Genomic DNA, 72,089 nt, shown 5'->3' on the forward strand with positions numbered 1-72,089 from the left:
AAGCTCTGAGTGAGAGCTTAGTTTTATTCTCTGGAAAAGGAAAAGAGAGACCACTATTATTGTTGCAACTACATTGAAGCGGCCATCATTAGAGCCAAAGGGAACAAGAAATTGTGACATGTGGCTTGCCATTTTCATTTCTTGTTTTTCATTACACTTTTCTTTGCATCTTCATTATGTATTAAGTTGTAGAGATTGAAAATTTCTTTATTCTTAATATGAATACAATTTCTTCCATATTCTATCAATCCATATCTCTTTTTGTAAGCATAAGCGACTAGATTCTTAATGGGTCGAGAAAGATAAACTAGTATTTTCACTAAGTTGTGCATAAGTAGGCATTCATCTTGTTTAATGCATACATATTGAGTTACTGAGATCAAATCAAGAGATTGGTCTAGGTAGAAACAATCAATTGCTTGAGAGAGTATGTGACCTCGTTAAACAAGGAAAGGAGTGGCTTTAGAGATAAAGTTAACCTGTTGCAATCTAAACTCAACACATTCATCTAAAAGATAGGATATTGTGGCAAAAAACAATGAGAGGTGAAGTTCATTACTTTATAAGTTTATAGCATGAACACATGACTTATGCACTGCTTAGGAAAATGTTAGTGGACCTTTCTCAAATCCTGTCTATTTATTGATATTTTCTCAATTTTCAATGCACGCGACTTAATATAGTGAAGGTAGTTGTCATCACACACTGATCATCATTCAACGCATCATCGTTCACACACTCATCATCATCCACTCCACTACTTGTAAGTGATTCATTAGTTAAAAAACAACATTTTCATCGAATTGAAAACAACAAACTGCGGTAGGATCAAACAATCATTTCATCACACTTTAGTTGTATGTCTCTGTGTTAGACCACATACCTCACCGAGACTACTCTGTTTAAACTTTCACTTGGATCTAAATAGGAAAAAATTGTGTTTAAAGTAAACTATTCATCTCATTTAGGATTCAAAGCATGTCATAAGACTATCATTCATTGCACTATTCAAAAGCGCAACAAGTATTTGGCGTCGTTGCTGAAGACTACGATAACTATTTGATCTAAAATTTTTATTTTTCGATTTTAGCAGGATCTTGATTTTAGGTGTATTGCATCCTTGTTTGAGAAATGGTGCAAAACATTATATGAGTGAAGACACAACACTGAATGAGTGTATGATCCTGAGATTGAACAGAATTTCCATAGACGCATAAGAACAAACTGGAAGAGGCGACAGAGAAATAAGGCTCGAGTAATGGGAGATCAACAAAACAACCCTGTAGCACCAAATGTGATCAACAACAAAGGCAACAACGTGTTGAATAACACATCGGTGCTTGCCAGTCCCATACTTCTTACAAATGATCATAATAGAACGGTCAAAGATTATGCTTCACCTAACCTATATGACTTTTCACCAGTCATCATGCGACCATTAACTGAAGGTACCAGATTTGAAATGAAATCAATAATGTTGCAGATGATCCAAACAGTCGGACAGTTTGGAGGCGTGCTAGGAAAAGATCATCATGCCCACTTAAAGAGTATCATTAGGATTTGCAACATTTTTGTGATTCCAAATGTCACAGCTGAGGAAATTCGATTGTTCTTGTTTGCATTCACTCTAAAAGATGAAGCAAGACAATGGGAGCATGAATTGAACAGAGTGAAATCACCTCATGGGAACAAATGGTGGCTAAATTCATTAAGAAGTTCTTCCCTCCTATGGAAAATGTAAAAAGGCAAAGAGACATCACAAACTTTCAACAAAGGGATCGGGAAACCTTGAGTGATGCTTGTGAAGGGATCAAATCTTGAGCGGAAGTGTTAAGACCGTCTTGCATTCAATTTTTCCATTTTAAATGAAACAAAACAACAAGCTTAAACAGAAACGAAATAGGATAAACAACATACATTAAATTTTACAACATGATTTATGAAGGGAGAAACAAAGGGATGAATGGTTCTTACCTGTGTAGACACTCAAGCTCCTCGAAGTTCCTCTTGTTCTTCACACGAACGTCTCTTCAACGATCATCGACACTAGCACAAGAATAACCTTGTTATTTTCAAGTATTTCAAGAGTTGGATGAGTGATCTCTAACCCTTGGAAGAGGAAAAGGTAGAGAGATTGCAGAGAAAGTGTAGAGAGGAATTAATTTGTGGAGGCTAGGGTATAATTTTCACCAAAATCAAATCTTGCCCTAAATGGGCTAATAAGATAACTTTATATGGAAAAGAGACCCTTCTCCTTATAAAGTTATCTTATTAACCCCTTCTCCATATAAAGTTATCTTATTAGCCCATTTAGGGCAAGATTTGATTTTGGTGAAAATCATACCCTAACCCCCACTACCCATTCTCTAAGTATTTCCCTTTTTATCCTTGATGTCAATTAATTAACCCCTTATTTAATTAATTGGCACATTAATTAAATAACCACATATTAAATCTAATTTAATATATAGTTAATTAACTAATATATAAACATCACAAGTTTATATATTTCCACATCTCTATCATTTATTAATCAATTAATTAACCATTAATCAATTAAATAACTATATTAAATCATATTTAATATATAGTTAATCAACATATAAATAGCACATACTTATATATATACATCTCTTTAGGAATTCAATTCATATAAATCTAATATTTGAATCTCATTCAAATATATATTTTTTTACATATTTTGAATTATAGATCACATCTATAATTAATTATATATTAATCACATCAATATACAATTTCCTTAATTGATTTGAACAATCTAAATCATTCCTCATTAATAACCTTTCGTGAGCTAACAAGGGAACCTGGTGGACTTACAGATCAAAAGCTTCAACGATATGAGATTAATTGGCTAAACTCATTAACCAAATTGATCAATATTCGTTAATTGTGGGTACATTCCACTAAAACCCACAACTGCACTATTCTCACTATATATATATTTCTATGTCCACCGATATAGACCAATAACAGCAAGTTAGTCCTTCACGAGTGTTCATAACACCAGTTGAGTCAAATTACCGTTTTACCTTTGGGTTACCTCTATATCCTTAAATACCAATGCTCCTCTAATGAACAATGTGTTTATGGTCCAACCATTAAACAGAAATTTCTCTTAGGCCAATGAAAGGGTAGGGCCCTTTGTGCAAGTCCTGGAGACACCACTTAAGAGAACACTCATCTATTTACCCTAAAGTCAGAAAGGAGTGAATTCTATCTTGTATTATCATGTTTCCAGCTCCCTACTCGATCTTGTCCCCAAAATGGTAGGCTTATTGAGTCGGTGAACTGGTCACTCTCACCCATACAAATCAAAGGAAAATTCTTCGTGAACATGAGTAATACACGAAGGATTAAGACTAAGTTGCCTAGGTCATCCTATTGAAATAGAACCTAACTAGTCAACTGGGTTACATCTTATGGCTACTATTTCGTAATTTCGTCTTATGCAAACTCATTACATAGGATGCCCCTACTTGCATGTCATCTACACAAACGTGTTGAATCATTACGTTTGTATCAAATACAAAGTGGGTCGTATCCATAGGCACCAGGATAAAATACCCAACCTTATCTCTATACTATAGACCCTTTAGGCTGAATCTTGAACGTTGATCCCTGTATGTCTCCACATACTGTTCAAGACTCATAAGAAAGCCTTGTATTTTAGTTTATTGGATTTAGGATTATTAAGACAAAATAGAATACAATACAATCAATAACATTTATAAAATAACATCGATAACTCTTTGTTGATGACGGTCAATTAATTACATTTGCTATCTACGAGTTTTAGGGCATAAAACCCAACAAACTTTTACTTGAACTAAAACTTTAGTCAGTGGGATGTACATAGTATCACTATCCGAAGCAACAGGAATGGTAAATAAATACAATAAACTAAGGTATTCATATACCCATTACACATCTTCCACTTGCCTTAGATTACAAAGTGTACATGTCTCACAGAACTAGACTCTCTAGATGACTCTCGAACTCTTGAGCCAAGAGAACCTTTGTAAATGAATCAACAATGTTGTGCTCCGAAGCGATCTTTGTGGCGATCACATCTCCTCATTACACAATCTTCCATATCAAATGATACTTCCTTTCAATATGTTTTCCTCATTTATGGCTACGAGGTTCTTTAAAGTTGGCTATTGTCCCACTGTTGTCACAGTATAAGGTGATAGCCAAGTCCATGTTTGGAACCACTTCTAAATTACTTAGAAACTTCCTGAGCCAAACCGTTTTCTTTGCTGCTTCACAAGCAGCTACATATTTCGCCTCCGTTGTGGAGTCTACAATGCATCCATGCTTGATGCTACGTGATATTACAACTCCCTTGTTCAGGGTAAATATTGATCTTGACGTGGATTTCCTGAATCTTTATCAATTTGAAAATCAGAGTGGTTGTATCCCATAAAAATCAAATCCTTAGATCGATATACTATCTTGTAGTCCCTCATTTTCCTAAGATACTTGAGGATATTCTTAACCGTTGTCTAATGGTCTAACCCTGGGTTGAACTGATACCTATTGACTATTCCTATTGCATAACAAATGTCTGGCCTAGTGTAGAGCATAACATACATTAAGCTGCCTATCGCTGAGGCATAGGGAATACGTCTCATATCCTTAACTTATTGAGGTGTCTTAGGACACTGTTCCTAAGTGAAGCCCGTGCCTGAAAGATAACAAATCCTTCTTAGATTTATACATCAAATATCAAGTCAACATTTTATCGATATAAGTTGTTTGAGACAAAGCCAACGTTTTATTCTTGTGATCCCTAATAATTTGGATCTCAAGTACATATTGTCTCTCCCAAATCTTTCATTTGAAATTAAGCTGCCAACCAATTTTTAATATTAGTAAGGTACCCTACATCATTTCCAATGAGTAGGATATCGTCCACATAAAGTATTATGAAAGCTACTTTACCATTGATGATTTTCTTGTACCACAAAGTTTATCAACATTTTGATCAAAAGAAAAAGATTTGATCGCAGTATCAAATCTAATGTTCTAAGATCTGGACGCCTGCTTCAACTCATAAATGGATCGATTCAGCTTGCAAAGCTTTTTTCTCTGACCTTGGGCTACAAAACCCTTGGGTTGAAACATAAAGATATTCTCTTCAAGATTGTCATTCAGAAAGGTAGTCTTAATATCCATCTTGTCATATCTCATAGTCATAATACGTGGCTATGGATAAGAGGATTCTTATAAACTTAAGCATAGTAACAGAGGAAAAAGTTTCCTTATAATCAACCCCTTCTTTCTAGGTATAACCCTTTGCTACAAGTCTAGCTTTGAAGGTCTGTACCTCCCTAGCAACATCTCTCTTTCTTTTATAGATCTATTTACACCCTATGGGTTTAACCCCTTCAAGTAGATCTACACGTTCCCATAATGAATTGAAGTACATAGACTCCATTTCAAGGTCCATGACTTTGACTCATTGGTCCTTGTCTATATCATTCATTGCATGTTTATAGAACAATGGATCCTTAATGCCAAGTAACGGTCAAGATGTGATATAACCCTCCCACTGCATCGAGGTACTCTCAACGGTTGAGAAGGACAAGACTGACCTGAAGTGTTGGCTTCTTCATTAACTCTTGATGAAGAACCAGCTGCATCAACAACCCTTATTGATTCTTCAGTAGCTTCATTTAATACTAATTTGCCCCTTGGTTTATAATGTCCCATGTGATCTTCCTTTAAGAATATAGCATTTGTCGATATAAACACCTTGCTTTCTTGAAGATTGTAGAATAGACCACCTATTGTTTTCTTAGGGTAACCAACAAGTTGACATAACCTTGAACGAGATTCCAACTTTTTAGGATTTGTCACTAGCACATGTGCAGGACAACCCCATATTCTGAAGTAATGTAAACTCAATTTACGCCCCCTCCATAACTCAAAAGACATTTCAGAAACACTTTTCGAGGGAACATTCTTCAAGATGTGAACTGCAGTCTCTACTGCATACACTGAAAACGAGCTAGGCAATTGAGCATAGCTTATCATAGAAGAACCATGTCTAACAAGGTTCTATTTCTCCTTTCTGATACACCGTTCTGCTGAGGTGTACCAGGTGCTAAGAGTTGGGATTGAATTCCATGTTTTATCATATAGTCTTGGAATTCTAAATCTATGTACTCTCCACCCCAATCAGATCGAAATGTTTTAATTGTTTTACTTAACAGATTTTCAACTTCAGCCTTGTACTCTTTGTACTTTTCAAAGGCTTCAAACTTTTGTCCCATTAGGTATAAGTAATCATACCTCGAATAATCATCTATGAAAGAGATGAAGTATTTGTATATTCCTCGAGCTTTTACATTCATTGGACCACAAGGATCTGAATGTATGAGCTCTAAGGGCTCTTTGGCTCTATAACCTTTTCCACTAAAAGGTCTTTTAGTCACTTTTCATTCAAGACAAGATTCACATGGAGGTAATGAATCATCTTCGAAGTCCAATCTTTACCAGTCTCTCGATCCTTTCATGATTTATGTGACCTAATCTCAAATGCCAAAGATATGTATTATTGTTACTTGGAGAATTTTTTTTCCTTTTAGTCTGAGTATTTGCAGTTTTAAACATCTCATGATTTAAAAGTACTTTTGATTCAGTTGGTCTTAATAAGTGTAAGTTGTCTTCTAGTTTAGCTGAACAAATCGTGACACCATTTTTCTTAATGAATGATTCATTAATTGAAAAAGAAACAAAAAATGATTGCAGAATATGATTGTTTAATTAAATAAGAAATAGATACAAGGTTCCTCTTAATTTTTGGAATATATACAAGTTTTCCAAAAACAGGTATGTATTCCCAAAAAAAACAATTTTACAGCTCCCACTGCAGACTTGAAATGGCATCTCACGTTCCAACCTTGAGCGTTATTTCATCCTCCTTAAGCTATTGGAAGGAACTAATTCCCTGTAAAGAAGAACAAACGTGATTAGTGGCTCCTGAATCAAGTATCCAGACATTATGGTCATTTTCCACTAAACAAGTTTCTAGGACCAGTAAATCAGATTTACCTTCTTTCTCTTTCTTCTTCTCGGCAAGGTACTTGGGGCAATTGTGTTTCCAGTGACCATCCATATTGCAGTAGATGCATTTGCCTTTGTTAGCCACCTTGGCCTCACCCTTGCCTTTCCTAACAGCGGGAGCCTTCCCCTTCCCTCATTTCTTTTTCTGGATCTTCTTAGAACCAGAAGATAATGAAATAGACGTAGTTCTAGATGATGAACCCTTGTGGAACTTCTTGAAATTGACAACATCTCTCCTTCTCTTGGTCCTTTACTTTTCATAAGAGACTGATAAGTTTGTAACTCATTCAGGAGGGTAGTTATGGTGTACTCTATTTTATTCATAATTGTATTGCTGCGAAATTGAAGAAAACTCTTCAGAAGATATTCTAAAATAAAGGATACCTGACTCTGCTCATCGATGACTACACTATTCGTCTCGACGACATTGAAGTAGACCATCTGATCAAGAACATGTTCCCTAACTGGTTGGTTTTCCTTCAGTGCACGTTATAGACGTACTTTAGGGTCTCGTGCCAGATCTGAGAAGACGGTTTGTCAAACATCTCCTGGAGGGATTCCATGATCTAACGTGCAATGATTATGGCCTCCTGTTTCTTGGTAAGAATATCAGATGGACTTGCCAAGATGTAGACTCAAGCCTTGTCATTGATCTTAGTTCAGCAGTCATAAGCATCATTTAATGCTTGGGATGCATTACGAGCGGGGATTGGAGGACATTCCTCCGTTAAGATGAACTGTAAATCATCTATAACTAGAATCATATTTAAGTTATATTTCCACATCGCATAATTTTCTCTGATTAATTTTTCATTCTTAAGCAAGGAAATGATTGTGGATGACATGCTGAAACGAATAAAGAAAAATTGGTCGTATTAGTTATATTTGTCTTAACCCATTACAAAGACAAGTATCCAATCAATTAGCAAAAACAATTAATCAAAGAACCCTAATTAAACTTTGATGTATTTTTTGCAACGATACTTCAATGGTTTAGAGCAATAGCTACTGAAGAGTGATCAGCTACCCTTCTCCTGAATTAAGACAATCGCAGCTAATTACTAGTACTATAATAACTCGTATTCATATAGTTTTTAGCTACAATTATTCAGTCAAGGATTCATTACTAATACCATAATAACTCGTATTCATATGACACGAAGCTGAGCATGAATCTCACTGTGTGAACTCTTAGGGATGTGAGAGCTAAAAATTGATATATCTCATATACCATTTTTCTCCCACTAAAATATTCTACTAATTTTTTAGGGTTTTATTATACTTACTTAAACCCCAGCTAATAAATCTATCTTGGTCCTTAATTTTCTTAATATAACATTTATATTGAATGTTTTAACAATACTTGATTTCATTTATTAAATTCTTTAATAAAATCAATCATCTATTGCATGCTTATAAAATATTTGTCCAATTTACCTTCCAGGTTAGTTTCCAAGTGGACGTGTTCCATTTCCGTCTAGACAGAACGTTCCTTACATAAAAGTTCTTTAGGGCAAATATTTTTATAAATGTAATCTTTTAATGGAATTCATTTTAATCCTATTAAAACAAATTAAAAGATTAACCTATTTCTGATCTTATTAGAAATACTTTCAACATAAGTCTAGGTGAATTAATTTTAAATCATTTTAAAAAAAATTGGACCTATGTTCGCCTACAACTCTTTTATAGATTTTAATCTATCTCATTAAACATATAACACTTATATTTTAACGCCATATTAGAACCTATAATTTGTATCTAATGACGTAAATCGAATATAACAATTATATTTATCTAAGTAGTGTCATGCTCAATGCAAGATTCATTTTCATTGGAAGAAAAATATAACATTTATATTTGTCATCCATGAAAATTAAACATACATATTCATCATTCTACCATATATTATAATATTTATAACAATGTATGATGCATGACCATGCTTAATTAATCATGCAACAAAATAATATAACACTTATATTATGATGCATGAACATGCTAATTTAATCATGCATCCATAAAATAGAACACTTAAATTTAGTCATGATGCATTATGTTTATCCTAAGGTGAGATTTTGAATCTATATGACATACGTTATGTAATATAAATTCAAACATTAATTTAAACATATATCCAAAGCATGATTTTGTTTATAAATAATGTAGTTTAAAAAAATAAGGACAAATATAAGGTACATTCGACACTATTTCCAAAAATACGGTAGCTTAATCATAACCCACATCCATGAGTTGGCAAAAAATCGCTGAACATTGGAAGAACATATTCAGCAATACTATGTTTCCTCAAATAAAATCCACTGTGAAAAACTAGTTGTTAAGCTTAACAATTTGAAAGCGTAAATTGTCGATCCAAACTCCTACAAATCCCCTTTTAGAATAACTAATGTAAGCAAAAAGATTTTGGCAATACTCTGTTTTCTCAAAGAATACACACACACAAAGCCACCGAAGGCTTGCTGTCAATCCCAAACTTTTAGGGAAAAAAATTCCATCAGTTCAAGCCCTAAATTCCCAAATCATGGGGATGATGACAGAAACAAAATTGTAGGAGAGGAATTTGATTTTGATGTTGGTGAAGAGAATCAATAGTTTGGAAGCTAAAATTAGATGGGATTCCAGATGGAGTATTGGACATTGTTGAAGACCATTGCTGATGTGGCTAAATAATGTGCATGGAAAAAAAAATTCAAAACTCCAACATCAACAAAACAAAATCAATAGAGTTTTAAATGACGCGCCGTATGGAAGAAGGCCATTGCTGAAGGCAAAAAAGGGAAGATTGGGAAGATGGTGTTTGAAATATTGGAAGATGAATGAAACGCCATTTTTGGGGATGTTGGAGTTGGAGCCACGGTGAAGATTAAAGAGAAAGGAAATTGGTCAATGATTTGTGAAGAAGAAATTGGGTGGAAATACCCAAATCGTTTACTGCGTACATGGGTTCACTAGCCGATTTGAAAATACTTTTCCTTTTACCCCAATTTCAATTTTTTTTTTTTCCATAATAGAAAATAGTTTTCAATCTACCTTATATTTGTCCTTATTTTTTTTATTAAAAAAATCCTCCAATGCATAATAAATTAAAACATAAAATATTGGATCAAATTTTGGAACCCTAAAAAGTTAATTAAATCAATTTAACTAATTTATATTAATTTAATTAATATAAATAAATAAAATTACACAAAATCAAGAAAAACTGCTGCAAACATAGAATGGAGGTTCGACCCATGACCATCAGACTCCTCGCGCACGTGTGAAGTTCAATGCATTGCAATGTCGTGGATGATTGTCTGTCTCCCCTGGCCTCTAGCGTCACAACACTTTGATAGCAGCGTTGCGACACTGCAGTCCAGAATGCTTTATTTTGCTTCGTTTTGCCTCGAATTTAGATCAAAAACCTCCATTTTCTCACTGATCTCTTCAATAACTCTTGCTCCTCGATTGACATAGACTTGTAGACTCGATAGAAAGACATGAATGTCCAAAAAAAAATGGGCTTTACATTTTAATCCGATTAAAATGTCAAACTAAGTGTCAAAAAAATGTAAACACCCAATATTGCAAACCTTCATTCAAAATGCAGATTATAAACCCATCTTTCTATTTTTATTTCCAAAATATGAAAGAAAATGCATGATACCAATTGAAGGGATCGAATTCTGAGAAGAAGCGTTAGGATCGTCTTGCATTTGGTTTTTCCATTATAAATGAAACAAAATAGCAAGCTTAAACAGAAACGAAATAGGATAAACAACATAAATTAAATCTTACAGCATGCTTTATGAAAGGAGAAACAAAGGGATGAACGGTTCTTACCTTTGTAGACTCCCAAGCTCCTCAAAATTCCTCTGGTTCTTTGCACGAACGTCTTCTCAACGATTACCTACATTACCACAAGAATAACCTTGTTATTTTCTAAGATTTCTAGAGTTGGATAAGTGGTATCCAATCCCTAGAAGAGGACAAGGTAGACAAAGTGTAGACAAAGTGTAGAAAGGAATTAATTTATGGAGATTATGGTATGATTTTCACCAGAATCAAATCTTGGGCTAATAAGATAAATTTACATGGAGAAGGGTTTACCCCTTCTCCATGTATTTTCTTTTTTATCCTTGATGCCAATTAATTAAATAACCACATATAATCTAATTTAATATATAGTGAATTAATTAAAATATAAACATCACATGTTTATATGTTTCCACCTCTCTATTATTTCTTAATCAATTAAGTAACTATATTAAATCATATTTAATATAGAGTTAATCAACAAATAAATATATATTTATATGTATACATCTCTTTAGGAATCCAATTCTTATAAATCTAATATTTGAATATCATTCAAATATATCTCTCATACATAGTTTGAATTATAGATCACATCTATAATTAATTATATATTAATCAAATCAATATACTATTTCCTCAATGGATTTGAACAATTTAAATCATTCCTCATTAATATCCTTTAGTGAGCTAACAAGGGAACTTGATGAACCTATGGATCAGACGCTCCAACAATATGAGATTAATTAGTTAAACTCATTAACCAATGTTAACTATGGGTATACTACACTAAAGTCCCACAACTACACTCTTCTCACTGTAGATATATTTTTGTGTCCATGGATATAGATCAATGATAGCAAGTTGGTTCTTCATGAGTGTTCGTAACACCAATTGGGTCAAATTACCATTTTACCCTTGGATTATCTCTATATCCTTAAGTACTAGTGCTCCTCTAATAAACAACTTGTTCATGGTCCAACCATTAAACAGAAACCGCTCTCGGACCAGTGAGAGGGTAAGGCTCTTTGTTCAAGTCTTGGAGACACTACTTAAGGGAACACCCATATACTTACTCTAAAGTTGGGAATGAGTGAATTTCATCTTGTATTATTATGTTTCCAACTTCCCACTCGATTTTATCCTAAAAAAGGTAGGCTTATTGAGTCGGTGAACTAGTCACTCTCACCCATATAAATCAAAGGACAATCTCTCGTGAACAGGAGTTCATAACACACTCTGGATGAAGGCTAAGTTGCCTAGGTCATCCTATTGAAAATGAAACATATCTAGTCAGTAGTGTTACATCTAGTGGTTACTATTTCGTGGTCCGATCTTATGCAAACTCGTTGCATAGGATATCCCCACTCGCATGTCACCTACACGAACACGTTGGACCATTGCATTTGTATCAAATACAAGGTGGGTCGTATCCATAGTTCCATTAGGATAAGGTACCCAACCTTATCCCTATATTATAGACCCTTAAGGTTGTATCTTGAACATTGATCTATTTATGTCTCCACATACTGTTCAGGATTCCTAAGATAGCCTTGGATGTTAGTTTATTGAATTTAGGGTTATTAAGACAAAATAGATACAACACAACCAATAACATTTATTAAAATAACATCGATAACTCATTGTTGATTACAGTCAATTAATTACATTTACTATCTATGAGTTTTAGGGCTTAAAATCCAACAGCTTGGAAAATATTCGAGAAATTAGTTCAAAACAACCAGAATAACAATTTGCCGAATTGTGCATAAATGGAAATCTTTTATGATGAACTTACATAAGCATCACAGAATGCAACTGACTTTAAGGCGAAACATGGCTTGCTACAAAAGACATACACTGAGGCAAAGACCATCTTGGACAGAATTTCACAAATCATGAAGATTGGGAGGAAAATTGGTTTGGACCATGGTTAAGTTCAAAAAGGGGAAACAATTCATGGACATATAATGATACATCTCAACACTATAAACGGAAGTAGCTACAATGACGAAACTACTGCAAGCTATGTCATTGAACAGAGATCACGCAGAGAATGGCAATTAGTTAGCCTTTGTGAATCAAGTAACTTGTCTAGAATGCATGGCATGCAGTGACACGCTTTTGAGATATACCCGCATAACTCACAATCTGTATGTTTCATCAACAATAACCCATTCTCGAATACTTACAATCCAGGCTAGTGAAACTACCCAAATTTCTCTTGGAGGGAATCAACAGCCATATGGGGACCAACATGGCAATCAGAATATGAATAGAAGTGGACCACCTAGGTTCCACCAAGGATAACAGAGACACCAACAAATGCCAATTCATTGCAGCAACAATCAACTTCATTGTCCCTATTGGAGAGTCTACTCAAAGAGTACATACAAAAGAAGAAAACCCTACTATAAAGTTAGGCATCATCTATGAGGAATTTAGAACTCTAAGTGGGTCAATTTGCAAGGGAACTGAAAAATAGACCATAAGGAACCTTACCAAGCAATAGAGAAGTACCTCAAGTGAGGAACTCAAATAAGGAGCAATGTCACTTAGTGAATTAAAAAGTGGGAACCCATTAATGGAGAATTCCAGAAGAATCACCTCACCAATCAGATCAAATACTGAGGAGATTAATGATTTTTTGGACCAAAAACCTAATAATCAACCAATATAGAATTCGAAAGCACACAACTTGATGCAAGAAAGCCAAAAATGCAAGCGCAAAAAATCATTCGTGAATGCTTCAACCTCAAATGCATCAACAGAGATGCAATCACCCTCTATCCATAGAGGTTAAAGAAAAAGAATGACGAAAGCCAATTTCGACGCTTTTTAGATGTTTTAAAACAGTTGCATATCAACATTTCGTTAGTAGAAGCGTTGGAACAGATGCTGTCATATGTGAAATTTTTTAAAGATATACTCTCTAGGAAAAGAAGGATTGGAAGATTTGAGACAGTAGCTTTGACACAAAAAATGTAGGGACATAATACAAGAGAACATCCCAGTAAAAATGAAAGATCCTAGGAGTTTCACAATTCCTTGCTCCATTGGAGGTGTTGACATAAGGAAATCCCTATGTGATATGGGGGCTAAGATAAGTTTGATGCTCCTATCCATCTTCAAGAAGTTAGGAAAATGAAGATTAGAGGATTTGAGACAGTGGCTTTGACACAAAAAATGTAGGGACATAATACAAAAGAACATCCCAGCAAAGATGAAAGATCCTGGGAGTTTCACCATTCCTTGCTCTATTGGAGGTGTTGACATAAGGAAATCCCTATGTGATATGGGGGTTAAGATAAGTTTGATGCTCCTATCCATCTTCAAGAAGTTAGGAATTGGAGAATTAAGGCCAACTACAATGACATTGCAAATGGCAGATCGTTCTCTAGCGCACTCTGAAGGAATAATTGAAGATGTACTGGTGAAAGTTGATAAATTTATCTTACCCGTAGACTTCATAATCTTGGATTATGAAGCAGATCGAGATGTGCCCATCATTTTGGGTAGAACATTCCTATTCATCGGACGGACACATATTGGCGTACATAAGGGTGAAATAATAATGAGGGTAAATGGACAAGAGGTAAAATTCAACATCATCAAGGCATTGGAATACTCGAATGAAATGAATGCATGTCAAGCAATTGATGCAAAAGACGATTGGCCATGTGAAACAAATCTTGAAGGTGATATTGAAGATGAAGAAACTGAAGTAGACATATAGCTCCCTGACACATGTTATGTGGCGAAAGTAATTCAAAGGAACTTTGTGCCTCTAGACTTAGGTGACCGAGAGAGTAAAGGTAACCCTTCGCTGAATCAGCCTCTTGCATTTGAAATGAAAACTCTTCCCGTTCATTTAAAATATGCCTTTCTCGGTGAAAGAGAAACTTTATCTATTACTATCTTAGCTACGCTTACTCCAGAAAATGAAGAAGCCTTTATGAAAGTTTTGAAGAAATATTGAGCCATCGGATGGACTCTAGGGGAATCAACCTTTCATATTGCATGCACAAGTTAAGGCTCGAAGAAGGAAAAAAGTCTCAATTGAACATCAGCGCAGACTTAACCCTACAATGAAGGAAATGGTGAAAAAGGAAATATCCAAGTGGTTGGATAGGGGAATAATCTTCCCCATTTCTGATAGTAAATGAGTGATTCCAGTCTAGTGTGTGTCAAAAAAAGGAGGAATGACTGTGACCCCAAATTAAAACAATGAATTGGTACCCACTCGAACTGTCACCGAGTGGAGAATATGCATGGATTACAGGAAACTGAATGCATCAACCAAGAAGGACCATTTTCCATTACCATTTATTGATTAGATGCTTGACAGACTAGCAAGAAATGACTTCTTTTGTTTCTTGGATGAATACTCAGGATATAATAGATAATGATAGCACCAAAAGACCAAGAAAAAATGACATTCACATGCCTCTATGAGACATTCGCTTTTCGGCGCATGCCCTTTGGGTTGTGCAATGCACCTAGCACCTCTCAAAGGTGTATGATGACCATTTTTTTTTACTGTCTGGAGGAATCAGTTGAGATATTCATGGATGATTCTCAGTATTTGAAAAATCCTACAAGTTCTGCCTAGCTAACCTCAAGCTAGTACACGAAGGTGTGAAGACACCAACTTAGTATTGAATCGGGAAAAATGTCATCTTATGGTAAATGAAAGGATTGTGCTTGGGCACAAAGTATCTAGATATGACTTAGAAGTTGATAAAGCCAAAATTGAAGTTGTGGAAATATTACCTCCTCTAACAAATGTAAAGACATCGAGAAGTTCCCTAGGTCACATCGGCTTCTATCGTAGATTTGTTAAGGACCTTTCAAAGATAACATGTCCACTTGAAGTAAATAGACCCTTCCTTTTTTACGACAACTGCTTACAGGCATTTGAAACAATGAAGCAAACATTAGCCATAACACTTATCTTAATTGCACTTGATTGGTCTTCCTTTGAATTAATGTGTGGTGTAAATGACTAGGCAATAGGTGTTGCTCTAGTTCATCAAAAAGATAAAATTCTTCACTCCATTGCATATGCAAGCAAAACTATCAATGAAGCACAAGAAAATTATACAACCATTGAGAAAGAATTGTTGGCAATAGTGTTTGCTGTAGAAAAGCTTAGAGTCTATCTATTGAGGTTAAAAGTCATCATTCATACCGACCACTCTACGATCAAATACTTGATGATTAAGAGTGATGAAAAACCTCAATTGATCAAATGGATTTTGTTACTATAGGAGTTTTATATGAAGATTATAGATAGAAAGGGAATTGATAACAAAATAGCTGATCATTTATCCCGACTTGAGAATACTGAAGTTGATCCCATGCAACCAAAAGTCAACACATGCTTTCCTGATGAAATGGTATTAAAGATTGATGACTTCACATATGGTATATGGACATAGTAAATTTCTTGGTATGCATACAATTTCCTAAAGAGTATAATGCGTAATAGAAAAAGAAGTTGATGCACGAGTCAAATTCTATTACTGGGATGAACCTCATTTATACAAGCGCGGACCTAATCACATCTTCAGACAGTGTGTTCCTGAGATTGCTTACTACCACATACGATCCTAATGTCATGAATCACCTTTTGGAGGCCACTTTGGAGGCATTTGTGCAATTTTCGTTTGTCAGTTCAATGGCTTCATAAGGAAGATTTATTTGATAACAAAAGGTCCTGACCATCTTGATTTCGATTTTCCTGAAAAGAAATGTAATTAGGAGTTAAATAGAAGAACTTTTAAACCTACAAAAGAAATTTTTCTTACTGATGCATTGATCATGCCAATGTTTTGTTCTTTTTTTGTATATTTTTCATTTTCATAAGCTTGAAATCTCTATACGTCTAGTACATTCAATTGCAATTTCCTCACTATCCAATAACATTTAGATAAATGTTCATCTTTTTGGTGGCCCAATGTGCTTTATGCTCCAGCTCTAATGGAAAATGACAGGCTTTTCCAAATATCAATGCATAAGAAAACATCCCAATAGGTGTCTTATATGCGGATCGGTAGGCCCAAAGTGCTTTATCTAACTTCTATGCCCAGTCCTTGTGCGTTGTATTGACAACTTTCTCAAGAATAGTATTGATCTTGCAATTGGAAATTTTAGTTTGCTCATTTGTCTACCAGTGATATGTCATCCCCACTCTGTGATGTTCACTATACTTTATCAGTAATTTTTTGATGATACGATTAATGAAGTGCGTACCTTCATCTCTTATGGCTGGGGGGTGCCAAAGCGCATCAAGATGTGCTTTTGAAGAAATTTAGATATAGTCTTCGCATCATTGGTGGCACGGGAGATTTATTCAACCCATTTTGACACATAATCCACGACAACCAGAATGTAGCTATGGCCTTATAAAGGTAGGAATGGGCCCATGAGTCTATGTCTCATATGTCAAATGGCTCAACTTCCAAGGTTGCAGTCAGTGGCATTTCATTTCTCCTTGAGATATTATCGATGTGTTGGCAACTGTCGCATTTCATCACAAATTCTCTGGCATCCTTGAACAATGTGGGCCAGTAATACCCACAATAAAGGACCTTCACAGTCGTTCGTTCCCCTCTAAAGTGGCCTCCAAAAGGCGATTCATGACATTAGAATAGCATGCAGTAGTATGAAGTCTCAAGAACACTGCCTGAAGATATGGTCAGGGTCTCGCTTGTATAGATGAAGCTCATCCCAGTAATAGAATTTATACTCGTGCATCAGCTTCTTTTTCTGTTGCACATTATACTCTTTAAGAAATTGTTAACAAACCAACAAATTTACTATCCGCATACCATGGTGTAAAGTCATCAATCTTCAACACTGTTTCATTAGGAAAGCATGCGTTGACTTTTGGTTGCATGCGATCAACTTCAGTATTCTCAAGACGGGATAAATGATTAGCTACTTTTAGAGATGTCCAAAAAAACCAGGGACCTGCCCCGAACGGGGTGGCGAATCCTCGAATACACAGGGAATGGGGGAGGGAGTGGGGATTTTTTTCCCCATTTGCAATTCGGGGACGGGGAGAGAAATATATTCCCCAACCCCGCCCTATGTCCCCACCCCACTTCGACTTTTGTATATAAATTATACATTCATAATATATATGTATATATATATATATATATATATTGTCGACTTTGTTAGGATAGTTATGGAGGTTTTAATTATTTACGTTAAGACTTTATTACTTTAATTCTTTAGATGTAATATTTAAGACATGATATTTTAATTGTTAAATTTTAATTTGTAAAAATTATGAGAATTTAGCATTGTAATTATATCTTTTTAAATTGAATGTGTACTATTGTTTTTGTTACCAAAATCGATAATATTTTATTTAAATGAAAATTATATTGGATATGTTTAAAGAATTGTTAAAAATATATATTTAATTGAAATTTTAAAAAAAAAATTGTTAGAAAAAAATGATGACCGAAAAACTTTTCGGGGAACCCTGCCTCGTTCCCAACAGGGAAATTCGCGGGGACGGCCGCCGCCCCGCCTCCTGGACATCTCTAGCTACTTTGTTCTCAGTTCCCTTTCTATCTACAACCTCCATATAAAACTCCTCTAGTAACAAAATTCATCTGATCAGTCGGGGTTTTTCATCTTTCTTAGTCATTAAGTATTTGATCGTAGAGTGGTTGGTATGAATGATGTATTTTGACCCGAATAAGTAGGCTCTGAACTTTACTACAGAAAAATTTTAGTGGTTGTGTAATTTTTCTTATGCTTTATTGAGAGTTTTGTTGACATATGCAATGGGGTGAATAATTTTATCTTTGCGCTGAATTAGAGCAACACCCATCACACAATCACTTGCATCACACATTAATTCGAAAGGAAGTAACTAATCAAGTGCGATTAAGATAGGTGTTGTGATTAATGTTTGCTTCAATGTTTCAACGTCTTGTAAACAGTTATCGTAAAAAAACAAAGGATCTATTTACTTCAAGTAACATGCTCAGCAGGCACACTATCTTTAAAAGTCCTTAACGAATCTGCGATAGAAGCCTTCATGACCTAGGAAACTTTTCAATGTTTTCACATTTGTTGGAGAAGTTGATTTTTCCACGGCTTCAATTTTGACTTTATCAACCTTTAAGCTATATTTAGATACCTTGTGCCCGAGTACAATCCCATCATTTATCATAAAATGGCATTTTTCCTAATTGAGTATGAAGTTGGTATCTTCACACCTTCATAGTACTAGCTAGAGGTTAGCTAGGTAGAACTAGTAGGTTTTCCAGTACTGAGAAATGATCCATGAATATCTCAACTGATTCCTCCATTCAGAAAAATGGTCATCATGCACGTTTGGTTCCAAACGCATTGCACAGCCCAAAGGGCATGCATCGAAAGGCGAATGTTCCATAGGGGCATGTGAATGTTATTTTTCTTGGTCTTCCAGTGCTATCATTATTTGGTTATATCCCGAATATCCATTCAAGAAATAAAAAATGTTATTTCCTGCTAGTCTGTCAAGCATCTGATCAATAAATGGTAATGGAAAATGGCCATTCTTGGTTGATGCATTCAGTTTCTTGTAATCCATGCATATTCTCCACCCAGTGACAGTTCAAGTGGGTATCAATTCATTGTTTTGATTTGAGATCACAATAATTCCTTCTTTCTTTGGCACACACTAGACTGGACTCACCATTTATTTTAAAAAATGGGGAAGATTATTCTCACGTTCAACCCCTTGATTATGTCCTTTTTCATCACTTCCTTTATCATAGTGTTAGGTCTACGCTAATATTTAATTGAGCCCTCTTTTTCTTCTTTGAGCCTTACCTTGTGCATGCAAGATGAAGGGTCGATTCCCTTATGTCTGCGAAAGTACATCTGATGGACTAGATGTATTTCTTCAAAACTTTCAGAAGAGCTTCTTTGTTATCTGGAGTAAGCGTAGCTGAGACAATAACAGGCAAAATTTCTCCTTCATCGAGAAAAACATATTTTAAATGAGCGGGAAGAATTTTCATTTCCAATGCAGGAGGCTGCTCGAGTGAAGGTTTAACCTTACTCTCTCAGTCACCTAAGTCTAGAGGCTCAAAGTTCCTCTGAATTATTTTCATCGCATAACATGTGTTAGGAGTTGTATGTCCACTTCACTTTCTTCATCTTCAATATCACTCTCAAGATCATTTTCACATGGCCAATCTTCTTCTGCTTCAATTTCTTAACATGTGTCTATTTCATCCAGGTATTCTAATGCCTTAAGGATGTCGAATTTTACCTTTTGTCTATTTACCCTCATTGTTATTTCGCCCTTATGTACGTCAATCTACATCTGCCCAATGGATAGGAATTGTTTGCCCAAAATGATGGGCACGTCTCGATTTGCTTCATAATCCAAGATTATGAAGTCTGTGGGCAAGATAAATTTATCAACTTTCACCAATACATCTTTAATTCCTTCAGGGTGTGCTAAAGAATGATCTGCCATTTGCAATGTCACTATAGTTGGACTTACTTCTCCAATTTCTAACTTCTTGAAGACGGATAGGGGCATCAAATTTATGTTGGCCTCCAGATCACATAAGGCTTTCCCTATGTCAATGCCTCAAATGGAGCAAGGAATGATGAAACTCTCAAGATTATGGCGTTACATTCCTATGTCAAAGTCATTATCTCAAATCCTTCAATCCTTCTTTTCCTAAAGAGTATATCTTTAAAAAAAATCACATATGGCGGCATCTGTTCTAATGCTTCTACCAACGGATTGTTGATATGCAATTGTTTTAAAACATCTAAGAAGTGCTGAAATTCGCTTTTGTCATCCTTTTTCTTCAACCTCTATGGATAGGGGTGATCACATCTCTGCTGATGTACTTAAGGTTGAAGCATTTGCAGATGATTCTTTGTGCTCACTTTCTTGGCTTTCTTGCATCGAGTTATGCACTTTCGAATTCTGTATTGGTTGATTATTGGGTTATTGGTCAGAAAAAATCGTTAATCTTCTCAGTTGTTGATCTGATTGGTGAGTTGTTTCTTTTAGAATTCTCCATTAATGGCTTGGCACTTCTCTATGTCATCACGTGACATTTCTTCTTACCTGAGTTCCCCGCATAGCGCGGTACTTCTCTATTGCTTGGTAAAGTTCCTTGTGGTCTATTTTTCAGTTTCCCTACAAGTTAACCCATTTAGAGTTTTAGATACCTTATCAATGATGCCTGACTTTGTAGTAGAGCTTTGTTCTTTTATATGTACTCTTTGAGTAGACTCTCCAATAGGGATGATGAAGTTGATGGCTATTGTGATGAACTTCACATTTGTTGGTGTCTCTGTTGTCCTTGGTGGAACCTAGTTGGTCCACTTCTATTCATATTCTAATTGCCATGTTGTTTCGCATGTGGCTGTTGATTCCCTCCTCCCTCAAGAGTAATTTGGGTGGTTTCTTCAGCCTGGATTGTAAGTATTCGAGAACGGGTTGTTCTTAAAGAAGTATATGGATTATGGGTTATGAGGGCACATCTCAAAAGTGTGTGGTTCACTGTATACCATGCATTCTAGGCCAGTTACTTGATTCATAGAGCCTAATTGATTACCATTCTTTGCACCATCTTTGTTCATTGACATATCTTAGAGAGTTTAATCATTGTAGTCACTTACGTTTGTAGTGCTGCGATAATGTCATTATCCGTTCTCGAATTGTTTCCCCTTGTTGAACTTGACCGTGATCCGAACCCATTGTCTTCCCAATCTTCATGGTTTTGTGAAAGTAGGTCCAAGATGGCCTTTGCCTTAGTGTATGTCTTTTGTTGCAAGCCACCTTTCGCCCAAAGTCAACTGTGGTCTGTGATGCTTCTATAAGTCCATAATAAAATATTTGAATTTGTATGCAATCCGACAAACTGTTATGCGAGCACCATTTAACTAATTTCTTGAATCTCTTCTAAGTATCACTCAAAGTTTCTCGATCCTTTTGTTGAAAATTGGCGATGTCTCTTCGCCTCTTTGCATTTTCCATTGGATGGAAGAACTTATTCATGAATTTAGCCACCATCTATTCCCATGAAGTGATTTTGCTTGGGTCTAATACATATACCCATTGTTTTGCTTCATCTTTCAGAGGGAATGGAAACAAGAACAATCGAATTTGATCAGTTGTGACATTTGGAATCACAAAAATGTTGCAAATTCCAATGAAGCTCTTTAAGGCACCTCCAAACTATCTGATTATTTGGATCATCTGCAGCATTATTGATTTCATTTTAAATTAGGTATCTTCAACTAATGGTCACACGATGCCTAGTGAAAAGTCATATAGGTTAGGTGAAGTTTAATGTCTGATTGGTCGGTTGCGATCATTTGAAAGAAGTATGGGACTGGAAGGTGCCAATGCGCTATTCACCACGTTGTTGATCACATTTGGTGCTATAGGGTTGTTTTGTTGATCTCCCATTACTGAGCTTTGTTTCTCTGTTATCTCTTCCAGTTTGTTGTTATGCGTCTATAGAAAGTCTGTTCGATCTCAGGGTCATATACTGGTTTAGGTGTTGTGCCTTTACTCATATAATTTTTTGCACCACTTTTCAGAAAAGGATGCAATAAACCTAAAATCGAGATCCTAGGAAAATCGAAAACAAAAATTTTAGCACAAATCAGTTATCATAGTCCTCGACAACGGCGCCAAAATTTTTTGTGCTCTTGAATGGTGCGATGAATGATAGCCTTATATCGTGCTTTGAATCCTAAATGAGATGAATAGTTTACTTTAAAGCAATGTTTTCCTATGTAGATCCGGGTGAAAGTCTAAACATAGTAGTCTCAAAGAGGTCCGAGGTCGAACATAAGGATATACAACTAAAGTGCGATGAAATGATTGTTTGATCTTAATGCAATTTACTATTTTCAATTATGCAATGAAAAATATTGTTTTCTAACTAATGAATCGCTTACAGGTATGGTGGAGTGGATGATGATGAGTGTGTGAATGGTGATGCGTCGAATGATGGTGAATGTGTGATGACAATTACAATCACTATATGAAGCAACACGCATTAAAAATAGAGAAAATATCAATAACTGATAGGGTTTGAGAAAGGTCCACTAACATTTTCCTAAGGTGCATAAGTCATGCATTCATGCTATAAACTCATAAAGTAATAAACTTCACCTCTAAGTGTTTTTAGCCACAATGTTCTATCTCTAGATTGATCTCTTCTATGTGTTCAAGGTTGCAGCTTTTGCTTCTTTGGCCATTTTTACTTCATTTCATTCAAATCCTACGTTCAACAATGACCAATTTTATAATTTCCAAGATTATGAGTTTTGTAAACATATGAACACATAGTAGAATTATTTGTTATGAATTTCATATCAACTTAACACATTTTCCTCTAAATTTTTCTAATTATTCTAAAGAAAAAGATACAATAACTATGCACGTACCTCTCATTTGAACCTAGGAGCAATCAAGGTGAAAGTAAGAAAGATTTCAATACGGGTTATAATTCAATATCTAGGAGCAACCAAGTACATAACTTAAATGTTCCAATTGCAATGGATGCATTAGAATGAAGTTCAAGTTGGTTTGTGCGATAACATGATAGGGGCCACTCCAACTATATTGGAATCATATGATTTAAAAGACGATACTTCTGCATGGGAGCCAGTTGAGATGAATAGTGAATCGTATGACATCCTACAACAAACAAATATTTTAACAGAAGATCAGAAAGGAGAAGGCAGAGTTAAATATGTCTCAGCTAGCCAAAAGTTGAAAGGAAAAAAACTTGATTTGACAATTAAGTAAATCCAAACATTATAAAACCCAATGATTTTGATGGATATTGAATGGTGAATCCATATAATCAACATCCAAGCATCCTTAAAATCTACCTTCGCCCCAATCACATAATCAACCAACCGACATTCTTCGTGCCAGTCAAATGTACGCTTCTCCTCGAGACATTGTTGATATAGGGGCATTTTGCAACTAACTGTCATTGCAAACACGCATAAATATATTAATAATAAACCGGTCTAACTACCAATTAATGGGGTATATATTAGTAGTGTGAATGTACAAACCATGAACACTGTGTTTATAGTTGTGAAAGTTATTTGCACAAGAAAGTTTAGTCGCCTTAATCTTTAAGCGAATAAATAAAAACAGAGCATCCAAATGCTAAATGCGAACAAAATACATTTGTCATTATTGTCAAAATCAATTAACTGCCATCATAAAATAATAATAATAATAATAATAAGTATAGTAACACCTTGTTTGTCAACCACCTGTGACATAATCGTGTCTCATAACTCATTGTCTGTATGTTTGTGTGATATCCAAACTTTAAGTATGTCTAATTCACTTTTTGGTATTCATGCATCTGATTGTAAATGACTAGATCACATTGGGAATTATCTTTTGAAGTCTTCGGCCTGGAGTACAGATGTAAACACTTGCATGCTTTTACATGCGGGACAGACATATGGACATATACATGATGAAGGTGCAATCTCTGTTACGCCTGAATCCATATGACACTTAACTGAGGTACTAACATAAGGCAATCAAGGTCAGAAGCAGTTGCTTTAATCAAACCACAGTTTTTGTTCGACCTCAATTTGAACTTCACTGTCCAAGATCGTGATGGTTGTTCCACCTCATTTTGAACTTCACTGTGATTTTCCTTCAGCATCTTCAACCAAGAAGGTGTACTCATTGTGTCCACATCGTGATCTTGAACATCCTTATGCTCATTTTGCATATCATTCTTCATCAAGTCGTCAAATTCTGGAACTTTTTCTTCGTTGGCCTGCTGAGTATCAACATGATTTAGTAGTTAAAAATAATAATGTTAACTACTTCTGTTTTTCTAAGAATCACATACCTGTTTTTCTATTCCAAGTTGTTTTATTATGGTCGATAGTATCAGTTTCAGTTCCTTAAGTTCCTTCTAGACCATTATGACACAATCCTCAAGGTTCTTAACAGACTTTTTCATTTTTTATTTCGACTTTTGTTTTCGCTTCATTAGCGGGTATGAGGTAGAGGTGTCTCACCCTTAATAACATCAAACTCAAAGGATGGAGTTCCACCCATTGAAATCTTCTCATCTTGTGTCATGTCAAGAAGCATTTTAATTTTCAACTAGATAAAAAAGGAGAAGGTAAGTACAAGAAACATAGTAAATTAATATAAACAGTAATATTTGCTTACCTTAGTTGAGTCAAAAACTTGGTCGTGTATAAAATGAGATGAGGATGACTTGTCACAAGACCACCTAAGCATGCGAGGGATGGCATTGGAATTTATTTTGTTTGCAAGACAACTGCATATGGTTGATATGGACTTATACGCTCAAACCTATTATAGAGAGTAATAACACAAATAATTTTTTTGAAGTTTTGAATATAAAAATATTAGTAATATATTTAACATACCTACAATGCATATGGAAATCCCACGATAGATCAGTCTTTAGTGGCCTTTCCCAACTCCCAAAAACATGTTCTACCCAATCTAAATCACCTAAAGTAGATATAAAATTGCATTGGGATTATGTGTTCCAAGTTTGGATGTCGGAACATAGTTGCAAGCGAGATAGTTATGCAAGATAAATAAAAAATAAAAAAATAAAAAAATAAAAATAAAAATACCCAGCAAACTCCCTATATCACCTAAAATGCATATTTACATCACTTAAAACATATAAATATGTGTCATAATGAGTTAGAATGGGCTATTGGCAAGTTTTTGGTGTGGTCGCAAGTTTTATGTTGGAAGATAGGTGTGAGTCTTAGAAGACACAAAACAACACCTAAATGTGAATGTGGAGCATATAAATGCAAAGCAACTTCTGTTTTTGCAAAATAAAACCAACCAACAACAGTATTCTCAAGAATCAAAACAAAAGGAACTCAACTCTTGTATTTTGGAAGCCAAGATAAATTTAGATAATGAGAAGACCTAAGCAAATCAACAAAAATCAAAGCAAAAATCAGTCAAACCAGTAAATAATCCAAATGTTAGAAATTTTCTCCTAAATCCAAATAAAGGTTTAAGTTCCTTACGATGGTTGAAGGGTCACAAGTCTTAGTCGCCGTTCTTGGTCTTTGGTCATAATCGTCACTCTTAAGCTTCGATCTTAGACACCGGTCTTAGTCGCCGATCAAAGTGTCGCCAGCCTTATTCGCCGTTCAAAGCCATGGCCACCGAGGAGTAGCCACCGCACAAGGGAGAAAGTGAAAACGACAAGCTAAAGAAACAACAAATTTAAGCTTTTAGGGTTTTTTAATTTAAGGGCAATTTCGAGCTTTTAGGAAATTTTAATTGTACAACTATCTAATTGTCAATTTTCTTGTGGCCATCATCTGTATTCAAGATATTCTCAATCCTCGTGCTTATCGAAGTCGTCGGGAGAAAGCATGCTGATAGAAGGTTATAGGATGAGGGTTAGAGGTCGATGAGAGGGGAGTATTTTCAAAGAGTATAGATCAATTTTCATAGATCACCTTAAGCAAATCATTTTCTTTTTTTCCCTAAACTCACTCCCAAACATGCCAACATTATTCCTACAACTATCAAAACATTTGATTGAATTACTTAGCACCCAAAGTAATCCAATCCTATATAAAATAAAACAACCTCTTTGATCAATGTTATGTCCCATTTCTGAATACAACATGGGGTTAAACTCCCCAAACTTCAATGATTCTATATAAATTTGTCATTATAATCTCAAAATTTATATACAAGTTATCAATGCACAATAGTTTTGGCTGGTTTTCTTTTCTAAGGCAAAAGGAATGCTGTACATGGGAACTGAGGATGAAGAGGACAACAATCAAGTATGAACACAATGTATCTTTCCTTGGCTTGAAAGCAAACTTCAACGGCCACACAATGCTCTAATTAATGGATGGCAACATTGGATTCATTCCAAGACCGGATCCTCCAAAATTACCTGGTTCTGCATGTTTCACTCTTCCAAAATAACGTATATGACGTAATAGCCTCGCCAAGAATGTGTTTTGACATATCGTCGAGCTATCGCAGACCAGTGCTACATGTTTTCTTGCCCTTGTTATGGCCACATTCATCCGCCGACTGTCTCCCAAGAATCCAACAGCACCAAGATTGTTGGACCTTACCTGATAAAATAAGCAAAGAACGTCGTATAAACTTTCCACTCTAAAAGTAGTATTGACATCTTGAATGCTACATGTAATCCTTTCATAAACATCAAAATCAAGACAGCTTTTTTTCCATAAATATAATTTTATATAAAGAATGACATGACAGAACAATCCTGCAAATGTGGAGAAGCCTCCTTACAATATACCGATCAAACAAATATCCATTAGCTTCACAGTTAGAGCTAACAATTCTTCTCACTTTTATTCAAGTTCCGGTTGAGACCCTTCGCTTTTTTCCCCCAGCAGTCTCTAATAGTACATCGTTTAGATCAAGTAACGGCATAAAATTTTGGTAGCTCTATGCACAAAGGAGATGGAAGAAGCCAATAGTCATCCCAAAATCACACCCTATCATCATTCCAGCAAACTTCCATCATAACCTACTTTTGGAACTTCTTGACTGGTGCAGCAAGGGAAAGAAAGTTTTTAAAGGAACATGATCTAATCATGGATTAACAGATAAGCCTTCTTTAGATAAGATCCAAGAAAGTGCAGCAAGGATTTTTTAGAATTGCTATGAAATAGAATTAGGAGGATAAGAAATGGGGAAATTAGTTAAGAGAAAATATAATGCTGGACCCATGTGACTAACTAGGACAGGAGTGTGATTAGCATTAAGGGATGGGAGTGTGATTGGCATTAAGGGAGGGGGTTCCCTCTTCCCTCTTGCCCGCCTTTAGGCTGTATTTTTTGAGCCGTTCTGTGCATAATATATCTTCTGTTTCTTATCTAAAAAAAATGTTGGCATTAATGTGTTAGGAATGGTATTTGGGTGTTAGAGGGATATTAAGGGTATATTAGTAAATAGTTAGAGAGTTTGTCATACTCCTTGGTTATAAACAAAAGGGGAGGGGAATGAGAAGGTTAGGCAATATTTTGGTGAGTGAATTAGGGCTTGAGTATGACCTCAAGATTGAGAGGGTCCAAAGTGCCTTGAATAATTTGGTTTATCTTGTATTTTAGTTACCGATTATATCTCAAAATATTTGGGTTCTATCATAATGTTGACAAGGTGATAGAGAAGGCTATAATTTTGGGTGTAAAGTGGACACTCTTCCACTTTATCTTGTCTTTCCTCTTGGGAGGAATCAAAGGAGATGTGCCTTTTGGAAGCAATTGCTTGATAAGCTAAAGGGCAAAATTAGACGAATGGCAGGGTCTTCTCCATTCTAAAGGTGGCAAATTAACTTCATAATTCAAGCTGTATTGCACAGCCTTCCTATCTACCTTTTTTCTTTCTCAAAGTCATGTTGAGACCAATGTTTTAAAAAGCTATCGACCTTGAGGCAAGGCTCTAAGTTTTAGCATTGAGACTTACGCCTTTGTTGCCATAAGAGACTTATGCCTCTCACAAAAGAGGCTTGCGCCTTTGTGAAAAGGCATTGAGGCTTAAAATCCTATGCCTTTCCCAGTGATTAGAAAAATATTAGTGATATGCCTAATTCTTCAAAAATATTAAGGTTTGAGTTGCGACAATTTGAACTAGGACTACTTTTACTATTGCGACCTTAAGAATGTTGAAGCAGAAATTTATAGTATAAATTAATCCTTCTAATAATGATAATAATAGTAATAGTAATGATGAAGATGTCCTTTTAGAATTTTTTATTAAGTGAAAATTTTGGGGGTGAAGCTTCTTTTTACATTTTTATATCACTATCATGTTTAACAGTACTTGGTTATACCAATTTAGGTTTTGTAAAAATGTTTTTAATTCACTATTTGAGGCTTATGCCTCATACCACCTTGAGGCTTATGCCTCGCCTCTTGAAGAGGAAAAGCCTCAAGGCTGCCTCTGTAGCATTTTAGAACATTGGTTGAGACTACAAGCCATAGTTAATGAGAGATTTGTTTGGAGTGATGAGACCTATAAACCGAGAAGCAACTTGGTTAATTGGAAGGTGACCTCGCTTCCTTTGGTTTAGGATGGGCTTGGCATGGGTTTCTTTTCTCAAAGAAATATTTCATTGTTAATGAAATGACGTTGGAGATTCACTCAAGAAAGAAATTTCTTGTGGAGGAAAGTGATTGTAACGATCTATGGTTGGGGCTCAAACGGGTGGTTCGTGGATGACCAAGCAGATTAAATAAAAGCTGGAGGAAGACAGGGTAGACATTAGTAAAAGTAATACCAAAGAGTTGTTTTTCAGGCTTACGAAGTTTATGGTGGGAAATAGAAGTAAACCCCCTTCTTGAGAGGATGTTTGGGCAGATTCAAGGCCTTTATAAGAGAAATTTCCAGATACACTCCCTTTCCACAAAGAAAGAAGCCAATATAGTAGATCGTTCGAAATGGGACCGTCAGACTTGGGATCTCGAGATTAGAAGAGGCTCTTTTTTCTTTTATTTTCTTTTACTTGGAGGTAGAAAATTGGGCATCCCTTTGTGAAAAACTTGAAAGAATTCAGATAGGAAGGGGGCAGATAGATTTTTTTTTTTCTAAAGGATCCCCCAGCTCCAAAGTCCGATTAATTCTATCTGCCCCCTTCCTATCCAGAATGGGGCTTCCAAAACTCACCTGCTGAATTTAATTTCAAAGCTCCTAAATGTGAATCATGTGTATCTTACCATTGATATGATCACTGCATCTGCCTCTCGGCCTTGGAAGCTATCAATAGTTGCTACCTCAATACCAGCAGCTTCAGGAATTTCATCAAGCCTGTTCCTCAATAGCTGTACTTGAGCAACATAAGGAGATTGCACTGCGATTGCTCTTGGACTGACACCTGCGACCAGATTTAGAACAGGCAGTGTCAATAACTCATCTTCATCCAAGGTGGAAGTACAAAACGATTAAAACCATTTAAACACCATAAATTCCTATCAAAACAAGAAATAAAAAAATTATATCTAATGATCCAAATGCTTCCAAAAGTATGCGTTGATGGGTGAAGTTGTGAAATCTCAGATGGTGCACTCTATTCCACAACCAATAGACAAGCAATGATAAATATGGAGCCGAAGTTAAAATTATCCTTGCATGAACACCAAACCATCATGCAAGGATTGCGGGCCTTCAAATATGGGAGGAGAATTACCTGTCAGTTAGTGTGGTGATTACAGATACTTTTATCATTACTCAACAGATCCTTGCTTAAGGGAACTTATTCAGTTCTTAGGGATTTATGGTTCTCATCCTTATTACTCTGGTCATTTATCCTCGAAAAAAATTGAGGATCTTTGATGCAGTAAGATTAAGATAAATTAAGGTATCTTGGTCAAATTCTTAATTGATTAGGATTAGGATTAGTTTCTTGATTAATTAGTATTATGATTAGTTTGCTTTCCAATTCTCCATAAACAGAGGGATTGTCTTCTTGTATTGATAATTTTTTATTCATTAATAAAGATTTTGATTTTATTTTTGGAAATTTCTCTCATTTATTACTTTACGCTACATCAATCTTGGTGGTCTTTGTTCTGTAGTCTTTAGTGCATGGGAGATTTTTTAAGATAAGCAACAAATTCATGAAGTTTTTATTAATGAAAAAGGTTATACAAACAAAAACGAGGGGAAAGACAAAACTAAAACAAGAAAAGCCAAGGGAAACAATAAAAAAAATAGATAATTAAAAACTCCATTTGATTAGAGTTGAAATGCTTTTTAACTTTGGTTATAAAAACACTTGGTCCTAAACTTTCATAGAAGTAATAAGTTAGTCTCTAAACTTTAGTTGGAAACAATTTAGTCCGTGTACTTTTAAATTTGTAATAATTTAGTTCCAAAACTTTGATTAGTACGATGTAGTTCCTACACTTTGAAATTTGTGTCAATTTAGTTTCTATCGCGAAAAATCTTCTCAAACTTACGTGTCAATTTTTATTATGTAATGACTTATCCTTTATAGTTTATAAACAAATTTGATCACCGAGTTCATTAAATTTAACAAAACAAATTCATGATAAATTGTTAGAAATATGAAAGTATGGCGACTAACTTGAAACAGAAAAGTTTGAGGACTAAATTGTGAAGTTCAAGGACTAGAAGTGTTTTTGTTCGGTATCCAAGACCTCCTGACCCAGAAAATACTCAACAAAGGACAAGAACAGGGATCAACTCCCCTGTTTATGATATTCCAAGAGTTCAACCAGCAATTACAATATAGTTCATTAATCAAAATATAACAGAGAACATTAAATGAAGAACAAAGAAAGAAATCAAGAAAAGGATAAAGGCAGGTTCTGAGAGCACCTCCCTCTCCACAAGCTTCAGCAAACTCCAAAATGATCACACCCCCAATGGATTATCACAAACCTCTCTTAACCCCTACCCGCTGGTCCCCACCACACATAGCAACCTCCAAGTCTATACCTCACGTCCCTTTCATATTTGTTTTTCCCCTTTTGCCCCTTCTCTAGTACGTGTGAATGATTTGGGGTCTTATAATACCCCCTTCTACGAAACTCACCTTGTCCTCAAGGTAAAAGTCAGGAAATTATGATTTCAAAGTATTCAATTCAACCCATGTAGCCTCGGACTTCGGTTGGTCCTGCCATTTAATCAGAGCCTCTTCTTTTTCCGTGTTTGAATTCCATCAATTTCCCAACAACATTTCCAGTTGCACGTTAATTTCAAAATCCTCTGACAACTTCGATAATTGTGGGTATACAACCCTCTACCATCCTATTAGTTTTCCTTTCCTATTTGTTTTCCCCCTTTTGCACCTTTTCCGGTATGTGTGAATGATCTGGGGTTTTACAATACCCCTTTCTGCAAAACTCACCTTGTCCTCAAGGTAAGAGTCAGGAAACTGCAATTTTAATGTATTCATTTTAACCCAATGTAGCCTCGGACTTCGGTTGATCTTGCCATTTAATCAGAGCCTCTTCTTTTTCCATTTTGAATTCCATTGTTTTCCAGCATCATTTCCGATTGCACGTTAATTTCAAAGTCCTCTGACAACTTCGGTAATTGTGGGTATACGGCCCTCTACCTTCCTATTAGTTATCCTTTCATATTTGTTTTTCCCCTTTTGCCCCTTCTCTGGTACGTGTGAATGATTTGGGGTCTTACAATACCCCCTTCATCATTTCCGATTGCACATTAATTTCAAAATCCTCTGACAACTTCAATAATTGTGGGTATATAGCCCTCTGCCCTCCTATTAGTTATCCTTTCATAATTGTTTTTCCCTTTTTGCCCCTTCTCTGGTACGTGTGAATGATTTGGAGTCTTACAATACCCTCTTCTGCGAAACCCACCTTGTCCTCGAGGTAAAAGTCAGGAAACTATGATTTCAAAGGATTCATTTCAACCCACGTAGCCTCGGACTTTGGTTGGTCCTGCCATTTAATCAGAGCCTCTTCTTTTTCCGTGTTTGAATTCCATCGTTTTCCCAACAACATTTCCAGCTACACGTTAATTTCAGCATCCTCTGAAAACTTTGGTAATTGTGGGTATACAACCCTCTGCCCTCCTATTTGTTTTCCTTTCATATTTGTTTTTCCCTTTAAGCCCCTTCTCTGGTACATGTGAATGATTTGGGGTCTTACAATACCCCCTTCTGCAAAACTCACCTAGTCCTTAAGGTAAAAGTCAGGAAACTGCAATTTCAAAGTATTCATTTCAACCCATGTAGCCTCAGATTTCAGTTGGTCCTGCCATTTAATCAGAGCCTCTTCTTTTTCCATGTTTGAATTCCATCTTTTTTCCAACAGCATTTCCGGTTGCACATTAATTCAAAGTCCTCAACTTCAGGAATTATGGGTATACAATCCTCTGCTCTCCTATTTTTTTTTTTCAATTGAGATATATGAAAAACATTATGGATATTGGTCCCGAGTGGAAGCTGTATACATAAATTTATGGTTGAGTGAAGTACCGTCAGAGTAGCCACCAAGATGTCAGATTTTTGGGGATGGGGCATTGTTAGAAACCAAGGTAGTATGGGATGCCTTTGTCCCACATTGGTTAGAATAGGATGACCAATGTGGTACTTAAATGGTTTGGCTCTCCCACTCCGATAGCTAGCTTGTGGGGTGTGGTTTTCCAAGGTGTTTAAGTACCTAACAATGATATCAGAGCCAATTGTTGACATTCCAGCATGGAACCGGCGGAGGGTTCTAACCAGGTGTGGCCGAGTGAAGTACCGCCAGAGTAGCCGACGTCCGGGATATTGTTAGGAACCAAGGTAGTATTGGATGACCAATGTGGTACTTACGTGGTTCGGCTCTCCCATACCAATAGCTAGCTTTTGGGGTGTGGTTCTCCAAGGTACTTAAGTACCTTATAGTTTTCAACATTTTTTTTAATGAAAAACCACACTTCCATCGGGAAAAAAAAATACATAGACATACAAAAAAGAAAGCCTACAAAAGGGTGCAAGCTTGCAAAAAGGCTTTAGAGAAGTAAAAAAAAGACTAAGGAAATAATTAGGGAAAGCCTTAACTTAGTCACAAAAGCCCATGGAGAAACATACAATTTAATAATGGACCAAACATCACTTGAAGACCTCTCCCAAGTTCCCAACTCCTAAAGATTCTATCAGTTTTCTTTCCCCAAAGACCCCATAAAATAGCATACCCCTGTATGCCACAAAAAAAGTTCATTCTCTAAAAAGACGAATGGAGAAAGAGGTCCTCGATAGTCAATTGTCTCTCTGCAATCTTGAAATCTAATAAAATCGAGCACCTTATTCTATTAACTCCTCACGAAATGTATTAAAAAAAGGTCATGACAAAGAATATACCATAATGTAAGATTTCCAAGCTTAGCCTCAAGAATTTTATGAAAAATTCTAGGCTTAGGCTGAAAGATCTTCTAAAAAGGAAAGTACGGAAACTTATGAAAAATTCAGGCTTAGGCTGAAAGATCTAAAAAAGCACGTATGAAAAGTTTGAGAGTATTAACTAGACTGTTCATGACCCTTCCCTTCTGTGTATCCATTTTTCAAGGAAATTGAACTACTTGGTCCAACAGCTAGGAGGATGCTATTTGTTCTTTTTTTTTTTTTTTTTTTTTGTTGTTGTTGTTTTATTTTCTTTGCTGTACATTCAATCTAGGCTTGAGTGTGCATCAACTATTCTCACAAAACAACCGCCCAACCCACTATATCTGATTTTCCAGAAAACTTGATGAATATTAAATCATAGATAAGTGGTCACTATGCCTTTAACCCAACCCTTCTAAGAACTTTATTATTTTCATGGCTGTTAGACCACCAGGTCAAACCCTGGCAGTTCTAGAAGCTATTTAAACTAAAGACTGATTGGTTTCTTGTCCTTGTTAGTTAGATCAATGGCATCTTCATACCAGGTCTCACAAAATTCATTGTTCCACCTCTAGATGCTTTTGAATTCTCTCGTTGAGTAGTATGTATTTTCAAGCATCCATTTCAAGCATACGTTGGATTTGTAATGGAAGGAGCAGCTATGAGAATTAAATATCCAAAGAGCCTTATAGAATTACAAAGAACTTTTCCAGTCTTTTTATCCAAACAACAATCACTCAACTAAAGTCAGCTTAGAAATTCATGATCTGCCATTGCTGATTTTGAGGACTATTTCCCAGCCTAGGTTACTCTAGAAAGGTGGCAGAGTGAAGAAAGCAAAAGGTGGGATTGAGACTCTAGTTTCAAATGAAATCTAAATGTTAAGAGTCTAGAGAAACTATATAATGGTCATCCCTCCATAATATTGGATTGTTCCTCCTTATAAAGCCTGGAAAGAAGAATGTGGTAGTCTCCTCGTTAATTCCACGTTCTATTAACTCCTCAACAAATCCCAGGTATATATTGGCCTTTCGTTTTTTTTTTTTTTCTTGAAACAGAAACGAAAATATTCATTGATATAATAAAAGAGTCTAATGCTCAAAGTACATGAGAGGAAACAAAGAAAAGACTTCAAGCATACCAATACAAGGCTAGGACCAAATCCATGCTCAAGATCCTAGCTCAAGATCCAATTAAATTGGCCTTTCATTTCCAACCTAGCTCAAGATCTGAATAAAGTAACGTTTTTCATTGGTCTCTAAGGCATGGCACTCAATTCGTGGATATGGGTGAAAGAGGAACCTGATTTTGTGTACATAAAACACTTTTCTTTATAGTTGAATCTACAAATAGTTGTCATTCAACAATATTTAGATTGAGTGCTGCTACACGTGAATCCTTTATACTTGGTTATTGTCTGTGTCAGATAAGGAACACTCCCCAATTAACATCAGAGAGAATATCAAACATAATTTATCTTTTTTGTTTTCTCTTGGCACCTAAAAATTTGAAAGTTCATAGAGAACTAATCTATACAACTTCCCCAACTTCCATTCACCGAACCTCTATGTTCGCAATCATTTGGTCCCCTAAGCTCCTTATAATACGCACTAAAGCATAATATTATCTGTATTGACATATAGAATGTTTACCAGAATAAATCAATGAGCAGACATGCTGCACGACAATATCTGCCTCGCCTTCATTGTATAATGAGCCTGTACCAGCTGGATCCAAGTACTCTTCACAACCAGCTGACAAACTACCATATGGCATTCTAGTGTCAAGCAACAGCAATGGGCACTGAGTTATCCATGTTGGCTGCATCAATACAAAGTAGATTAACAGTTGCTAAGTATCACACGGACAAGGCTTTCAAAAGAATAAAGATGTAAAAGAACCTGGACCGTAACGTTCCTGGACATTTGTGGAATTTTATTATACAATAAGAGAAATATATAGTTATTATTGACTCCATATAAAACTACACAAAAGATAAATATCCAGGATGGATACTGCATTGAAATACATAACTTCTTTGAGTGTAGAAACAAATACACACTAATCTTCATGAAGACAGCAAAAAGAGAAAAAACAAACGGATGCAGCAAAGGCTAGATTCATGCTCTTATATGTGTGGAGGATACCCGGGTTACAAGGCCATCTTAGTGGAAGAGACTACTGTTCACAAATATTTAAATACAGGCGAGGCCATCTAAATTCAAGAGGTAGAATAGGAAAATGACGGAAGGGAAAAAAAATAGCAAAGACTAAAGAGAGATTAAACTTTCTAAAGACCATTACATAGTTCATTTTAGTTGCAATAGCACACTGAGCTATGGAGCGAGATTTTCCAACAATATCTTTGAAGCCATGGGTCTAAATTTTGTTAATCGATTATCTTGAAGAGACAGGCCCATCAGTTGACATAAATAAGCTAACTTGGTTTTTACCATTATTAAAATAATTATTATTATAATAACATATTTATTTATTTTTTAAAAAAAAAAAGTTTACCAGTAGAAGATTCTCACAGACCTATCCATCACTTAGAAGTCTTTGGACTCATTTTTGGAATTAAATTTATCAACAATGTAATCAAAATAGACTAGTGTACAAATCTCTACAAATTTGTATGGGTTACTTGAAAGGCATTAGTAAAAAAATGACAAGTCAGAAGATCTTTTACAAAGCAGAATCATCTTCTTAGAAGTATATAATATAACTATAGGACCTTCACCAACATGAATGTCTAGACAAGAATGCAAGAGCGCACTACAGTAATCTTGGAGTATGGTACCTTGACAAATGGAGAGTTGACAAGAAGATGAGAAGAGACTGTTGGTGAGGACTTCAACATTCCATCATACATTTCCTTTGAAGCCCAACTAGCTATTGCATCATTCATTCGGTATTGTATTGTTAACATTGTGGTTAGAGCCCCCTGATGCAAGGTTGAAGCTCGTTCCAGCAATGACACTCCAAGACCACCTTCCAAGGCTTTTCTAGACAAAATCACAGGAGCAAGTTGGCATTGGTCACCTGCCAGAATACAACGGCGTCCCTGCAATATTGGAATCCAGCAAGCTGGTTCAATTGCCTGACCCGCCTCATCAATAACAACTAGATCAAATTTCTCCAACTTCCGAATTAAAGGATCAGCTGCTCCAGTGTTTGTAGCAAGAACAACTTGTGCATTTGAGAGTACTTCCTTCACAGTTTCCTTCTCTTTCTTTTTTAATGACTTCCCAAGCTGCTTCAGAAGCTGGCGTATGCCAGCAGCCAATGAATCATCCTTTAAACAGTGTCTCAAGTCTTTCCTTAAATCTGCCTTCTTCCTTTCAATATCTGTTCTAAAACTTGCAAGTTTAGAGTTTACAATTTCAGCCAAAGACTTGGACGCAACACTTGAAGATATCCGTGCTGGATTTCCTACCCTAACAATGTTTATCCCAACATTCGAGAGTTTTTCAACCATGTTGTCAACAGCTGCATTAGTAGGTGCAGTTACAAGAACCCTTTCACCTTGCTGAACAGCAAGTACAATAAGCTCCTTTAGCAGACCTGTTTTTCCAGTACCAGGCGGCCCTTGGATTATCAATATGGGCCGCTTTTTATTCAAAGCATGTGAAATTGCACTTTTCTGTGAATCATCGAAATCTCCATTGAGAACTATGCCATTCAGGTTGGTATCAGCTAGATCTATCAAGTTATTATCTTCCATCCACTTGATGTCTTCTTTATCACCAAATAATGTAGCCACTACAGCAATAGAAGGATTTTTCTTTTGTAAACCATTTCTCTGAAGCAACATCAATGCTTCACAGTTGCGCTGTAAATGAACTTTAGATATAACATTTTTCCTTTAATACAAAACAAAATTGAAGATAACAATGCGGTACAAGTATATTCATTGAATCAAGTAATAAACATTCGCCTAGTACCTCATAAGTGAGAGTATCAGCTAATCCTGGAATACGGTCAATACGCACAGTCTTTCCAAAGAGCTTAGAGAAGGTAGGGTCACCATGACGAGATTCTAGAGCTACAGTGATGCTGCATCCATCATCCCCCAGATTGTTGACAAACCCTTGCATGCAAGAAGTTGCACCAGCACCCCTGCTATCGCAAACTCTCACACAAACCATATCTCCTGGTGAAAGGGTTGTAGGCGGTAATCTATGGTTTCCTTCAACCCTGAATAATACCAAATGCATCCCCCCTAATCCTGAATATCAATAAAAGTTGATCATACGATTAAAAACTTGTCTAGCATTTTGGAGAATAAATAGTTCAAGTAGAGCTGAGTTCAAAATTTGAAGAAAACAAATTGCTTGAAACACCTTTATAAAATGAAATCATTAGATAGACCTGTAGACGTGCTAACTGCATTCAAGTTGCATATGGTATCACAGAGTTCTTGCTGAGCTTGGCCATGGCTGACTAAGAACTCGATAGGTTTGGAATTATCTGAACTCTCATCTGGTGTAGGAACAGCATTCAACTCCTCTTGTGTAAATTCCAATTCAGAATCTCTTTCAATGCGAAGTAATTCAGACATGCGGTTCGCAAACTCATCGATCCTGTTCTGTATGGCCTTGGCCTTCTCCAGGTTCATCCCTAAAACGCCTTGGACAGCCTTTGGCTGGCTTATCTTACGTGCTATAGCTTTGTGCTGAACTGCAAATGCACCATGTCAGTTCCCAGTCAAGCAACATGTTCCTAATCGAACATATAAATGAATATATTTTTATGGGTCCATCTAGAACCACAGGATTTGGAATTCTTTACTTATATTTCAAAATTATTTGATAAAGAATGATTCAAATGGAAACCTTTGTTATTTGAATACTATTTAGTGTTTCAATAGAACTCAATTTAATTCTTTACTTTTGCAACAGTTCTCGAGAAGGAAACAGTTCTGAATTAATCCAATCGAATTCTACCAAAACAGATTAACAGAACATCACTTTCTTGTAAGAAACAGATGTGTTGTACTTAAGAGATGGAGAAGGAACCTGAATTAGCGAGCTCCTTGAGGAGCTTCCATGATTGAGTTTCGCGCCAATCAAGAAACAGCGATTTGCGTTGGAGATCTTGGAGGACATCCCTGAGCTCCCTCTGGAAATGGTCAAAGAGAGTCGGATAATGAGTAGAAGCTTTCAAACAGACGGCTTCAAGTCCAAGAGGCATAGGCACCGCATTCAAATACGGCTGAGCTTGAATCACAAAAGTAAGCCCCGGTCCCATCCGCTGCCGGAGTTCAGAGAAATCTCCCTGAACCTCCGCAGAGGCAAAATCGGAAGCCATAGCTTGCATGGCCTGCCCAATCCACCGGACCACACATTTCCCCAGCTCTCTCCGGCCAAGAGGATCCCCATTCTGATAAATACCTTGTACGTTAACCTCTCTATCATTCTTCTTCTTTTTTTCTGACTCCCCCGGAGGAAGCCGCTTGGGTTGTGCCTTCGTCTCAGAGGCGAGTGAACCACTGGTACTGACACTGATTTTAGCAGCAGTAGAAGGAGAAGAAACCTCGAGAATATTAGGTTTCTTCACATTCTTCTTGGTTTTAACAACACGAATCCTCCTCTGCGCACCACTGGGATGATTAACGCCATTGATAGTCTGAACAAACTGCTGAAAAGCAACAGTAACCGCTGTGTGATTCTGACGAAACAGGTGGATCGACGTTAGCGCAGTCATGGCATAAGCAATAGAAAGTGGAACTAAAAAAATCACTCAAAGAGAAGAAATCAGTTGAAAACGAAACAAGAAGAGATGAAGAAACCGCTGCATTTGGCGGAAAAATCTTCTAGCAAAAACAATGGCGGAAGGGAAGAACTGGGGTTTTGCAAATTTGAGCCGCGAAATGAATTTGAGGTGAGGAAGAGAAGAGCATTTCCACAATACATTCGACAAGAGATTTTCTTGGGGACTTTGAAAGCAACGGAGAGAGACAGAGAGAAGTCGTTTTCATGAGAGAAGGAAGGAAGGAACTTTACTCTGCTTTGCCGATTTGGAAGAAGAAAAATCCTGAGGAAATCCGTAGGCCATGAATTCTATTGGTCGTTGATCTGTATTTCGTGGCGTTCGTTTTTAAGTTTCTTTTTTCAGTTCGTTTTTACTTTTAGGTTTTGACTTGACTTTTTTTTTTTTTTTTTTTTTTTTTTTTTTTTTTTTTTTTTTGTGAACGGTATGGGTTTGGGTTTTAGGAAGATTCTGTATGAGTGGTCTATCAACTTGCTTGAAGCTTAAGCAACTGTCGATGATTTAGCTTTTTTTATCCTCTTCTAACTTGCCTTTTTCTCCTATTTTGGTTGAATTTGATGCTAGGGAAGTAGTAAACTCGATTAACAATTACTCGTTAAATTTTATTAAGGTAAAGGATGGACAGGACGATATTCGGAATCCGTTGAGTCTTGTCTCCCTCTTGTTTTGTCTCATGTATGATAGAATTGCTCATTGGGTAGCTTGTTATGTTGTTGCCTTTGTGTGGTTTTGTTGGTTTTGTTTTACTCTTCCAATTTGAAAGATGTTGGGCATAGTTGGATTTTTTATTCTTGAGTTGAGTTATGGATGTAATTTTTGGTGACTTCTTATTTTATTTGCCTCTTGAGTTCAACTTGAATTTCTTTTCAAAAAAAAAAAAAATTGAGAGAGAGAAAAGACTAAAATCCAGTTTGGTAACACTTATTTTGTTATCTACTTTAAAAAAATTAAGTCAAGTTTTGAAAACTAAAATAAATAGATTCTGTTTTATAAACTAGTGGTTTTAGTTTTTAGTTTTGAAAATTAAGTCAATAAACAGTCATTTCATCCATAAATGTACTAATTTGTTGTTTACTTCTATGTTTTAAAAAAATGAGCCAATTTTTTAAACTAAGGTCTTATTTAATAACCATTTGATTTTTTGTTTTTTAAAATTTTGCTTGTTTTTTTCCTAATTTCTTACTCATGGTTTTCATATTTTTTAGGTAAACATTTGAATTCTTACCCAATTTAAAAAAACAATAACAAGTCCTTGAAAAGTATTTTTTTGGTTTCAACTTTTTTTAAAAAAAAGTTTTCAAAGTTTGGCTTTGATTTTGAAAACAATTTTAAAATGTAAACAACAAAACATAAAAAACCTAATGGATAGAAGTAGTGTTTATAGATTTAATATTAAGAAAACAAGCAATTGCAGCAGTAACTTTCAAAAAGTTGTTTTTGTTTTTAGAATTTGGATAAGAATTCAACTATTTTATTTAAGAAATATACAAACTATTGTAAGAAATTAAAAGAATATAGGCTTAAATTTCTAAAACTAGATGATTAATAATGCAGCCTAAGTAGTAGATATTTATTTTTCCCCAAAGGTTGCCTCGTCGGGGATTCTCCCTTTAGATGGGGAGTTGAATAATTTTTCTTATGAACTAAACGGGACAGATGTATTCCACATCCCGTTTACTTTTTTTAATTTTTTATTATTATTATAATTATAGAGAATTACATTGAAATATGAAGTTTTAACCAAGATAATGGATATGTTTAAACATATAGTTGAAATTTAAATTTAAATTTAGATGATATATGAATAATGTAATAGATAATTAGTTTGTTTTACTAGGAGATCTTAATCAACTTTCTCATATCTCTTTTAAATTAGAACCCTCCATACAGAATTAATCATTCAAATGATTGTTTTAATAAAAATCTTTAATTAAAACTTTGTAATATAATTTATTTAGTTTAGTTGATATATTTCAAAATTTAGATGTTATGATCAAAATAAACTTAGCCCAAGAAAAAATTTAACTATTTAATTAAAAATTTACAACATAATTTATTTAGTTTAATTGATGTATTTCAAAGTTTAAATGTTATAGCCAAAATGAGTTTAGCTATCACTCATCTCGTAGTTGTTATATTAAATAAATTGAACGGTTATGAGTATTTTTTAATAATTTATTCTAAAATAAAATAAACTCATATTTTCTAGGGAAAAATTGGGAATTTCCTAAAATCTGAATTAATTGAACTTTTTTCCCAACTGGACTTGGCTAGTTCGTGATCAACGTGTTCAAATGCTGTACGGTATTTCCCATGCCGTGCTTTCCACACCCTCGAACCGGAAAGTGACGGCCACGTCATACTTTTTAATGTATTACGTGTAACAATGTAAAACGTGATGTTTGAGGGGTTGAAAATAATTCTAAAAAATAAAAAAAAAAAAAACACTAGTTTAATATTTTATTATGAAAAAAAATATATATATCAACTAAGTTTCAGGTTTATAGTTTATGTTTTCAATACGAGAATAACTAACGATCATAAAATATAAATTATTGATTAAGAATAGGGGTATTCAAATAACCCGATAATTTGGACCACTCAACCCATAAGGATTGGATTTGATTAATTTTAATTTTAGGTTGGGTTGGATTGGGTTAAGGCCTGTTTGGTAGGCAACTTTTATGTTTTCGGATGTTCAACGAATATATATTTGACTGACCGTCTAAATTCTATTTTTGAAAATTGTTTTCGGATTCTATAATCCAAATAGTGTAAATTTTGATAACAATTTTTTTATGTTTTCAGTGTATCCAAATTTTAAAATGCAGAATTATATTAAAAATGATAAAACCAATAACAAATATAGCATTTCATGTTATACACATAATTATTTTTGTTAAATTAAAATATATAGTATATTATATATTATACATTATATGATATTACTTAATAATTATTATAAAAAATATATATTAACATAAAATAAGTTCATAAATTCATTAGGGGGTGTTTGATAAATGGGTATGAGTTGAGTTGAGTTGGGTGGGTATTTATTACCCATGTTTGTTAAGCCCATAAAGAAAACCTATAGGTTACTAAAACCCCTTTTTTACCCACTCAAAACTCTCCTTTTTTATCCCCTCAAAACTAGTACCTTTTATATTAATATGATTGTTTTCAAAACTTATTATATTAGAGAAATATTAGACCTTTTATATTAGAAAAATATTATTGTTTTGCTAGAAGTCGAGGGTTGAGGATTGGATTAATGTAGAGGTCGAACGTTGAGAACTCGATAAATAAAGAAAAACTTGGAAACAATATGTATATTAGGGTTGTCGTAGGTTGAAGTTTCGACATACATAACTCGACAAACAAAGAAAAACTTGGAAACAATATGTATAAAGGGTTGTACATAAGTCGAAACTTCAACCCTGGACAAGTGAAATCTCGCTAATTTTGTGATGAGGATCTCGCTTTAGAAGGAAATCTCACTAGAAATGTGGGCTGAATCTCGTTAATTTTGTGATGAGGATCTCGCTCTAGAAGGAAATCTCACTAGAAATGTCGACTGTTGAAATGCAGAGCACACACATGAGTAGACTTGCATCATGGCAAAAGAAGAAGTATGAGCTAAGAGCGAGATCGTTGAGAGTGAGATCAACGAGATCGTTGAGAGCGAGATCATTGAGATCGAGACCAGCGAGATCATTGAGAGCAAGATTTTGAGCGAGAAAATGGGAGAGAGCGAGAGTAGAGAAAGCGAGATTTTGAGCAAGAAAGTTGGAGAGAGCGAGAAAGTGGGAGAGAGCGAGAGTGGAGAGAGCGAGACCAGCGAGAAAGTGAGAGAGAGCGAGAGCAGTCTGTGCGTCAGCCATGCCTTGTCCGGTGCTGCATTCGAACGTCACGCCCACGCGATTGAAGGGAACGTCACGCCCACGGATTTCATTTTCAAATCACAAAATCATAAATTTCGTAAAGGAGAGGGAGAACAGTGAGGGTTAAGAAGAACGTATCAATTTTGGATGAGAAGATCTCCCAATTTACTCGTGCATTTGGAGTGATTCCAAAGCCATCTGAGAGCTCTGAAAGTCTAGTTTTCAGAGTAGGGCTGCTAGAGGAAAGAACTCGAAGGAACCGGGCTGGAGATTAAAAAGAATACAGAAGGGTCAGACCATCAGATCAGTCTGAGCCAGTCTTGAAGATTCTATGATTCTGGCCAAATCACGAGGAGTTCTGAGCTGAAATTTTACGGTAAGCTTTCTGAGATATTTTAGAATAAGTTTGTAGAAGGAAGTATTTCAAAATAAGGTACAAAACTATGAATAATCTAAGTTGTAAATTGAATCTGGATTCTAGGGGTGAAAAGGAGCCCGAGGAGCTACTAGAGTGAAAAGCTCCTAAGAAATCGAGATGAGTGGCTAAAATGTTTCGAACTAAAACGTTTTTTAAGCTGTTTTCAATTACAACATTTACATAAATCATATTTGTGAAAATAATTCTCATGCCTACTAGTTTTATGAAGTGGTTTCCAAGCAAATTTGAATTGTAAGTTGAACGCATGCCTACTATTGCAAAACTATCCACATATGTGTATGTATTTTATCCAGCATGCATTACCAACTTTAAAGCCATGTTGTATATGTGTTATACTGTTCATGCTTTAAAGAGAAAAGTTGTTAAATAGTTTTGGTAAAATACGATGCCGAAGTACAAGGAGAAGGCATCTACCCAACTAGATATTGAAGTACAAGGAGAAGGTATCTATTGGTACTGAAGTACGTTGGAGAAGGTACCAAACTAACGGGATACTGAAGTACGTTGGAGAAGGTATCCTAATAGCTCGATACTGAAGTACAAGGAGAAGGTATCTGAGCAGTAGTACCTAATGTGGCCACAGGTGAACTAAGTCAGAGATTGAACAAAAAGGTTCTCTCTGGACTAGCAGTTGGTGTTGGGATTATTTTACCCATTATACAGTACTTTGATTTGAGAAATGATTTTACTGTTTTATGTTTAAAATAGTTTTATATACATTACGCTTGGAAATTGTTTATGCTGCATTAAATTATATTTCAAATAAAACTATCTTCTGAAATTATGCATGAGAATTTACTATGTTTTCTCGGTCACTCACTGGGCGTAAGCTCACCCCGTTTTCAAATGTTTTGTTTTTCTCCCCCACAGGTAGCGGTCAAATCCTCTGAAGATAGCTCTGCGCCTACTCTGCCACTAAAGGACCAAAAGACTTGTAACCATTTGCTAGGTGGTTACTGTTAATATTGTACACATGTTACTATTGTTCATATAAGGACTAGGGTTTGTGGGTTCTGGGACTTGTAAATCTAGTGTTGTAATGACTCTAAACATATTATGTTTCTAAGTTAATAAATTGTGGGCCTAAAGACGTCCCGTTGCATATGAATTATAATTGGTATCAGAGTTATTCCGCAAGAGTTATTAGGTAGTAAGTGTCAGCCCAAGGGTTGGTAACTGCTGCAATCACGCCTTTCTCTAGGCTAAGAAGGTGGTATGGGGCGGGGTGTGACAATAAGTATCAAAAAGAACATATATTTTGTGATTTTTTTTGGATATATATACATACAAACATTCAATATGAAATATATATACCTTCAATATATATACAAACATTCAATATATATACATACAATATACAATATATAATTTACCAATTAGTTGAGCAACAATATGAAATATATTTTGTTGATATGTTTTACCGATTGAAGAGAATTAGAATTATTACAGTTTTTGAAAAATAATCTATTATATTCTACAAATTGAGAAAAAAAAATTGAGATTGTTCAGTTTATGTCATAAATGATTTGAGAAAATACGTGTATATTTGAAAATTAATCAACAATAGCAAAGCATAAAACTAAAAAATAAAAAAATAAAAGAATGAAATAAAAAAAAAAAAAAAGAACTAATCTCATTCATAAAAAACTGCATCAGATCCTCCAACTCAACTCAACTCAACTCTGCACAATAAACGCAGACAATAATTACCAACTCAACTCAACTCTGCACAACAAACACAGACAATAATTACCAACTTAACTCAACTCTGCACAACAAACACAGACAATTTAACTCCCCAGATCATATAACTCTCTAGATAATAATTACCAACTCAACTCAACTCAACTCTCTACTTTTATCACATACCAAACACACCCTTAGTGATAATTCATACTCAACCTAGTATTTAGTGAGTAACTAAATATATTTTCAAACACATTTTTAAAAATGGTTTAAATTGAAATTTAATTTTTTAATTTGCTACTAAACACATATCTGAAAACATGAAATACAACTATGTTTTCTTTGAATCTCTTATTTTCATAATTTTGTTTTCAGATTACCTACCAAACAGCCCCTTGATTTTTTATGTTTTTATTGGGTTAGTTCTCGGGTTACATTTTTTAAAAATTCGAGTTAACCCAACTCAACCCGATCTACTGCTATATATATATGTGAAAATTTAGGCATTAGGGTTTTTGTCTTTGAATATGTGGTGCAACCGTTTCACCTTTCCTCACAATCCCTATCCCTCATTTATCGTCTCTCTTTATGGCTCAGTCCGATCTCTCCCATCCCTCTTTTGAATCTTCAACTTCAACTTCGATTTCATGTCTGTCGCACCATTTACTTCTCCAACTCTCCCTTTTTTAAGTTCCAATTTCGTGTCCCTCTCGTTTCTAGCTCTCCCTCTCTCTCTCTTTCGATTTTGTTTACATTTCAACCGTTCCATTTACTTCTCAATATTTTTCTTTGCCTTTAGTCGGTTCGTTCGATTTCACGTTTGTCACACCGTCTACCTCTCATTCTTTCGCTTCAGCCGTTTTGTTTGTCTACTTCAACCGCTTCGTTCATCTGCTTCAACCATTTAAGAGGTCATAACTTCAAATCTCCCAACATGTTGAACTCAAAAGAAAAAAAAATAATGAAATTTTTATCTTTAAAATTAATGAAATTTAAAGTGCTTAAGATCCAAATTGTTTCCGCATGTACGTTGTTTATTCTTTTTAAGATAAAACATGCATGCAAATAATTTTAAAATTAGGGTTTGAGTTACAACCTTTGTAGCTTCAAATTGACCACTAATTCCACTCCCATCTTCTCACAAACTAGATATGAACCACCATGAGGGTCTTCCCGACTATTCTCAGGCCTTAGAACAGGATGGTGGGATTTGGTGAGTAGCTAAATTAGGGATGAATTTAGAATAGAAATTAAGAGAGAATTGAGGACTTAAATTCTAAAACTCTTTTAGAATCTCTAAGATGCCAAGAAAAAATTGTTTTTCAACTAACTTGAAAATCACCAAATTGTCAAGAAGCTTAATCTTTATCAAAGTATCCTATTTATAGAGCAATTACATGCAATTCATGCAAAATTGAGTCAACTAAATTTTGACACTTCAAAATGCACTCAATTTAGTGGGATAAGTGGCATTTTGTGGAAACACTTTGCCAAATGAATTACTCACTAATTCACTAAAAATTAGATTTTTCCACTAAAAATCATTCTTGAATCTTTCCATTAAGTGGAGTCAACATTTTGACTTTTGACTATTTTGAAGTCAACATTTGACCTTATTCAAATTTTAATCAAATACAATTTTAATTCAAAATTAATTCAAAACTAATTTTGAAATTTTCCACTTAGTGAAATCAACTTTTGACCTTGGACCTTCAAAGCTTGGTGAAGTCAACATTTGATTTTAACCAACTTTTATTAATTACATTTAATTCAAAATTAGTTCAAATAATTAATTTTAAATTAAATTAATATTAAATAATTCATTAAACAATTTAATTAATTTAATTTAATATTTGATTATTAAATCCAACACCAATACCGATAAATCCTTATTCGTAGTTTTGATATTTAAATCTTATTTAAATATCTCCAACTCTCTCTTTATCATATTTCTAATTGAATGATACACCATTAAATATATCGCATATATTTAACGCTTATTCTCTAATTTAAATATGAACACTTCAAACTCACTCGTCACACTGTTATAAGGTTTAGTCCGTTATGAGCTAGCATGGGGTCTAATGGACCTACAAATCATGAACTCCAACAATCTGAGATTAATTGGCTAAACTATTTTAATCAAATTAACCAATATTCGTCAACTACCGAGATATTCCATTAATGTTCAGTAGCTGCACTCCCCTCATTGTAGATATATTTTTGTCTATTGGATTTAACCATGATCATGAAGTCGATTCTTCACAGGTTGTTTGTATTACAGTTGGGTCAAAATTACCGTCTTATCCATGTAATATATCTTGCTCTTTAAGTCTCCGTTGATCCACTAATGAACAATTGTTTTAAGGTCCTACCAATAAACTGAGTCCCTCTCAGTCATATAGAAGACGAGACCCCTTGTTCAAGACTAGGAGTTAGTACTTAAGGGAACAATCTATCAGTTAACCCTGAAATCGATTAGAAGCGAATTACATCTTGCAGGACTATGTCCCTAGCTATCTACCCGACCCTTAAAATGGGAGGTTTATTGAGTGACAATGTTAAGCCACTCTCACCCATGCAGATTAAAGGATAATTCCGAATAAAAAGGAGTTCATAGTTAGCTCAGGATTAAGATCGAGTTACCTTAGGTCATCAAAATGAAACGACCAGTTTTAACAGTAAACAACGTTATAAAGAAAAGTGACTATTTCATGATTCGGTCTCATGCAAACATCTTTTGCATAGGATGCTCCCACTCGCATGTCTCTGAAGGATCTCTTACCGAAGAGTTCCATGAGCGAATTTGGATCGCTCCAATTTCACACTGATCGAAATACAACAATATACATTCAAATGTATAGTTATGCAAACTAACAGTCAATTAAAGGCATGCTTTGAAAAAAAAATAAACGAGGAAGAGAGTTGCTATACCAGTTGAAGAAGTTCTTCAAACTTCGGAACTCAATGCAGTGGAATTCTCTACCTGATCAACCAATGCCCGAACAACCGCACGAACACGAATGCCATGGGGACGACACCACCGAAAAGAGCCCCAGGTATTCTCGTAGTGAGAACCCAAAGCATGGTTTTTGGTGAATTTGGTAGAGGAAGGAGGACGAACAGATCGTGTAGGCGATAAGCAAGTGGGAGGGAAGAAGACACTATCATATAACACAATGTTTATCGTTTAGGAGAAACTACACGATCATTTAGAAAATGGTATACGATCGTTTAGCATATTCAGGACACTATACAATCATTTAAGGAAGCTATCGATCGTGTAGGAACTAACGTACGATCGTTTAGACGCGAGGTGGATGATCGTCTAAGTGCAGAGCGACTATCATGTAGGCTTTTGAAATACTTAAGTGATCGAAACTTTTCACCAGCGCGCCCTTCTGATTTCTTTTCGGACGATTATTCAAAATGAAAACAATTTTCATTTTAATTCATCGGTTACAATAACCGACGTTGCCCCACTAACGCACGTCTGAACGTGAAAAATTGACTTAATTATCATAATTAACCAATTAACTAATAATAAATATAATTATATTATATTTTTATCCTATAGTTTGATATCACATATCTACTATAGTATTTTCTCCTCTACTTGATATAAATCATATTTATATCTAATTTCCTCCAAAATAATGTATCTACATTCAGCAAATTATATCATATATAATTAACCAGTCCAATTATATCATATATAATCGAACTTCCTCTTGTCAATTTGAACATTTCAAATTAACCCAAACACTGATTCTCGATTTTATCCAAGCTACCCAGGGGACCTAATGGACCTGTGGCTTGAAGATTCAACGGTCCGTGAATAGATGACTAAACTCTTTAGCCACGAGATCCACTATCCATTAATTGTCAGGCTTCCACTAAAGACCAACAGCTGAACTCTTCTTACCACAGATATATTTCTGTGTCCATCGGATATAACCAATCATGAGTATGATGACCCTTCATAGATGCTCGTAAGTACAATTGGACCAAATTACCATTTTTCCCCTGTAGTTACATCTCACTCCTTAAGTACTACTGATTCCTCTAATGAAAAATACAACATAATCCAACTATGTGTGAACACCTCTCGAGCCAAGAAAAGGTGTGTGGCACCACATCGTTTAAACCCCGGAATCAGCCCTTAAGGGAGTTATCTATCTACTTACCTATACCTCGGGGAAGGAGTGAATTTCATCTTGTGTAGCTGAGTTCCCAACTTCTAAATCAGATGAATCCCCAAAATGGTAGGTTTGAATCAACGACCTCAATGGCAGAAGTTCCCAACTCATTCAAGATCGAGGTCATGTTACCTATAGTCATCCTAGTGAAGTGAAGTCTCTATAATGAACGGTGTTATATAACGAGATGTTAACACTTCGTGGTCAGGTTTTATACAAACTCTTTGCATATGATGCCCTCGCTGGCATGTCCCCAACACAAATGATCGGGATCAGACCATCTGTGACAAGTCACAATACTTGTGATCATTCCATAAAGCGGGTCGCATCCGTAGCGTTACTAGGATAAGGTTTCCCTTCTATATCCATATACTACAGACCATTTTGGTTATCACTCAAAACATGATCCACTTGTATGTCACCACATACATGCTTGAGTTACATATAGATAACCAGGGATTTTAAGTTTATTGGTATGTGGTAAAGCAATAAAACAAGCAACTGAGCAAAATACAAGATGTGAAGTAAATATCATATATTATACAACACAAGCTTTCGTACAAACTGTTTACAAACTACAGGACATGAGACTTTAGGGCATCAACCCCAACAATCTCCCACTTTTCCTAAAACGAAGTGGGGTGTATAAAAAAACTAGTACAAAACAATAAACTAAGGCATAAAAGCCTAGTACAAGAAAATCTCCACTTGCCTTAGTCTAGCCGCGGGCGATCCTGTAAACCCATGCTTCGTAGGTGACCCTCAAACACTATAGCCATGAGAGCCTTTGTAAAAGGGTCAGCAACATTGTGCTTCGAAGCGATCTTCATGACGATCACGTCCCCTCGATGCACTATCTCGCGGATCAAATGATACTTCCGCTCTATGTGTTTGCCGCGTCTATAACTCCTCGGTTCCTAGGAGTTCGTTACTGCCCCACTATTATCACAATATAGGGTAATGGGCCTAGACATATCTGGAACAACTTCCAATTCTGTCAAGAACTTCCTGAGCCAGACGACCTCCTTAGCAGCTTCGCAAGCCGCTACGTACTTCGCTTCCATAGTGGAGTCGGCGATGCACCCCTACTTAGTACTTCGCCACACTACAACTCCTCTGTTAAGAGTAAAGACTGACCTTGATATGGACTTGCGAGAGTTCTTATCAGTCTGAAAGTCAGAATCCGTGTATTCGGTAAGGATCAAATCCCTAGAACCATACACGAGCACGTAGTCCCTCGTTCTTCGAAGATACTTAAGGATGTTCTTCACTGTGATCCAGTGACCCTGGCCTGGGTTAGACTGATACCTACTGACTATGCCCACTACGTAGCAGATGTCTGGACGAGTACAGAGCATCACATATATCAAACTGCCAACGGCAGATGCATATGGTACCTGCCTCATCTCCTCAACCTCTTGAGGTATCCTAGAACACATGTCCTTAGACAAAGTGTCTCCATGCCTGAACAGCAGTAGGCCCCTCTTGGAGTCTTTCATCGAGTACTTGAGCAACATCTTGTCAATGTATGATGCCTGAGACAGTGCTAGCACTTTGTTCTTACGATCCCAAAAGATCTGTATACCTAGAACAAACTGAGCCTCTCCCAAATATTTCATTTGGAATTGGGTCGCTAGCCAGTTCTTAACTACAGTCAGTAGACCTACATCATTCCCATTTAGTAGGATCTATGTACAACACTAAGAAGACTACTGAAGCATTGATAATCTTCTTGTAAACACAAGGTTCATCAATGTTTTGGTCAAAGCCATATGACTTGATCACAGTATCAAACCGTATGTTTCAAGATCGAGAGGCCTGTTTTAATCCATAAATGGACTGATTCAGTTTGAAAACCTTTTGCTCTTGACCTTGGGCTATGAATCCCTCGGGTTGCACCATATAAATGGTCTCCTCAAGATTGCCATTCAGAAAGATCGTCTTGACATCCATTTGCCAAATCTCATAATTATAATAAGCTGCAATGCATAGAAGGATGCGAATCAACTTTAACATGGCAACACGCGAGAAAGTCTCCTCATAGTCGACTCCCTCTACCTGGGTATAACCCTTTGCCACAAGTCGAGTCTTGAAGGCCTTTACCTTCTCACCAGCTCCCCATTTGCGCTTGTAGATCCATTTACAACCTATAGGTCTTACCCCATCAGGCTGATTTATAAGATCCCATACTGAGTTGAAGTACATCGACTCCATCTCGAGATCTATGGCCTTGACCCATTCATCCCGGTCAACATCCTCCATTTCCTTTTTATAAAACAATGGATCCTCAACGTCGCCATCTGCTACCATAGCAAGGATTTTCATGAAACCCATATAGCAAACGGGTGGATTCACAACCCTCTCACTATGTTGAGGTTCCCTCAACTCTTGAGGTGGAACCGACTTACTGGATGAACTCCCATCAACAACTCTTGCTGATGTAGCAGATTCTTCAACAACTCTTGTTGAAGTTTCAGTAGTTTCATTAGAAAGCTCACGCAACATGACTTTGCTTCATGGACTATTGATGTTTGGAAAAATTGGAGTAAATAAATATGCGTTCATTATTCATTCTCCATGCATTAGACTAAGGGATATGCAATATGCATTTGATGACCATGCGTTCCTGTCACAAGTTTTTTTGCTCTCTCGCCAAGTATAACGGGATCGCAAGTTTCTCAGGGTGATCCGAGGTCGAACTCAGGGAATTGTAGCTAAATGTTATGAAGTAATGTGTTGCGGCGAAGAATAAAAGAATATTGAAGTTTAAGGGCTATGCTCTACTCCTAATCCTAACTAAACAGATTAAGCAATGGAAATATGACTATGAGAGTTAGAGACACGGCAACTGCTAACGTGTAGTAAGGTATATGGAAAAATAGATAAAATGGTGGAGGGGATGACTTCACCACATCAATAAGCGTGATCGCAAAGGTAACCCCAGCCAACACAAGTTATGCGATTATGCTATATACAATTGACTAAGACGCATACGATGTATATGCGATAGTGTCAATAGGACTTATGTCTAAGTCTCTATTTTTGCTTACGTGCTCTCACACATAAACAAGGTGACCGCATACTGTCGTATCCTATCTATAGGGTGCATGCGCTGTGTAATAGTAAACAGAACTTATTCCTAAGCTTCTATTCTTGCTTATGTGATCCAATCTGACTCTCTCAAGCCTAGATTTGGTTCTTAGACTACTCTTTCAAGTATGCCCAAATGATGAATGATGCGCTCATAAGACAAGGTAATCACATAAAGCATGGTTGATATAAGATTATTCCTATCCATTAAACAGTGTAGAAATGCACCCACCAAGGTAATCACATAACTGCCCGAGAAGGAACACTACTTACTTCGCTTAGTGAGTTCAACTACTTACCTTCTCGGACAGTTAGTCGCTGCTGATTCTGCTCATAGACAAGCATTGTGACCGCTCATAGACAAGCATTGCTACAGCCTCACACTAAGCAAAGAGGATTTTCTCATAACACTCGCGTAACGCACACCTCTCGGTGGTTTGCTACATGCTTCATATGTCTATGCCGCATGATTAAGTATGCAATACTCTAGCAATCTTACTTAGTCGTTGCAATGAAAGTAAAGGATGATAAAGCAGAGGTAAATGAAGATGGAATCGAAGGAAATAGAGAAATGCATTGATCATAAAATGTATTAATGCCTTGAGCCATAATGTAATACAATACAGAGATGGAAGAGAGATGGAGAGCCAGATGGGCAATGTCTTGCTTCCATCAAATGTGTGTCAAGGCTGCCGGTGGTGCCATGGATGGGTGGTGGAGTAGTCTCTCTCGAGATCTATCTCCGACAAAGCTCCAGTCGTCACTCAGAATGGTTGGAGGAATGAAAAACTCTCAGAGAATGTCTTCTCACACTTTCATTTGGATCACAAGGATCTGCCCTAAGGTAGAAGCTCAGATGATTTCAAGTTAGCCTCTAAGGCTTCTATTTATAGAGCTTGATTGCCAACAACATTAACGATCCTTCTCTGAATTTTTGCTGCTAACGGCGTGATGGACCTGCTCTGAATCTCTGCTATTAACGGCATGGTAGGTGAAATGTCAACATCATCTTTTGATACTCCCAAGGTATGCGTTCGTGCTTGGTTTCCGAAGTATCATCGCATTCCATCACCTTGCGCTCATCCCTCTATTATGGTTATTACTCTGTAGCCGCAACCTCTATGTGATGGATGCATGCGATTAATGGCCGCAACATCCATACGATGAACGTATGCGATCGCTTTTTATGATGGTGGGAATCATCGCATGTGATTGATTCTTGCGTTAGCTACAAAAATAGACAATTGGATGCAAAATATAGCATAATAGTGGGTTAGCCGAGATTTTCATTGTTGATTGATGCTTTATTTTATAAGGTGGAAATATGGATGAGATGTAGTGATGGAATTGCGTTGAGCAACAAGTTTTCTTAGTGGAATCCAAGTATAAACCCCATTGAGTTTCCTGGTAAATCCAGGGTCAAACTCAGGGACTTGGGAAAACAATATGCGGTGATAATTTTTCACGAAGACCTTGCGGTAACCGGTAACTCAAATAGTTGTTTGGAACTATTGGAACTGAACCTAACAACCACCATTTTTTGGTCCAGAACTATTAACCTTTAACAATTCCATGTAAGTGTGACCCTTCACTTTCGGTGCCAGAGTCCCGCCTTAATGAACCCACCGTAGGGAAGAAGCAGATTAGGACAAGAAACTAAGTTATCTTATCCTCTTACAGGAGATCAAATAAAGAAACGCGCAAAACTACCATCTTTTAGGGGGACACTCCTAGGGTGCCTCAAGGCGATGCGCAGTAACTTTATTCAACCTAATGAGAGAGACCAAGGGATATGCTGTTGCACTTCCCGCCCCCACTTACTATGAACACTCTCTCCATCCACCTTGATATTGACCTACCCAAACACCATCCATTAGGGGGACATGCCAAAGGTTCCGCGAGGCCAAGAGTAGATCTCACAGTGTGGACTATTTAGGAGAAACATGAATGGTAGTGAAGCATCTTATGCCCCAAGTACCTCCCGCTGAATGTTCTACCTAGGGTTCATTAACCTAGACAATCCGACTACTGATTTTAGTCTAAGTTGTCTTTTTAAACTCTACTCATAAACAACGTTTGTCTATGAAATATGGTCAAGTTCAAGTAGTCACATTTAAACACTTTAATGGACTATCCTTAACTTGCATGCATGCATCAAATCTATCTAATTCACTTTTCCAGGTAAGTTCCCAGGTAGGGGTGTTACGTTTCTGTCAACTTAAATACCCCAGCCTAGACAAAACCCGCCTTAGACAAAAGGTCCCTTATAGATAGATTTGCTACACTTTAACCTTTTATTAGCCAATTTAATCCTATTAAACTGATTAAAAGATTAAAGCCTTAGAATTGCTAATCATATTAGAACCGTGATCTTAGGTCTATGTGATCCAAGTTTTAAACACTTTAAAACCATGAATTAAACTTAAGTGAGCATGCATGTCTTTCTTATTTCTTTTAGTTCTAATTTTTCTTTAACTTTTAAAAAGGAATAACTAAAACCATTCCGCACAATGAGGCATTTATAACATTTATAATGTAACCTATGTGTCATGCTTCATGCAATTTCCAATCATTACTATATATAACTTTTATATAATGCGTAACAACCAAGCAAACATGCTATAATTCACCCTTATACTATAACAATTATAATATAAAGATGATGCATGTCAATGCTTTTTATGCATGCATAAATATAACTCTTATATTATATGATGCATGAGCATGCTCTTACATAAATAATTCATGCTTCTCTAAATTATAACAATTACAATAAAGAGATGATGCATGACCATTACATAACCTAAGGTGGGATTTACTATATGTGCACACCATATGACATATAAAAAACATACATCGCAGGTAATAATAAAGGATTAATGGACCGGGATGAGTCTTTACAAAAACCAGAATGAAATAACCCTATCTATTACATTTTCATCGAGCAAACCGGTTCACAGGCGAACTTGGTCTTGAACCGCCGGGAGGACTCCATCGTGTAGTAAACGCCGTAGGTAGACGATCGTCCAACGTGCACTAGACGATAGAAGCAAAAATAAATGATCGCGTAGACGACGATGAGGCTACGAAGCCTGATCGTCTATGCGATCGCTTAGCGCAACGACAGGTAAACGATTTACCTTGCATTACTAAGCGATCATTTAGTCAGTTACTAAGGGATGAAGCTTGCTGACCTAAACGATCATCTAGTGCGCGTGTGCGTTAAACGATACACGAGCATCTCATCGTCTACACGACTCGATACTCTGTGATCGTATACCCGATCATCAATATGATACGATCAACTCTTGATCGCATACCCCATTGTTTAATCGATGCGTTCAACAGTGATCGCGTACTCCATCATCTTTACGATGCGATCAACAACGATCACGTACCACATCTTCTGCACGATGCGATCAACCCTAGATCTCCTCCTTTCTCGAAGAACCGCAATGCTTGCACCAATCTTATTCTTCAAACGACTCAAAACTTCAAACAAACTTTGAATACAGACTCGATAACGATTATTAATGCCCAAAAATGCAGGGGCCTTTACAAACAACCGTAAATGTAAAAGATCTAAATTAAACTGAGGCTAATCATCCACGAAAAACATCCATTAATCCCGCACATCCACAACAAATTTAACCATTAAATAGTGTAGAAATGAACCCACTAACATATGAGAACCTGGCTCTGATACCAATTGAAGGATCTCTTATTGAAGAGTTTCGTGAGCACGTTCGGATCGCTCCAATTTCACAATGACCGAAATACAACAATATACATTCAAACATAAAGTTATCAAACTAACAGTCAGTTAAAGGCATGCTTTGAACAAAAATACATGAGGAAGAGAGTTTCCATACTAGTTGAGGACGTTCTTCAAACTTTGGAACTCAATGCAGCAGAATTCTCTACCCGATCAACCAACGCCTAAACAACCGCACGAACATGAATGCCACGGGGATGACACCACCAGAAAAGAGCCCCAGTTATTCTCGGAGTGAGAACCCAAAGCGTGGTCTTTAGTGAATTTGGTAGAGAAGGAGGACAAACAGATCGAGTAGGCGATAAGCAAGTGGGAGGGAAGAAGACGCTATCGTATAGCATGATGCTTATTGTTTAGGAGAAACTACACGATCGTGTAGATTTTACTGAACGATCGTTTAGGAAATGGTATACAATTGTTTAGCAAACTCGGCACACTGTACGATCGTTTAGGGAAGCTATTCGATCATGTAGGAACTAGCGTGTGATCATTTAGATGCGAGGTGGATGATCGTCTAAGCGCAGAGCGACTATCGTATAGGCTCTCGAAATACTTAAGCAATCAATAACTTTTCACCAGCGCGCTCTTCTGATTTCTTTTCGAACGATTATTCAAAATGAAAACAATTTTCATATTAATTCATCGGTTACAATAACCAATGCTGCCCCACTAATGCACGTCCGAACATGAATAATTTGCTTAATTATCATATAATTAACCAATTAATTAATAATAAATATAATCATATTATATTTTTATATTATAGTTTGATATCACATATCTACTATAGTATTTTCTTCTCTATTTGATATAAATCATATTTATATCTAATTTCCTCCAAAATAATGTATCTCATACATTCAGCCAATTATATCATATATAATTAACCACTCCAATTATATCATATATAATCGAACTTCCTTTTGTCAATTTGAACATTTCAAATTAACCCAAACACTGATTCTCGAATTTATCCAAGCTACCCAGGGGACTTAATGGACCTATGGCTCGAAGCTCCAACGGTCCGTGAATAGCTGACTAAACTCTTTAGCCACGAGATCTACCATCCGTTAATTGTCAGGCATTCCACTAAAGACCAACAACTAAACTCTTCTTACCATAGATATATTTCTGTGTCCATCGGATATAACCAATCATGAGTACGATGACCCTTCATAGATGCTCGTAAGTACAGCTAGGCCAAATTACCATTTTGCCCCTGTAGTTACATCTCACTCCTTATGTATCACTGATTCCTCTAATGAACAATACAACATAGTCCAACTTTGTGTAAACACCTCTTGGGCCAAGAGAAGATGTGTGGAGCCGTATCGTTTAAGCCTCGAAATCAGCCCTTAAGGGAGCTATCTATCTACTTCTGCCTCGGGGAAAGAGTGAATTCTATCTTGTGTAGCTGAGTTCCCAGCTCCCAAATCAGACGAATTCCTAAAATGGTATATTTGAATCGGTGACTTGGACACTCGCACCCATACAAATCAAAGAACCGCCCTCAATGGCAGGAGTTCCCAACTCACATAGGATTGAGATCATGTTACCTATGGTCATCCTAGTGAAGTAAAGTCTCTGTCATGAACAGTGTTATATAACGAGTCATTAACACTTCGTGGTCAGGTCTTATACAAACTTTTTATATAGGATGCCCCGCTCGCATGTCCCCAACACGAATGATCAGGATCAGACCATCTTTGACAAGTCACAACACTTGTGACCATTCCACAAAGCGGGCTACATCCATAGCGTTACTAAGATAAGGTTTCCCTCCTATATCCATATACTACAGACCATTTTGGTTATCACTCAAGACATGATCCACTTGTATGTCACCACATACGTGCTACATAGAGATAACTATGGATTTTAAGTTTATGGGTTTGTGGTAAGTCAAATAAAACAAGCAACTGAGTAAAATACAAGATGTGAAGTAAAGATCATATATTATAGAACATAAGCATTCGTACAAACTGTTTACAAACTACAGGACACGAGACTTTAGGGCATCAACCTCAACAATCTCTACATGAACGATTCAGGTGTTGGGTTGTATGTCCTAAAACTCGTAGTTTGTAAAATTAAACATATTTTATTTGAAATTAAGAAATTATTGAGGTTTATTCAGTAAAACTATTATTGAATACGTAAATTGCACCTGTATAGACTAAATCCAATAAACTAAAATCCATGGCTATTACATGAGTACTTGGGCTTTTTGTGGAGACATAAGAGTTGATTAAGTTCAAGTAGATAGCCAAAACGGTCTATAGTATACGGATAAAGTTGGGTACCTTGTTTTGGAAACACTATCGGATGCGGGCCACTTTATATTTAGTATGAATGACGTGATCCTGAATTGTTCATGTGAAGACATGCAAGTGGAGGCATCCTACGCAAAGAGTTTGTATAAGATTAGACTGAGAAATAAGTCACTCTTATTTTATAACACTATCTATTATTTAAGACTAACTATTTCAAAGTGATGACCTAGGTAACTTGACCTTAATCATGAGCTAACTATGAACTCCTGTTTATTTGGGATTATCCTTAGATTTTCATGGGTGAAGGTTGGCTCAACAACACTGGCTCAATAAGCTCCCTATTTCAAGGATATGACCGGGTAGATAGTTAGAGACATAGAGTGCAAGATGAAATTCGATCCTACCTACTTTTAGAGATGATAGAGAGGTTGTTCTCTTAAGTACTAACTCTAGGTCTTGAACAAGGGGTCCCACCCTCTCATTGGCCTGAGAGGGACTCAGTTTGGTGATTGGATCATAAACTAATTGTTCATTAGAGGACCGGTGGGACTTAAGGAGCAAGATGTAATCTCATGGATAAAACAACTTTTGACCCAATTGTTATTATAAACAACCTGTGAATAGTCGACTTACTGATTATGATTATATTGAGTGGATAGAAATATATCTACAGTGAGGGGAGTGCAGCAACGGGCTTTAGTGGAGTGACCTAGTAATTAACTAATGTTGATTAATTTGGTTTAAAGAGTTTAGCCAATTGATCTCAGATCGTTGGAACCCATGATCTATAGATCCATTAGGTCCCTCTACTAGCTCACAAACGGATTAAACCTTAGAACAATGTGATGAGTAAATTTGAAGTGTTCAAATTCGAATTAAGGGAATTAGTAATTATATATGAGATAATTACACGTCAAACGGAATTGGAGAATTGAATAATGTTTAAATTTGATTTAAATATTAAAAACATGAATAAGGAACATGTTTGAGGAATTGGTGTTTAATTAATTTAATATTTGATATTAATTTAATTTAATTAATTAAATTGTTTAAATTAATTATTAAGAATTAATTTTATTTAAAAATTAACTATAGAATTAATTTTGGTAAAATTAAAGAATAATAATTATTGAACTAATGATTTCATTTTATTTTTGAAATTTTGATTTCAAAATTAATTTCAAAATTTGGAAAATGAATTTTGAATTCAATTTAAATAATTGAAATAAGATTTAGTGGTTTTTTCCAAACTAAAACACCTCACAATCCACCTCGATCAGGGAATTTTGGTGTCAAGCTCTCATCAAATGTTGATTGCATGTTTAGCTTGACAAAAACAATTGATTTAGTTGAGAAATGGATGAGTGTTGGATGTTTTGAAGAGAGAAAAAGGGTTTTCTCATGTTCTTCAAACACCTAAAAAAAATTCTTTCTTATTCCCTTTAATTTTAACCCATTTTGGAATCCATCTTCCAATCTTAAGTATTAGAGGATAGTAGGGAAGATCAAGTGGTGGTCTATAAGTATGTGGAGTGAAGATTCAAGCTCGATTAGAAGATTGAAGATTTCTTCAAAGATATATCTTTAAAACCCTATTTTTAGTTTATGAACTTGCATGTTTCTATGCTAAAATTGATGGAATTAGAGTGCTTGAGATTCTAATTGTTTCTGCCTCTTGCTTGTTAACTCCATCATCGGGATCACATTGTTTGTCTTAAATACAAAGTGGGTCGTATCCATAGTGTTTCCAAGATAAGGTATCAAACCGTATCCCTATACTTATAGACCATTTTTGCTATATACTCAAACTTGATCCGCTTTTATGTCTCCACATAAAGTTCGATTATCCATGCTAATCGTTAGTTTATTGGATTTAGGCTTTAACAAGCGCAATTTACATATTTAATAATAACTTTACTGAATATACTTCAATAACATCTTTATTGCAAAACAGAATATGTTTAATGTTTACATACTGCGAGTTTTAAGACATACAATTCAACAAAATCCCACTTGGACTAAAACTCTAGTGGGTTTACATATATACAATGTTGAGTATGAGAGGATAAAATATAAGTACAATAAACTAGGGCATCATCATGTCTCATCGACATACGATCATCTTGATGAGATGGTACTTTCGCTCGATGTGCTTTCCGTGCTAATGGCTTCTCGATTCTTTTGAATTTGCAACTGCTCTACTGTTATCACAATAGAGTGTGATAGATAGATGCATATTTAGAACTACTTCCAAATCAGTTAAAAATTTCCTAAACCATACCGCTTCTTTCACTGCTTCACATGTGGCTACATACTTCGCTTCCATGGTGGAGTCAGCATACAATTTTGTTTTATACTTCTCCATACTATAGCTCCTCATTTAAAGTGAACATCGATCTCGAAGTTGATTTCCTCGAATCAATATTGGTCTGAAAATCAAAGTCAGTGTATCATCTAAGGATCGGATCCTTAGTACCATACACAAGCATATAGTCCCTCGTTCTTTGAAGATACTTAAGGATGTTCTTAACTATAGTCCAATGATCATATCCAGGATTGGACTGAAACCTGCTGACTATTCCAACTTCATAACATATGTCTAGGCATGCACACAACATTGCATACATCAAATTCCCAACTGCTGATGCATAAGGAATTCATCTCATAACCTTAACTTCTTATGGTGTCTTAGGACACTGTTCCTTAGACGAATTAATTTCATGTCTGAAAGGTAACAAACCACTCTTGGAAATTTGCATCTTATATCTAGACAACATCTTGTCTATATAAGATGTCCGAGATAAAACTAGCGTTATGTCCATGCGATTTCAAACTCAGTGGATTCCAAGAACATATTGAACATCTCCCAAATCTTTCATTTGAAACTGTGATGTTAGCCATCTTTTAACGTTAGTAAGGAATCCTACCTCATTCCCAATTAGTAGGATACTACTAACATATACTAGAAAGGCTACAGTCTTGTTGACAATTTTCTTGAAACACTTTGTCATCTTGAGGATCATAAAATAAATCACCTTTTGTTTCTTTAGGGTATCCTACAAATAAGCATACTTTTGAACGGCATTCCAACTTCTTTGGATTCTGTGCCAACACATGTGCTAGGCATCCCCTAATTCTGAAATGACATAAACTATCTTTACGTCCTCTGCATAACTCATAAAGTGTTTTAGAAACACTTCTTGAGGTAACCATGTTCAAAATATAAATAGCAGTCTCTACTACATGTCCCCAAAATGAATTAAGCAATTGAGCATAACTCATCATTGAACAAACCATGTCCAATAGGGTTCTATTTCTCCTTTCTGCTACACCATTCTGTTGAGATGTACTGGGTGCTGTGAGTTGAGACTGAATTTAGTTTTCTATCAAATTGTCCTAAAATTTCAAGTCCATATACTCTTCACCTCGATTTGATAAAAGTGTTTTAATCTTTTTACCTAACTAGTTCTCAACTTCTACCTTATACTCCTTGAACTTTTTAAGGGTTTTGAACTTATGATGCATTAGGTAAATATAGCTATATCTAGAATAATTATAAATAAAACTAATGAAATATTCATACCCTCCTCGAGCCTTGACATTCATCGGACCACAAAGGTCTTGAATAAAAGGGTTTTTTTGGCTCTTAGACCTTTTCTTGTAAAATATCTTTTGGTATCTTACCCTCAAGACAAGGCTCACATGGAGGTATAGAGTTGTCTTCTAATTGATTTAAGAGCCCATTCTTAATCAATCTCCCAATCCTATTAAGATTAATGTGGCCAAGTCTTAAATTTCAAAGATAGGCATTAGGAGAAATTTTTCGCCTCTTATTTTGAGTTTTAGTTGTTTTAAACGTCTCCATGTTCAAAACATTTTTTGCCTCAATTGGTTTTAACACATATAAGTTGTTTTCTAGTTTTGCATAACATATTTTAATACCTTTTGAAATAATGAACACTTCATTAACTTCAAAAGAAACTTTATACTTTTGTCCTAGAAAACATGAGATTAATATTAAATTCCTCCTCATAGCAGGAACATAAAATATATTTTTAAGCAAAATGAATCTATCTTTAATAAACAACTTCATATCTCCCACTACTTTCGCTGAGACAATCTCTCTAGTTCCAACCTTAAAGGTTGTCTCACCTTCTGTAAGCTATCTCCAAGAACTGGTTTCCTGAGAGAAAGCGCAAATATGATTAACAGCCCTCGAATCTTATATCCAAGTTAATTTATCATTTTCCACTAAATATGTTTCAACAACGAGTAAACCATATTTATGAAGGAAATCAGACACGAGGATTTCCATGAGCAGCGGAAGGATCTTCCCAAATTTCAATCGTATATGAACATTACAATTACAATCCAAAAGGAAACACCCGGTTATGTATAAAATAGAAATTACAACATGCTTTACTACAAATCAAGGGAGGAATCAACAAACCTTTGTAGACTCATCTTCTAATTCCTTGATCACGAACACTTGATCACAACAACACAACAACACACGAACATTCATCCAACATGACTGATGAACACCGTGCACTCGAACTAAGCGATCGCCAAGGTCACAAACACCCCGAACTCCATGAACGACCTCCACAGAACCTCGACAGTGTCAAGTTGAGTATGAAACACTAAGAAGGTTACCTTGGTATTCTCAGTGTGAGAATCCAAAGGGTGGGCTCTGTTTGGACTTGGTTTGAGGCAGAAAATCAGAGGAACTACAATCGTGTAAACGATTGAGCAAGTGGGAGATGGAACAACCTATCAAAGTGATTGGGCATAGCTTTTCCTAAATGATTGGGCATCGACCTATGCAATGAGCTAAACGATCGAATAGCTTTTGCTAGACGATCGCATAACCTATCAAAGTGGGAGATGGAACAACATAGGGTGGGTCCATTCGATCGTTTAGCTCATTGCTTAGCTAAGTGTCTATCGTGTAAGAACACTCCACGATTGTTTACCTAACTCCAAGCTGTCACTTAGTAAATCTTATTTACTTGACAACTTCCTGTGAGAAATTTTTTAGAATGGAAAACTCAAAATATTCATTAATCAACATTACTCAACATTACCAAAAATAGGAAAACATTTTTCCTTTTATCTCACGGTTACCATGAACCATCAATAACCTCCCACTCAATTGGTTATTAGATAAAAAGAGATAATTATCTAATAATTAATATTATTATAAATATAAATGATAACTAACTTACCATAATATATTTATAACCTATAGTTTTAATATTTCATCTCATGTAACATACAAACCATAGCTCTTTTTCTATTCCATAGCTCTTAATGTAAATCTCATTTAAATTAATCATCCACTTGATGTATCTCATACATCATACCGATCATATCATATACAATCGAAATACCTTTTGTCAATTTGAACATTTCAAATCAACACCAAGAATTGATCCTCAACTTGAATCCATTGAGCTACCAAGGGGACCTTATGGACCTGTAGCTCGAAGCTCCAACGGTATGTGAATAATTGACTAAACTTTTTAGTCACGGGATCCACCATCCGTTAACTGCCAGGTATTCCACTAAAGACCGACAGCTGAACTCTCCTTACCACAGATATATTATGTGTTCATCTTAACCAATCAATAGTGCGATAACCCTTCATAGATTGCTCGTAAGTACAGCTCGGCCAATAATCCCTATAGTTACATCTAACTCCTTAAGTACCACTGAATCCTCTAATTAACATAAGTCATAGTCCTACTATGACTGAGTCCTTTCTTCCAAAGAGAAGCTGTGGCCACTATGTTTAAGCCCCGGAATCAGCCCTTAAGGGAGCAATCTATCTACTTACCCTGCTTCAGGGAAGAAGTGAATTCCATCTTGTGTAATTGAGTTCCCAGCTCTCAAATCAGATAAGTCTCCAAAAAGGTAGGCATGTTGAGTTGGCAATCTGGCCACTCTCACCCATACTAATCAAAGGACCACCCTCAAAGGCATGAGTTCCCAAAACACTCAGGATTGAGGCCGTGTCACCTATGGTCGTTTAAGTGAGATGTAAGTCTCCAGTATCAACCGCGTTATATACAGAGTCTAGTCATTGATAACGGGCAGAAATGCACATTATCATAGTGCTAAGTTCTTAAACAATGTTGGCTTGCATTGATAAAATGTGTTAGATTGCGTCCAAAAAGCATTAAGTTTATTATATTGCAGCCGCATGCATTCATCGCATAGGAACAATTGTTTTTTGTATTTTTGTGCAGAAAATGCGTTGACGCAAGGCGGAAATTGCGATCATAGGAAATCATTGGTCGAGCACAGCATTACCGCAAGGCTTTACGGTGATTGTGTTCGTAAACATCTGCCTAAGAAGGATTGCCACAACTTGGTCGGCGCAACATGGTGGACGCATCTGGGTGAAAGGCATAATTAATCCTGATGGGACAGAAAGCTGATGACAGTCGAATTCGAATTAAGTTGGCAATCGTTAACGAACAAGTACATTCAGCTTTTCGATGACAAATATTTGACGCATCAATCAGGAATTAAAGCCGACCCATCTATACAATCATGAGAGAGAAGCTGCCTTTCACCCTGGAAGTTCTATAAATACCAAAGGCATCCTTCAGAAAAGGGGTTCAGCTATTAACCAGTTCATCAGTTTACGAATTTAAGAGTTCAGTTCGTCTTTGTCCATATTTTTTCCTTTTTATTTTAAAGCGGAGAAAGAAAAGAGTAAAGGCGTCAGAAATCGCTCAGGGCAACTCAAAAGAAAACCTTGAGGCGTAGAAGCAGAGAGCGTCCCGACTCTCGCGAGAGCGAGATTATCTTTTGAACATGAGTAGAAAAACAGTGTAAATGCCTAGGCAGCAAGAGATTGCTACCAGGCCTTTTATTCTATACTTGCATTGTTATTTTGTACTTCATCTTTATATTTATACAATGAAAGTTCTTATTCTACATCTGTTCACTCTCTTAGCACGCATGAGTAGCTAAACTAGTCGAATGGGTTGAGAAGAACTAAGCTAACATGACCTAGGAAGTTCATTGCTTGCGATTACCTTGTTTTATGTTGTGCCCAACACCCCTTTAGAGCCACTCGAGAGAGAGTCTAAAGAAAGAACCTAATGACTCGAGAGAGCTAGGTTAGACTTTGGACTCGAGAGAGCAAGATTAGAACTGCATAAACAAGAGATAAGGACTTAGAGATAAACTTTGTTTGTCAACCTGCATCGCATGCATCCTAGAGATGGGAATGATATTATGTGGTCGCCTTATTTATGTGTCTGTCATTTTGTCATCGCATAAATAAGAATAAAGGCTTATATGTAAGTCTTATAGACTTATCGCATATATCGCATGCATTCTAGCCTTAGAAGCCGTGGAATTCGCATCGAGAGGTGGTTTACTGTTGTATGCATGTTGCATGATCGCATAGCATTCCTAGGAAGTGTTAGCCGAAACTTTTCTCAACCCTTTCACCACATACTCATTGCGTTTCCCATTTAATCAACTCTTTTCAAACTCCGCCGCATTTATTTATTTTTCATCATCGCAAACAAAAACCTCAACAACTATTGATTTATTTGGTTACTGAAAAGTTTTCTAAAAATTACCAACGCAACCTGTTTTCAAAGGTCCCTGAGTTCGACCCTGGACTTACTATAGATAATTCTGTATCAGTTCGACCCTTGAATTCCACTGAGGAAACTTGAGTGCTCAACGCAATTTCACCATCGCATTTCATCCACATTTCCATATCATATAAACAACGCTTCAGTCATCTCATGGTCTGGTCTTATACAAACTCTTTGTATAGGACACCCCCACTCGCATGTCTCTACATGAATGATCCGAATCTACCATATGTAATAGTTTACAACACTTGCAAACCTCTACAAAGTGGGTCGTATCCATAGTTTCACCAGGATCAGGTATCCCACCTTAATCCTTATACTACAGACCTATTTAAGTTATCACTTAAGGCATGATCCACTTGTATATCCCATATACAAGCTTAAGTTTACATAAGATAACCATGGAGCTTTGTTTATTGGATATGAGTAAATTCCAGATTGAAATAGCAGTTATTTTATTCATAAAACAACGTGTATAATTAAAACAACGAGACTCCAGGAGAATTAGGACACCAATCCCAAAATTTACTTTATTTTGATTTCTCAGCTTTCTCATCTCTGACAGTATTGTTAACTTTCAATATATCTAGAACATGTTTTCTAATAGAGGTTTTATCCTTTATGCTGTAGTCATAAACATTATTGAGGATATTTCTGACAGATTGACCAAACAACGTCTGTAACAAATTCATGGTCTCTTTAGCGAAAACTATGTTCTCAAATTTCTTAGCTAGTATATCGGATATGTTTGCTAAGATATGGATTCGGGCCTTTTCATCTGCCTTAATCCATTTGTCATAAGCATTGCAAACAATTGGTATCAGAGCATATCTTAAGCACTCAATTTGCATTAATTTTAGCTAGGTAGGTGTTATTTCACGAGATGAAAATGTGGTGGCTAAAGTGGATATATTACGGTTTTGGCATTTTTTAAGCTTCAATTTGATTGTAATTATTGTAATTGACCGATTGTTTATGGGTTTTAATGCGTGAAAAAGAGTCTACAATTTTTTCAGATTCATTAGAGTTGATATTAGGCTGTGATTTGAAGAAATCAGAGCAAGATGCAAGTTGATTTTGAAGCAATTTTTTTGACTGTACAGACGCTACGGAAAGAACTCCGTCAGATGCATCAGAGCGTTGCGACGTTAGGGCATAGCATCGCAATGCTACTGTACAGTTTCAAATTCTTTCATTTCTACCCTGATTTAGGCTTTGATTTCTCCAGAAATTCATCGGGAACATCACGAGTGACTCAAAACTATAGTAATATGGACTTTTATCGCAAAATTTATGCCCAAACACGCACCCTTACAAACCAAAATGTAAATAAAAAGCAATAAAACTAAAAAACCAATCCTGAAAACATCCAATAATTCTAAACAAATATTACAGTATTCATCACATGAACAAATTGCACAGAATGTAAACCCACCATAATTCTGTGAAATAAATTTTGGAAAAATAAAAAAACTTGGACAAAACCTTGCTCTAATGCCAATTGAAAGAATCGGTGAAGGTTCACAGCAGAAGAGGATCGGTCCCAATGTTACAATTTTCACAGAATCCTAATTTTATAGAAATAGATTAATTATGCATTTTAATAAAATTTATAGCATGTGAATTCATAGAAGATTTTAGAGATGAAGAACGCTTACCCTTGTATTCAATCTTCTTCATGAATTCCATCGATTCGGTCACGAACACTTCGATTAGGACAAAAAGATCTCCAATATCGAAATCCCAAATGGTCACCACTACAAATGGAACCTCCTGTATTCTCTATTAGGGTTTGAGAATTCAAGAGTTGTGAGCTCTAAATTTTGGGAAGAGAGAGGAAAGGATGAGAAAGAGAAGAAACACACTTTTCTTCTCTGTAAATTCTTGGGATTTTTCCAGAGAACTCTCACTGATCTTTTGCATCAAAATTGCCAACGAGAGACCAATCTCACGTTCCCCATTCAACACCACGATTGATGGAGAGGAAAAGTGGAAAGGAGTTATTTTCATAACTCCCTCATTTAATTTAATTCAAAATTAAATTAAATTAAGAGAAATTATTTCAAATGGTAAAACTGTTGAAAATATTTACAAGAAGAGCAAAATTTTAGAACTATCAATGATAGACGTTGATAGACTGATAGACATCAGTGACATTGATAGACACTGATAGACTTCTATGAGTGTCTATCAATGTCACTGATAGACACTGATAGAAGTCTATCAGTGTCTATCAGCATATATCATGATAGTTCTACAATTTTGCTATATTTTGTAAATATTTTTCTTCATTTTTCTATATTTAAAAACAACCCTTAAATAAAAGATATATAAATATAATAACTAACTTATTATATATATATATATATATATATATATATATATATATATACTATATGTTATATCAAATATAATATATAATCTATAGTTTATATTTATCTCAATTAATTCTGGTTTTTAGTATAAATCACATTTATACTAAACTATATGAATATCATCCATATAATTAGTATTTGAATCTAATTAAAAATTTAATTCATCTCAAAATAAACTTTATATTATAATGTATCAAATACATTGTATTAATTATATCACATATAATTAATTCAAATTAATTATATCACATACAATTAATTCTCTAAATTAATTTGAACAATTCAAATTAATCCAAAAAATTAATTCTCAATAATCCATGTTGAGCTATAGAGGAGACCTTATGGACTTGTAATTGAAACTCCAATGGTACTTGGATAATTAATTAAACTCTTTAATTAAATTACCCAACATCCATTAACTATCGGCTACTCCACTAAAGATCGACAGCTGCACTCTTCGCACTACAGATATATTTCTGTGTCCATTAGATATAACCAATCAATAGTACGATGACCCTTCACAAATTATTTGTAAGTACAGTTGGGCCAAAATTATTATTTTGTCCTTGTAGTTACATTTAACTACTTAAGAACCTCTGATCCCTCTAATGAACAATAAGTCATGGTCCAACTATGACCAAATCCTTCTCGATTCAAGAGAGGATGTGGCCAGCCTCAGAATCAGCCCTTAAGGGAGTAATTTATCTACTTACCCCGACATCAGAGAATGAGTGAATTCCGTCTTCTGTAGCTGTGTTCCCTGCTCCTTAATCAAACGAATCCCCAAAATGGTAGTCATATTGAGTTGGCGATCTGACCACTCTGACCTATGCAAATCAAAGGACTACCTTTATAGGCAGGAGTTTCACAACTCACTCAGTATTCAGGTCATGTCACTTATGGTCATCGTGGTGAAATGTAAGTCTCTATTATTAATGGCGTTATATAATGAGACTAATAATTTCGCGGTTCGGTCTTATACAAACTCTTTGTATAGGATACCCCTACTCACATATCTCCATATGAATGATTAGGATCAGATCATTTATAACACTTTACAACACTTGTAACATTTACAAAGCGAGTTGTACCCGTAGTATCACCAGGATAAGGTATCCAACCTTATTGTCTACTATGAACCGTTTAGGTTATCATTTAAACATGATCCACTTGTATGTTTCTACATACATATTTAAATTATAAAAAAATAACCTAGGATCTTAGTTTATTAGATCGAGTGTATGCTCATAAAATATCAATTGTTTTATTAATAACAATTTGTTTATACCAAGTTTAAAAACTACGAGAATTCAAAAGAGATTTAGGACACCAATCCCAACAATCTTCTATCTGTCCTAAGCTTAGGGAGCCAAATGTACAATACAAATACAAAATATAATAAACTAGGGCATGCACTATATCTCAGTAACATCTTCCACTAACTATAGATAATATGTCACATATCCCGTAGACCTAGACTTTCGAGATGACTCTTAAACACTTTACTGTGAGTGCCTTTGTAATTAGATCAGCAACGTTGTGCTCCGAAGCAATCTTTATGACAATCACGTCACCTCATTGTACAATATCCAAAATCATGATATTTTCGCTCAATGAGTTTGCCTCTTCAATGACTTCTAGGTTCCTTAGAATTTACCACAGTACCACTGTTATCACAATAAAGTGTGATGAGCAAAAACATATTTGGAACAACTTCCAAATCAGTAAGGAACTTCTTATGCCAAACAACCTCTTTAACAACTTCACAAGCAGTTATTCGGCTTCCATAGTGGAGTATGTGATGCATCCTTGCTTGATGCTCCCCCAAACTATAGCTCCTCCATTTAGAGTAAACACTGACCCTGATGTAGATTTCCAAGAATCCCGATCAGTTTGAAAACTAGAGTCTGTGTATTCTGTAAGGATCAAATCCTTATCTTTATACACAAACATATAGTCTCTCGTTCTCTGAAGGTACTTGAGGATTGTTTTAACCGTTGTCCAATGATCTAATCCTAGATTGGATTGATATCAACTGACAATCCTTACTGCATAGTAAATGTCAGGTTTGGTACATAACATTGCATACATAAGGCTACCAACAGTCGATGCATAGGGAATTCGTCTCATTGCCTCAACCTCTTGAGGAGTCTTAGGACACTGCTCCTTAGACAATACAATTCCATGTCTAAAAGATAATAAACCCTTATTGGAATTGTGCATCAAATATCTGACAAGTATTTTGTCAATATATGATGCTTGTGACAAGGCCAACCTTTTGTTCTTACGATCCCTGATGATTTGAATCCCTAAAATAAGTCGTGCCTTTCCCAAATCTTTCATTTTGAATTGGGTGGCCAACCATTTCTTTACATCAATCAGAAAATCTACATTTTTTCATAATGAGTAGGATATCGTTCATATACAGCACGAGGAAAGCTACTGAGTTGTTGATGATTTTCTTACAAACACAAGGTTCATCAACATTTTAATAAAAGCCATAAGATCGTAGTATCAAATCTTATATTCCAAGATCGATATGCTTGTTCAGTCCATAAATGGACCGATTAAGCTTGGAAAACTTTTGCTCTTAATCTTTTTCAATGAATTCTTCTGGTTGATTCATGTAAATTGTCTTTCAAGATTGCCATTCAAAAAGGCAATCTTGACTTCCATTTTTCATATTTCATAGTCATAATATGTGGCTATGGACAAGAGAATTCTAATAGACTTTAACAGGACAATAGGTGAGAAAGTTTCTTTATAGTCCACTCCCTCAACTTGAGTATAACCTTTTGCCACAAGTCTAGCTTTAAAGGTCTGTACCTTTCCATCTACACCTCTTTTTCTCTTGTAGATCCATTTACAACCTATAGGTTTTACCTCATTAGATTGATCTATAAGCTCCTAGATAGAATTGAAGTACATAGACTCCATTTCTTGATTCATGGCTTTAATCAATTCATCCTTGTTAACATATTCCATTGCTTGTTTGTATGATAATGAATCCTCAACAACATCATCAGCTATGATGTCTTGGGCTTCTGTTAAACCCATGTAGTGTACAAGTGGGTTCATAACCCCTCCACTATGTTGAGGCAATCTCAACTCTTGAGATGGATGTGAATGACTAAATGAACCGATATCAATAACCCT

The 72,089-nt window shown here is 35.8% G+C and overlaps 2 protein-coding genes and 1 long non-coding RNA gene across 3 annotated transcripts; 1 reads left to right on the forward strand and 2 right to left on the reverse strand.

The window, feature by feature from the left end:
- The first annotated feature begins 14,131 nt into the window (after positions 1-14,131).
- LOC120067449 (uncharacterized) lies at positions 14,132-14,644 on the forward strand. Its single transcript, XM_039019009.1, has one exon. The coding sequence runs from the start codon at positions 14,132-14,134 to the stop codon at positions 14,642-14,644; it is 513 nt and encodes a 170-aa protein (XP_038874937.1).
- A 9,396-nt stretch (positions 14,645-24,040) lies between these two features.
- Positions 24,041-25,343, reverse strand: LOC120092799 (uncharacterized). Its single transcript, XR_005486163.2, has 2 exons — positions 25,130-25,343; positions 24,041-25,060 (listed from the first exon to the last, which is right to left on the reverse strand). It is a non-coding gene; the product is annotated as an uncharacterized LOC120092799 (long non-coding RNA).
- A 1,200-nt stretch (positions 25,344-26,543) lies between these two features.
- LOC120092797 (P-loop containing nucleoside triphosphate hydrolases superfamily protein) lies at positions 26,544-39,887 on the reverse strand. The gene is made up of 7 exons (XM_039051001.2): positions 38,837-39,887; positions 38,190-38,498; positions 37,763-38,046; positions 36,619-37,650; positions 35,471-35,639; positions 29,677-29,834; positions 26,544-27,063 (listed from the first exon to the last, which is right to left on the reverse strand). The coding sequence occupies exons 1-7, from the start codon at positions 39,522-39,524 to the stop codon at positions 26,821-26,823; spliced, it is 2,883 nt and encodes a 960-aa protein (XP_038906929.1). The 5' UTR covers positions 39,525-39,887; the 3' UTR covers positions 26,544-26,820.
- Positions 39,888-72,089: the final 32,202 nt, after the last annotated feature.

Source organism: Benincasa hispida, chromosome 12 (assembly GCF_027475165.1).
Source record: "Benincasa hispida cultivar pf3 chromosome 12, pf3_genome.v1.1, whole genome shotgun sequence".
Taxonomy (NCBI): Eukaryota; Viridiplantae; Streptophyta; class Magnoliopsida; order Cucurbitales; family Cucurbitaceae; genus Benincasa; species Benincasa hispida.

What these genes read in the sequence shown, in the direction of transcription:
- LOC120067449 (XM_039019009.1), top strand. Translation starts at nt 14,132, where the DNA reads ATGAAAGATCCTGGGAGTTTCACCATTCCTTGCTCTATTGGAGGTGTT.
- LOC120092797 (XM_039051001.2), bottom strand. Translation starts at nt 39,524, where the DNA reads ATGACTGCGCTAACGTCGATCCACCTGTTTCGTCAGAATCACACAGCG. An exon ending in CTGATACTCTCACTTATGAG is followed by an intron (nt 37,651 to 37,762) that starts GTACTAGGCGAA and finishes GTTCATTTACAG; the next exon opens with CGCAACTGTGAAGCATTGAT. An exon ending in TCAACTCTCCATTTGTCAAG is followed by an intron (nt 35,640 to 36,618) that starts GTACCATACTCC and finishes GTATTGATGCAG; the next exon opens with CCAACATGGATAACTCAGTG.